General features: G+C 33.6%; 8 protein-coding genes across 9 annotated transcripts; 3 read left to right on the forward strand and 5 right to left on the reverse strand.

Annotated features, from left to right (window-relative positions):
* The first annotated feature begins 12,013 nt into the window (after window positions 1–12,013).
* LOC107916944 (uncharacterized) lies at window positions 12,014–14,550 on the forward strand. Of its 2 annotated transcripts, none has more exons than XM_016846321.2 (2): window positions 12,014–12,796; window positions 12,923–14,550. In XM_016846321.2, exons 1-2 carry the CDS (start codon window positions 12,245–12,247, stop codon window positions 13,091–13,093), a joined length of 723 nt encoding a protein of 240 aa, XP_016701810.1. In that variant the 5' UTR covers window positions 12,014–12,244; the 3' UTR covers window positions 13,094–14,550. The 2 variants fall into 2 exon arrangements, with proteins under 2 accessions (XP_016701810.1, XP_016701809.1); XM_016846320.2 differs by having other exon boundaries at window positions 12,016–12,796; window positions 12,917–14,550.
* Window positions 14,551–15,892: 1,342 nt separating this feature from the next.
* LOC107916537 (probable glucan 1,3-beta-glucosidase D) lies at window positions 15,893–18,332 on the forward strand. The gene is made up of 4 exons (XM_016845809.2): window positions 15,893–16,116; window positions 16,256–16,526; window positions 17,223–17,283; window positions 17,547–18,332. Exons 1-4 carry the CDS (start codon window positions 16,049–16,051, stop codon window positions 18,149–18,151), a joined length of 1,005 nt encoding a protein of 334 aa, XP_016701298.1. The 5' UTR covers window positions 15,893–16,048; the 3' UTR covers window positions 18,152–18,332.
* A 14,423-nt stretch (window positions 18,333–32,755) lies between these two features.
* Window positions 32,756–37,584, reverse strand: LOC107916545 (zinc finger protein-like 1 homolog). Its single transcript, XM_016845819.2, has 9 exons — window positions 37,160–37,584; window positions 36,623–36,703; window positions 36,037–36,157; window positions 35,837–35,931; window positions 35,236–35,307; window positions 34,245–34,475; window positions 33,985–34,096; window positions 33,567–33,753; window positions 32,756–33,117 (listed from the first exon to the last, which is right to left on the reverse strand). Exons 1-9 carry the CDS (start codon window positions 37,181–37,183, stop codon window positions 33,018–33,020), a joined length of 1,023 nt encoding a protein of 340 aa, XP_016701308.1. The 5' UTR covers window positions 37,184–37,584; the 3' UTR covers window positions 32,756–33,017.
* Window positions 37,585–38,995: 1,411 nt separating this feature from the next.
* Window positions 38,996–40,412, reverse strand: LOC107917448 (DNA-directed RNA polymerases II, IV and V subunit 3-like). The gene is made up of 3 exons (XM_041108212.1): window positions 40,396–40,412; window positions 40,263–40,305; window positions 38,996–39,480 (listed from the first exon to the last, which is right to left on the reverse strand). Exons 2-3 carry the CDS (start codon window positions 40,299–40,301, stop codon window positions 39,208–39,210), a joined length of 312 nt encoding a protein of 103 aa, XP_040964146.1. The 5' UTR covers window positions 40,302–40,305; window positions 40,396–40,412; the 3' UTR covers window positions 38,996–39,207.
* Window positions 40,413–40,859: 447 nt separating this feature from the next.
* Window positions 40,860–42,014, reverse strand: LOC121203311 (uncharacterized). Its single transcript, XM_041107874.1, has 2 exons — window positions 41,705–42,014; window positions 40,860–41,233 (listed from the first exon to the last, which is right to left on the reverse strand). The coding sequence occupies exons 1-2, from the start codon at window positions 42,012–42,014 to the stop codon at window positions 41,052–41,054; spliced, it is 492 nt and encodes a 163-aa protein (XP_040963808.1). The 3' UTR covers window positions 40,860–41,051.
* An 8,356-nt stretch (window positions 42,015–50,370) lies between these two features.
* Window positions 50,371–51,492, forward strand: LOC107917022 (zinc finger protein ZAT10). The gene has a single exon (XM_041108213.1). It carries the CDS (start codon window positions 50,588–50,590, stop codon window positions 51,287–51,289), a length of 702 nt encoding a protein of 233 aa, XP_040964147.1. The 5' UTR covers window positions 50,371–50,587; the 3' UTR covers window positions 51,290–51,492.
* A 2,219-nt stretch (window positions 51,493–53,711) lies between these two features.
* Window positions 53,712–55,367, reverse strand: LOC121224625 (40S ribosomal protein S29). The gene is made up of 3 exons (XM_041108214.1): window positions 54,428–55,367; window positions 53,977–54,076; window positions 53,712–53,885 (listed from the first exon to the last, which is right to left on the reverse strand). The coding sequence occupies exons 1-3, from the start codon at window positions 54,487–54,489 to the stop codon at window positions 53,877–53,879; spliced, it is 171 nt and encodes a 56-aa protein (XP_040964148.1). The 5' UTR covers window positions 54,490–55,367; the 3' UTR covers window positions 53,712–53,876.
* A 2,046-nt stretch (window positions 55,368–57,413) lies between these two features.
* LOC107916536 (leucine-rich repeat protein 2) lies at window positions 57,414–59,897 on the reverse strand. Its single transcript, XM_016845808.2, has 7 exons — window positions 59,613–59,897; window positions 59,211–59,343; window positions 59,015–59,086; window positions 58,608–58,751; window positions 58,450–58,521; window positions 58,268–58,339; window positions 57,414–57,713 (listed from the first exon to the last, which is right to left on the reverse strand). Exons 1-7 carry the CDS (start codon window positions 59,692–59,694, stop codon window positions 57,644–57,646), a joined length of 645 nt encoding a protein of 214 aa, XP_016701297.1. The 5' UTR covers window positions 59,695–59,897; the 3' UTR covers window positions 57,414–57,643.
* Window positions 59,898–71,452: the final 11,555 nt, after the last annotated feature.

Below are 71,452 nucleotides of genomic sequence, written 5' to 3' on the forward strand. Positions count from 1 at the left end.
CCTAAACCCCTATCTTTAAATTTCTAACTTAAAAATCTATTTCGCTCAACTATTAGCAGGAATGAGCTTATTGGTTCAATGGTAAGGTATTAGCTTACCCTTTGGTCTTGTATTTAAATCCCTACACGTGCAAATATAAATATTTTTATTCCTTTGCATTGTGCCACACACCTGTTGTTTGGTGTTTTGATTGGGGGTCCATTGCACTTCAATTTTTGTGTAAGTAGCATATATCCTTCTTCCTCTATCGAGGTTTTTTTTCGTTATCTTGTTGATAAGTTGAAGGATGTGGAATTATGTTCCTCGTTTAAATTATGTTGGTTTGTTCTAGGTGAAGATCTCAAGACATTCAACCCTCTAGTAATTTAGTTGTTTCGTTAGTTGTTGTTTTTGCAAGGGTAAGTAATATTCGCCATTGTAAGGGTTGATTTTTCATAATTGAGTTTGATGGTTGTGTTGATTTAATGAATCAGGTTTGGTAAATCATTGTTAAATGGTTAGTTTTAAATAATGTTTTAGGTATTGGATTCTTCGTTATGGTGTTTGCATCGAAAATTGACCAGGTGTGTGACTCGATTATATGAAAACAACGAACGACGTAAATCCGAAAAGTAATTTTTCGACGTCACATGGCCGTGTGGTAGACTGTATGGTAGATCGTTTGGGTCACAAGGTCGTGTGGGTCATACAGGCGTGTGTTATGTTGTATGGGCCACACAGGCTAGGCTAGTTGGGTCGTGTGAGCCTATTTTTTGGAAATTTTTACCTAGGTCCCTTTGACTCCAAAATTCGTAATTAGACTTTCTGCAGGGTCCATTTGGCTTATATAAGACTTTAATTGTGACATATGTTAATATGTGTTTGTATGTGATATAGGTAAAGTATGTGAAAAATATATGTACAATTTGTGTTCTGATAACTCCGAAAGCATGATTACGTATGAAAAGTATCATGACATCTGTTTATGGAATGTATGTGTTAGTTTATTTTTGCATGTGCATCGGGATGGGTTTGATATGTGATGGAGGAAGCGTATTCTGGCAGTATTATTGCAAATTCGACGGTTAAATCGCAATATCTGTCTGGCAGCCCAGCTACATACCACCAAGTAAATGTTTAAGAGATCATGCTGTGAAATAGGTGTTTTCAAACTTGAGAATTTTTTTAAAACTCGTATGAGCTTAGCTAAATTAAGATTTCGAATCATACAATTCCGAAGCTAGATTTTAGTTTTTCAAATGAATTGATGTAATTACTTTAGATTTGGCCATAACATCTGGGCCGAGTGTGAGGTGTTACATACACCATTTTCTGCTCCACGCCACATCATTGTATCAACAATTTGTGCAGTGAGTATGGATAGACATGACTCATTCCACCACTAATATTCCCACAAACCCAGAAGAAAGAGACTAGGATCAACAACAAACTCAAACCTAGCTACAAATAACTTAAAACCAACCCTAAACTAGTACCAAATAACAACATACTAAGCCATAATCTCAACCAAGCAACCTTCAAGATCCCCATCATGCTTATGATCCTCATCATCTTTACTATGGAGGTTATTCTTAATACGACTAATACTCCCACTCAAATATTATGCTCAGTATCAACATACATAAAACTCTATTGTATTAGGGCAATACTAGTGCCTTTTAAGGCAAGCAAACCTCACAAAATCCTTATCGTGTTTACATTAGTTCATTAAGATGCAAAAAAAGATTAGAATATTGGAGGAAAACTCTTTACACAACAAGGATTGTATTAGGAGCAACAAAAGCGCCAATAAGAAGTTAATTAGAGAAACAAAAAATTGAAGAGTTAAAATCAGGAAGAGAATCTCAGCAACAAAACCCTCCACCTAAGGTTTAACAAAAAGAGACAACTTATTTTTTTTCCCAACTAGCAATGCAATCAACAACATGGAGTGAATCTGATGGACCCTTTATACCAACCACAGGAACACAATCTGCAAAGATAGGGATATTTTTTTGAAGAACATGTGCAAACACTATGGAAGGAAATGAAAGAATTCATAATGCAAAACTTATTAAGTGTCCTTGGATTAGGGCACCGGAAATAGTTGCACAATACATGTCGTCAACATTTAAGTTGTATAAGGAGGATTACAATGCTCAAAGAGAATCATAGCCTTTTCAATGACCCTGAGAGATAATGTTGGAGTATGGTACTTGTCATTGCTAATAGTTTCTATCCACACCTTCAACGAGTTAATCAATTTGTCTATGAGCAATTTTTGGCTAATAAAAAATTACAACAATCACCACCTTATCTTAAGTCTATCGAACACCAAAATGACAAACCTTTAAGAAAGTTTGTTTGTAAATTCAATGCAACAAGTATGATAACTAAAGGCATAATTGATGAATGGACAATCCAAGCCTTTATAGCAAGTATCAATCATCTACATAAATATGACTTAATAAACGAGTTGCCAAAAAGATTATCCACATTGCATGAAAATGAACTATGAGTATTACAATTTATAAGTTATAAATTAAAACGAGTTCGTATTTTAGGTTATAATTACCGTTTTTATTATTTTTCTAAAAAACTATGCTTAATATAAGTTCGGGTTACTTGTCCGGGTCAAATCGTGTTTGAATCATTTTAGATTTGGGTTAGTTTCGTTGGATGTGTTTAGGTTGTTGAGTTTTCATGATTAAATTCGATGAGATCAAGTACAAATTTAGATTGATTAAGTCAAATTTTTACGATTTAGATCAAAATTAACAAGTTTAGCTAGGTCAATACTTTGATAGCACAAACAATTTTGACTTTCTCAACACGCTTTTAAAATTTTGATCTAAATTTTTTGTCAACGACAATTTTAAAATTTAATTTGAAATTACATCCAACAATTTACTAATTGATTAATTAATCCATTAATGTCATAACTAGGCCTGTTTGTAAGTTAGATCAGATTGAATTTATACAAAGTATTTATATCTATTTTTTTTATATAAATCTAATTCAACTTGAAATATGATTTCACCTTTTTACCTAAATTTAACCCTATATAAAACCTAACTCGGCGTGGCCTGATAATATTTTACCATGTCTTCATTAAATTTACTTTTTAACCATACATTCTTTAGTGTTATCATCATCATATTATGTTAAATGTAATAACTAATAGCATAATTTATAAACATAATTATACATAAAGATTGCTAGTATAATTTGCTGAGATCTTGCTGACTTATTTACATCGTTTAGTGCGTGATTTTATTAATCAATATTGTCCAAGTCCTCTAGGTAATTAGTGCTAAATATTGAGCATTCACCACTTGGTTTGACTCTTTATATATATATATATATAATAGATTGATTTATTATTTTTAATTAGATTTGTTTTTAATCAATTTATTTGATTTTTAAATATTTTATATATACTTTTACAAAATAAATTTCAAATTTTGATTTTCTTTAAATAAAAAAAATAACATTATTTAAAATTTGAGAGAGAGAGAAAAATAAAATAGATAATAAAAATGAGTAAACTTTGCAAATCAAAATAAGTGCAGTAGAATTTGAGAGAGAGAAACAAATATTAGAATGGATCAAAAAATAAATATTGAGAATTGAAATAATTAAATTGGAAAAAAAATCAATACTATTAAAACAGGTAATAAATTTTTATGTTATTAGTTTAAAAACAAATTATAAAGTTTAAAAATATATATTTTAATATAGAGATGTTTTTATTTTTATGTCTAAAAAAATATAGGGATTTGTATAAAATATTAAGGTATTTTAATGAAAATTAAAATCAATAATAATTAATACGTCCAAAAATAGATTACGACAGATTGCAAGAAAAAAAATAAAAAAAAAAATAGAAAAACGTGTTATTATTGAAAGGAAATTTATTAATGCCTTCCTCATTTTTCTCTATCACATTATTTTTATTTATTTTCCTTCTCATATAATGCATTTTTAAAATAAATCAAGTTTTCATGAGATTACTAAAAATACTAAAATCTTAGTTTATCATCCTTATTCAGATTAAATTTATTTAAAAACATTTCATATCTAATATCGACATAATCTTATCGATTATAACTTAGCTAAACAATTAAAATTTACATGAGAAGTACAAAAAAATATATATCATTCATATCCTCGGTCAGAATGTGTGCCACATTGGGATGGTCGACGGTTACGAGCCATATTTCTTCTTGGTTCAAGTTGTATATTAGCCTCCTCGCCTTGATCGTTATGTCTTTGTTCGGGTACATGTTGTGGTCTCGGCCTCTCATCTTCTTCGCCTTCGTCTGTGGTTGGCTTCACGGTTGCCATTGTGTATCCTCATTCTAACAACAAGTGGTTGCGAAGATGTTCCACATTGGTAGAACAATGATCCCGGAGGTGTTTGCGACACCGCCGGCGTAGGGGTATAACTATATTGTGTCCCATACATTGATGGCAAAACAATCGGACTTTCGGTCAACCTATACGTCGTCACTGGATCCGTCGTCGTCTGAAACATTGATGGCATCTGCGTGTAATATGTCGAGGACGGAGGTCCAAAAATAAAATCGAGCATCAATGTAGAAACATAAAAATGTAGTGCCACATGTGGTGCTTGTGTAAAAATGACAAGGTTAGTATAAAAACTAGAATAAGTCGAGCCATACTAACTAGGGGGTGGTGCGCTCATCGATGTGGGTTCTTGCGTAGGTGTAAACGATGGACCCGCCATGGCAGCTGCTCCAAACCTTGGATGTCTAGGCGCCTATCGTGGCCTCGTATACAGTTGTCTACCCCTCGCCTCTTCCGTTAGCAGATATGGTTTGCCATGGACCCTAAACCATGGCATGTGGCCTCACAAGTAAGTAAAAACTCGTATCTTACGTTCCAAATGATGATATTGCTTGTGGAATGTAGGCTAATACTCATTTGTTCTCTCTCGCAAGTCGATTTGATGTAGATCTTCGATTTCTTGGGGTGCTGACGGAACCAATTGCCTAAACCCGAACTGTCGCAACACACTATCCGACTTGTGCATCTCCACTATAACGTACACTGCCAATGACACATTCACGTGCCAGATGTTGGGATTGACCAAGAATTTGGACGAAGTGCATTCTTGAATTGTCAGATCAGAGTATGGTGTCCATTCAAATTATATTAAAATAATAATAATTAGTTGTATATATACTATTAATTTTAAACCAACTACGTTAATATTATATAATTCAAATTCAAAAAATACATACATCCGCTTTCAATCATTGGTCTAATAGAAGTCGTATATCCCAAAGCTCATCTGGTAGTCTCACGTAACTCAGCCTATGGTTCCACCTATTCAAATAATATGTGAACAAAATAATTTAAATTTTAAATAATTTTATTATGATAAATATATTATCTAATGAATTTTACATTGTTACGAGTGGGAATGTATGAGGGTAATCCACTTAAAGACATAAAATGATAGTTGATACCACACCCATGATTGCAATAGTAGCATGCAACCACCGATTTTAATTTTGTATGGTTTCGTCACCCGTCACATCTACTGGTACAACATCGCCAACACGACTGACCCCCAACTGAGTTCGCCCGCTTCTCTAAAATCGACGAGTTTTAGCAACCACCTTAAATGGACAAGATTTCGTAACTTATCCAGCATTAGGAGACCCCCGATGATCATAAGAATGTAAGCCCGAGCATGTTGTTCCCTTTGGACTTCACTCGAATCTACATTGAGCCCACCAAAATTTCTTCTAAACTAATTCATATCTATCCAGGATCTATAAATTGTTTCCGGGACCCTCCCCAAAAGTTGCTCACATGCGTCTCTCCAATTGGTTGTGACAATTGACCCAGTCACTAGTGGGCCATCCTCCGGTAACCCGAGCTGTAACTGCACATCCTCGAGAGTGATAGTACACTCGCTGCATGAAGATGGAACGTGTGCGTCTCGAGTCTTCACATTTCCACCAACACGCTTACAAGTGTGGGGTCCAATTTACACCCCTACCTATAACGGCCACATGCAAAAGTCTTGCATCTCTCAAGTAGGGTTCGATTAAGGGTGATGGAGGAGCGGATTGATTACGGATATACGTCTCCAAAATCCGATCTTCTGGCTATATATAAAAAAATACAAAATATTAAATTTCAATATAATAAGAAAATATTTAAATTAAATTAGATTAAATATAATAAAAAACTTCTCATCATTTGCAATTGATCGACCGGAATATGGTTGCCATTCAAACATATTAGATATTTTGCTATTACTAATTTTAGAAAACACACAATAAATTGTAATAGAAAATAATTTATGAAAATCTTAATACAATTTTAGCAAAAAAAAAAAGAGTTGAGAGAGAAATAAAATTTGAGTGAGAAGTTAAAAAGAAATCGAGAGATAGTTGAGATTGAATTAGAAAAAAAGAAGAAAAGAGTTTATATGGAAAAAGAAATATAGCCGTTTGAGGTTACCCAACCAAATCCCGTAATTTTTCAAAAAAAAAATCAACCTAATTCAATAATTATTTTTTAAAAAACAGATTTTTATGTAATTCACTCCCTGTAAGATGGGTCACAATCCAAGCCTCTTGATCTCTCTATCCATTTTCCCAGTAAGCATGAATCCAAACATCTTAAAATAGCATAAAAAGGACCAAAATGGATGCCCAAAAGTGACGGGAACGTTCCCTTCCACAAAGAAATGACTGTACCAGGCACATGAATAACCGCATACTGGCACAAACACCAAGAGCCACCACTTAAACAACAGCGTACATAAATAATAGAGCGTGCCGGCAAAGTGCCACAGTCTTGCAGCTGGTTTTGAGTACTGTTTCAGGTAAAACACCCAAAACTCATCTCTTTGATATCAACAAAAGAGTACCTAATAAAGAGCGTTGATTACTTGAAATTGTTTCTTCTTTTCTTCTTTGTCGATTATCTTCCCACGGCAGTTCCAACATATCTTGTTATTATATAGGAAGTTATGTGGGAAACGATTTGCCCATTGTAGGACTCAGTGGACTTTGTTTTTTACTTTGATGATATGGTTTCTAAAGTCGTTAGAAATAAATGGAAAAATAAACAAATATATTAGCCTGTATGTGTACTATGTTTGCGTAGGGGCAAGCCAGCTTTATACCTAAAACTGGTCTGGGAAAATAGGAATCTACCTTAGCCAACAGCACTCAATTTAGCCAAAGGCTATTTCGAAAAACATATATACATTAGCCAAAGAGAAAAGGACCGGATTTCCCTTAATTTAGGTATGAAACGTGTTCGTGTGTCATTCTGAGCAATCACCGGGCTAAATAAAGAAAAGGAAAAGGTTAGAGGGTGGTGGAGTATGATATTGGAAGAAGAGAGAAGGAAAATTAACCTCGATGGAGGCAATTTATATTCGTTTGGGTGACCTGTTGTTCAAGCCTTGAAGGGATCCTGTCCTAAATGATTCTTTTGGGGCTCTTTAGAATATATATCATCACTTAAAAATAAGGTAAAATTATGCCTGGTCCCTCAAAAAATTTTAAATTTGATTTTTTTATATAATAATTTTAATTTAAATCTCATAAATTTTCAAAAAAAAATTGCTTAAATTCCCATTACCTTTTATTAAATTTTAAATTTGATTTTCCTTTTCGAGTTTGTAACTCTATATTTTAAATTTGGTAATACTTGCAATCGACTAATGGAATTGCTTCTATCAATTGCTATATGAAATGGACTCAAAACTCGAGTTCAACTTTACGAAAACTCTAGCAAAAGGGTAAGGACTGGAGTGTTACTTGAGGAAATTTGGTTTGCTTATTGTCTTGGCTGGGCACCGCCGTAATTTTTCATTACTTGGCACATTTTCTGTTCAACTGTGGATCATCACGCATCTTTGTTTGTTATTAGGTCATCAAAACCCAATTTAATTCGAAAAAATCGAAAAAGAAAATTACATATCGAGTTATTCGATTGTTTTAGTCAACTCGGATAAGTAATTCGAATTTTAAACTCAAGTCGAGTTAAATTTTACAATTTAAATAACTTAAATAACATATTAGTGTAAATACTCTTTTGGTTCCTATCAATCTTGAAAATGAACAAATTGGTCTCTTTCAACAAAAATTTCAAAATAATTTTGAAAATTCAAAATATTTATAAAAAAATCTAAATTTCATATTTTTAAAAATTTTAAAAATTTCTAAATTTATATATAAATTTTCTAAAATAATAATTTTTGGGACCTAAATAAGTTAATTAAATATTCAAATTTATTATACTAAAGTATTTTTTTTCTTATTTTTTTTTGAAAAAGTTTTTCAATCTATATTGTTTCAAATTTATGTGCTCTAACATAGAATTAGTTATATTGTAACAATATTTTAATATGGCATGTTTAAATTTTTAATTTAACTTGAACTTCACTCGATTCGGCTCGACTTAAATTTCATTTCACTCAACTCGATTAAAAAAATCAATTCAAGTTAGTACGATAAAATAAGACTTGTCAACTTGATTAACTCGAAATTTTTCAATCAATTCAATCAAACACTCATCCCTAATTGCATTGGCCAACAAAAACCTTGTTTTAATGCATTAAAAAAAATCATAGAGCTCGCTTGTAAAATAAAAACTTTCCATTACTTATTTATTAAATAATTACCCTAATAAAAATACTAAAAAGTTGTTTATTTTTAGAAATTTAATAAAAGGAAAATATATATACTAGTAGTAAAAGATATACATATAATCACTAAAGATTAAATAAAAGTAACTATATTTTAAAAATAAAATAATATGGGATGGGTTTAAATAGGTTAGGGTTAATTATTTATAAATATAAATCAATATATTTTAAATTAAATCAAACTTTAAACAAATTTATATAGTATTGAAATGATTTAGTTTAAGTAGGGGTGAATAAAATTCGATTCGATTTAAAACAGTTTGATAAAAATTTTAAATTTTTGAATTAAATAGTTCGAGTTATTCGGATCAACTCGAATAAAAATCAAAATTTTCGATTTAACTCGAATATGAATTACACAATTCGAATTTTTCGAAAATCTGAATAAGAAAAAGCAAAACTATGTCATTTTAATAAATGTTTACATTTTCTAAGGTTAAAAAGTCAAAATCATTAAGTTAAAAGGCAAAACTACGTCATTTTGATAAATGTTTACCCATTAAGATAAAAGACAAAATAATTATATTGTTTACGTAGTTAAATAATCTTGCACTTCATCTATTAGTTAAATAATCGGTCTATGTAAACGCAACATTGAGGATAAATAATAGGATTCGTTAACTCAACTGAAAATTTTTTGACTCAATTCGGAAATATTTTAAATTGAGTTCAATTGCTAAAATAATATTCATAAATTCAATTAAGTCGAAACTTTTTTACTCATTTTGACTAGATCCAAGAGTGATTTATTACTTTATTAGATTCGGGTGATTAAAAGTATGGATAAACTCAACAAGACAAATAGACTCGAAGGTCATCTTTCAAGTGCCGATGTTACCTCAACAAGTTGGTAGGTACTCCTCGCATCATGTCCTTGGTCTTAGGCAACTGCCTTTCTATTTTAGTAAAAGAAATTAGAGCCTCAACTGGCTCTCGATCTAGCTTGATGGTTTGGTTTACTTGGTTCAGAGTAACCGTAGGCCACAGGTCATAAGTTCGAGGGCCGTGAGAGAGAGCAGAGAGAGAATGAAGCAAACAAAGAAAAACCAAATGAGGTATTCCAAAATACCTCCCTTTTTGTGATTTTCAGGTTAACACCTTTTGGCGCTCTCTTTCTCCTAACACTCGCCTTCTCCCCTTGCCCAGCACGGAGAGCAATAATCAACAGCAATGGCAATATTATCACACTCTTTACACCAATGTCAAAACTGGTAATGCAAAAAACTTTCTTTCCCGACTTTTGATTCTGTCCTCGAATCTCTTCCCGCTTGTTCGATTTCTAGGTTTTTCTCCGCCAATCTGCCTTTCCATTTGTTAACTCACTTCGAAAATTTCTTCGTAATCTCTCTTCTTCTTCTTCTTCTTCGAATTTTTGTTTCATTAATTATATATACTTCAATTTATTAAGTGGTGGTTGAATAAATAAAGAGAAGATCCAAAGACTAGTGTACGAGATGAGCAAAGGATCAAAACTTTTCTGAAAGGAAGAGTGAAAAGAGGTATTTATTCGCCAAAAAATTGAACGTATGCGAGGAGCTCGAGTTGCAAAGAATACTGGTTTTTAAAGTTTAGAACTAATTACATAATTTGTTCCTTCTTTATGTTGTGGATTAAAGGATTTTAGAGCTTGAAACTACACTTGAGCTTTCCATGATTTGGTACATGTAGATATGGATGCGTTTTAGGCTGCTGATGAAACTTTTGAGTAATCCTTCATTGAAGGTAACTGTTGGCAGCATGTCTATTATTTCCTCCACTAATTATGAAGTTTCATGGATTTACGTTTGATTTCTTGAAATTTACTCTTAGTAAATTCTATTAATTCTATAGGCATGTAAACTATGTCTGGAGTTGATGTTATTTCTACAGTTTTCAAGCGGTATACTTGCTATATGGTTTAACAGAAAAGTTAGATTCTTTGCTTCTAAACTCGAAGTTCTTGATGCTAATTTGGGGTTGTTGTCTGCTGATTTGTTAAATTGCATATGTTCCGCTATGTTAGTTTCCAGAATTATGATCATAATTTCATGGCTGCCAGTTTATATGATGACGCTTACCTTGATATTACTGAGATCTACAAAGAAAGAAGCTTTACTGGTGGAGTAAATTTGTACCATCATTTTGTTATTCTGACTGCTTCTGTGATAGGCGTTTAAGCTGATGTCTTTCTTTTATCTGCCTATTCAGATCTCTGAGTACACGAAGAGACTGGTTTGACATGTAGAATAGCAGTGCCTCCAAATTGCTTACTATTTTCTGTCTTTAGTACACAATTGCTCTTGGCAAGTTGCATCTGCAAAACCCATTATTGCATTGGGGTATGTCCATAATTTCCAATGGGAAGTAATTGCTCCCTATTGATGTTGGATGAGAATAGGGCAATCTTTTGTTGATTAGCAGTAAATTGTTGTTGAGTGCTGAATTATTATTTGTTACGTGGTTATTTATCAGATACAGATGACAACAATTACATTCTGGTAAAAAGAGCTTGAGGAAATGGATAAAATTCATGAACTTTCAAGGCACAAAACTGTGGCTATGATAATCATTAAAGTTTATTACCAATTATTTAACTAGATTAGTCGCTAGATCTTCACGTGTTCATCCTCAATACTTCTTTAGTGTTAGTTTTGTTCGACCTTCTTTGTTCTTTTTTGGTTTATCATGTCACTTCGGTTCTCCACTATCATAACATATTTATATATTTTCCCTAGGTGGAAGATTGCTGATTGATGGCCAAAAAAACAAGACTGCTGATTGTATAGCGTGTACCCAACCTCCCCCAAAACAAGCATTACGAAGAAGATTCTTCTGCCGAGTGGGAGCCTGGAGACTGCAATCCTGATGGAACAAATAAAGAACTTAGCACCTCACTATCTCAGGGAATGAGGAATCTTTTTCATCAAATCACAAGTTTTGTTGGAGAAAACCAAAAGCACTCCGGTTTCATTTTGCGGAGAGGGTTCAGTCGGAGGAATCTGGCACAGATTCGAGCCCTTTGATGCCAAGGCAAAGATACTACAAGTTGATGTGTATAATATAAGCAGAATGCATTCAGGGCTGATAATTTGCATGAACTTTGATATAATATTTCTTCTTAAGTTTAGTTTGGGGTAGAAATCTAATTTAAATAATTTTCTCTCATATGTAATATTAAAATTCTTTATTAAGTTTAGAGTAACAAGTTAAGTAATAACAATTAAATTGAAAATTAAAATATTATAATAAATGACAAATGAAGGATAGTTTTGCTTTTAAAATTTTATTTTAAAAGAAATAGAAAAAGAAGCTACCTATTAACTATTTTCTTTTCAAAAGAAAGTGTGTGTGAGTTCTATTTAATAATAGGGAGTAAATAATTCACCCAATTTTCGTCTCACTTCTCTTTTCTTGAGAAGGGAAAAGGAGTTGATGAGATAGGAATCCACGTTTCACAGCGAGTAGCCATCCAAACAAAGTGCGAACCCCGAGATAGTAATTCAAAGCAAGCGCTCACTTTGTTTCATCCAAAACCAGCTAAAATCTCTATTGATAGTTCTCTTCCACGAGGCGGCTGCACACATGGAATTAACTCACATGGTTGCAGTTTCCAAATTCTGCTATCAAAATCCCAGAATTTGGAGCAGAACCCAAGCTCTTTCATCATCTCAGCATTCAGTTTCACCACTTCCATCATCCTCTAACCGATTTGCCCCCAAAACCCATTTGAATACTCTCCAAGAAGCTGCCAAACCATATGTTAGAACAACAAGCAATGGCATCAAGGAAGCCACTGTTAATATGCCATCCATGTCTGATATATTGGCCTCCTCTAGAGCCCAGAACCTTGACGTTCAGCTCCGAACTTTAGGACCATTGTTTAGGATCACTGCTAAAAGCCTGGAGACCAACAGGGAACTTGGAAGAGCTGAGGGGCTCGTTAGGGTCTGGTTTGGAGGTAAAATTCTGCACCTGGATTCCATTAGACTCAACAGAGAGACCCTAGGCATGGAAAGATCCATTTTTGGTATTGGTTTGTTTATTGGAGCTGTAGCTATTCGATATGGATATGACTGCGGTTGCAAGACTGCCGAGTTGCTTGCCATCAACGACTCCGATCTTTACCATTCCAAGGTTATTACCTTACCCAATTCCTCTGGTTTATGTTACTGGATAAGGTTTCTTACAAGAAATTATGCTTTTCATTTGTGTTTGAAATGTGGATAATTTATGTATTTTGATGATCTTTTGAAGTTTCAGCTTGTTAGGTTCTACAAAAGGATTGGGTTCAAGGCTGTGCATGAAGTGACTGGTTCAACAATTGGGGATATGCCCCATATGCTAATGTGGGGAGGAGTTGGAACTCGAATGGATGCCAGTATAGCTGAGCTTCTTGTAAAATGGTGCAGCAGGTTCAAGTCCCAGGACTGATTATGTCGGAATTAGTTGATACTTCCATGCTTTTATCCAGCCCTGCTATGAAATTTTGGTTTGCAGTTTGGTATGTTACTCTTACCCTCTGAAGAAGTTTTACTGCCAAGCTAGGGTCTTCTTTTGTTCAGCTCAGGCCTTGATCAAGGAACTAAGGGGAGTTCTAGTCAGCAGATCGGATGGGACTAGGCAATTAAGGAAGAGTTAGAGAGTACCTTAAAGAGTTCATATCAGAAGTTTGAATGCTCAAGCTGATTACAATAATGCTTTGAAATTATTCTATACATTCCTCCTGGAAATACCCCAACTACTGTCCATTATTGTGATAATGGAGAATTGTTCTCAATTTCAGTGAATTTTGATTGAAGTAGTTTCATGAATGGACTGTATTATGTCCATTACTGTGACCATTGTTTACATGAATTGATACAGCTCACTTGAATAAGATATCAGTTAATTGATATATGAAATCGGATTTTCATGAAGCTGTAACCATTTCACGGAAGGATAGCCATGCATCTTTTTGTTGCGAATTAGAAGGAACCATATATTAGAATCTTTGCCGCTGTTGAGAGAGCTATCGTAGCATGAGATGAGAGCAAGAGCCAATCCTATTCTGGGGATCTTGTCTAGAGCTTTCATGTCGAGTTCACCAGCAATGTTTAAGTAAGAGTTTAGTGTCACCTTTAATGGTACTAAATCATTTAGAATGCATGAACTCCAGCTGCATGGGAACTTTTTAGTTTCTGAGAACCTCTTAGTGACCTAGTCTTAAGTCACCCATTTGAGCCCTGAACTTTACATATCAAGAATCAAGCATGGAACTTTCCATCAATGTTATGCCGCCGGCAAAAGGCACTTACATTATAAGCATCAGAATGGGAGCATGGATTCTTATATTTGAAACAGGGCCAATGGTGTAGTTACAGAAATGTATTCCTAACCCTTGCAGAAAGTGTAGCAACATACAGAACTATTGAAGCATTGCAACATGGGTTTAGAAGCTGAAATAAGTAACAGTCAAAACATCAAATGCAATGCTTGAAGCACTAACAGTTGCTCAAAACATTACATCATTGGTTTAGGCCAGCCGAGATGGATAAGGCCAAACTGGTCTGTTTATTCTGCCTAAACTGCAATTGCGTTTTAGCTCCACCTTCAGCTTACTCTTCTGTCGTTGTAGGAAGAGGGAAGTTCAATTTTTGGGCCGATGTTATTGTTATAGCTTCCTATGAGGCCATTGCCCTGACAAGCAGCTGAACAAAGGACATGAAATTGTCGGTGTCAGAGAAGTTGGAAACAAGCATCATGAGACCTAGATTGAAGCCTAGCAAACCTGTCTCGATGAATAATGCCTTAATGTCACGATGGGAGAGTAATCACAGATCATTTAGTTTACGCCACACTTTTTTATGTTTGAGATTATTATATTATAAATTTTATGTCTTATATTTTTATATTTTACACTAATTTTTATAATATTTTTAAGAAAAATTTCAATACTTTTTAATTTAAATATTTTTCTATATATTTTTTTCATATTTTTATATTTTCTAATATTTTCTTTATATTTTTATAATAATTGGGTGACCATCAAGGCCGAAGCCAGAAATTTTAAATAAATTTAATTATAAAATAAATTAATGTATATCAAATTAAAAAAAGATATCAATTTGTATAAATCATATGTGAATTTTTATAACAATTAAAAATATGTCAATCATTATAAAATTAAATTATGAATTGCATTATATTTTAATAATTATATGTTAACCATAATGCATTTTTCAACTAATATATGTATATATTTTTTAAACTTACAACTATAATAACAATTACAATTATAAAGAATACATTCAAATAATTATAAATTAAAATTATAAATAAATTTAAAATTAATAAAAAATAAAAATATTCATTTAAGTTAAAATTAATTTAATAAATAAATTAGTATATTTTTTTATTAAACTTCAAGAGGATAAGTCGGATTTTTTACTAAAATTAAGGAGTTCGGATACCCTTTCCCTGAAATTAATTGGTTAAAATATGCTCTACAACCCTATACTTTTTAGATTTTAAAAATGCAAGTCTACTTTTCTAACATCCTTAATTTTTTTTGTTAAATTTAAGTTTATTATAATGTCATTTTTTTTATTATAAGGCTACTACTAGATTTGTCCAAGGATCAGGTAGCTCACTCAATCTGGTAGGCCTGGCTCGATTTGGGTCAAGCTTGGACAATGATTTTGGTACCTCAGCCTGAAACGATTTTGGGTCAGGGACTCGGATTTAGTTTAAATGATAAAAAATATTTTTTAAATTTAAATTTAAAGCATATAAAATATCAATTGAAAATGTTTTATTTTTAAGTATTTTATTAATTTTTTAACAATAAAATAAACTTTTTGGGGAGTTGACCCAACCCAAAAATGGGCATAGGCATGAGTTTTTTTTTAGAACCGAGCTTCAATTCGGCCCGACTCGGCTATGGATAGCTCTAGCTACTATTAAGTGAGTTTTTTTTTAATTTCAAAATTTAACACCAACGAATTTAACAAAAGAGTTTTAACTGTGATAACAATTCAACTTAAATTTTGAAATTTAAAAGGAGAAAAACTAAATTTCTAAAATAAAAGTAAAGTGACTAAATTTTAAATATATAAAGAGTATAGGGACTCAGAATAAATTTGAACCAAATTAAATGCGAAAGATGCATGGTTTTTTTTATTGGATAAATGAAGAAGCCCACAAAAATTTTATTTCGACTAAATAAAACAAGCCCATGATTCATTCATGTCTAGAACGAGTAATCGAATGGTGATGATGAAATGATGAAATTGAAGTTGTAGGATTAAAAAGAAGGCAGGTTTCCACGGGAACATAACCCTATCCATCCTCTTCTACTGGCAGCAAAGCAAAGCAGCCCTAGAAATTACACTATTCCAAAACACTGCAATGTCTCGTCGAGAGGGTCGAGATTCCGACTCTAGACGACACCGTTCTGGGTTCGACCGTGAACCCAGGTACTCTCTTTCGTTTCCCAATCCTTGATTTCGAACCCAAATGATGCCTTCAATTCTAACATTACCCCCATGTATTTCAAATGGGTTTTCAATCTTGTTTAATTTTGTCTAAAGATTTAATTTTGTTTATGTTGTTTAGCCCTAAGAGGTCTAGGAGAGACGGGAAACCTCAGACTGAAAGGCAGGTCTCCAGCGCTGACGTCGGAGACAGGCCCGACCAGGAGGAGAAACAGCGCCGTCGGTTGCAAGATGCTGTACCCCTTGAGGCGGCTCCGACACCTCCTGATTCTTCTAAGATTGAAACTGTGATTGTTGGTAAGGATTCCGATAGGAAAAACAATGGACAACATGAAGGAACCAAGCATTCTTCTGATCCAACTGAAGTGCCCCGCTCCCGATCCTATTTTCAGGTTTTTTTTTTATCATTATGATATCATTTCACCTTCATGGATTCGTTTTATTGCTTGGTGTATGTTTTTCATATGATTTTCGAGTTAAGTCTAAATTCCCCGGTTGATTGCCTGCTGTGTGGCAACCATCTGAATAACAATTGTTTTGTGTAGGAAGAGTGTGAACAATGATGATGATTTGTCATCGTCTGCTCTCCAAGAAACCAGTAGTATAACTTTCAGTCCCATGCTCTTGTAGTGTACGTGTTGAATGGTATTGGTCACTTTTGTAGTTTTGGGTTTACTTCTCCCAATAAAATGTTAATGGAACATTATAAAAGAAAATTACTGTCATTGTATGTGGATTGGAATCATACATATTTAGGGTCTCATGAAGTGCTACCCTTGCACTGATTTATTGAGGTCCAGAAATGGTTTAAGTAGGAATGATATTCTTGCATAACCTCCTACGGAAAACCAATGGGGATTTGAGTTTCATAGGATTGTGAGCCAGTGGAAATTTGCTTGTATGGAGCATGAATATGACTTGGAACCAAACAACCTGGTTCTCTTGAGTTCAATAGTTTGGTTATTATTCAGAGTGCATAAATCTTTTTTTTTTCTGGGCTAATGTAGCAGAATTCTTGTTCAGCCCCACTTTGTATGGTCTGTGTATATAACAATCTTAGGCTTGCCTGTGCATATGTCTTATAACAGCACGATGAACGTGGTATTGCCGCACAAGCTGGTCGAAGTTATGGTCGGAGAGTGGCTTCTGGTTAGTTCTTTTTTTTCCTTCTTTGGTCTTTGTTTCCCACACCTTACTTCACTTTATGCGATCATGTTACCATGTCGTGTCAGCCTTCACATTCAGGTTATAGATGTAACTTGTCAAAAAGAGTTGTCCTGAGATTGTGTTTACATTGGCAAACCGGTTTCTGGGGAAGCTTAAACAGCATTCTCTTCTTATCAAGAAAAAGGGGGAAAAAAAAACAGTGTTCTCTTGAAAATTATTAGTCAAATATTTCTTTTTCTTTCCAGAGCGTGGAGAGCGTGGATGGTGGAGGGATGCAAAGGATCATCATAGTGAAAGGGAAACTAGAACATATGACACGAGGCAAAGAGACGAGAAACCACAAGCCAGAGGTGATAGCAAAGATGATTGGCGCCATGATAGATTCTTTGAAATGGAGGCTGATCCACCGGCACAGCCACCACCCTCCAGGAAACGACCTGCATTTAGTGAGAAGAAGATCCCTGCAGCAGCTCAAAGTGCTGACCTCACAACAAAGGAATCGGAGAAGTCGAGCCATTCTAGCCACCATGTATTAGGAAGTGAAAGAAGAGTGGACAGGGACCGCCACCCCCGGCATTTGGACAGACCGGATAGACTCACTGCTGGAGATCAGGCTCCGAGCAGAAGAGAAGCACCCAGAGGTGGATTTTTATCGCATGAAAGGCATGGAGGTGGTGGTGGTAGCAATTTCAGGGGAAGAGATCGATTCAGTGGGAGGCAGGGGTATCGCTCAGGTGGCCCTCGTGTTGAGAAGTGGAAGCATGATTTGTATGATGAGGCGAACAAGAGTCCTCCCAGAAAGAATGAAGAGGATCAGATCGCAAAGGTGGAATCACTCTTGGCATCATAGAGCTTAAGTTATACTATTAAGTGGCCCTTTAATTTAATCATCAAATGGCAAGTCTGGAGCCATTTCCCGTACTCCAATTTTTTGTTTCTTTTTTTAAGTTGTATCCTGGTGCAATGTTAGTTTGTTCATCTGTTTATGATTGCAACTCTTTTGGTAGTAGTGGAATGATAAAATTGAACAATATGGCGTTTCTTTTAGGCTTCTAAATGCAGATCAATAAATAAACCCCATAATTCCATAAAAAAATGGTTCTTGCAAAATCATATCATAAAATACAACAAATTTGGTTATTTAGCTTGGCTGCGATCAAGATTATCGAGTTAAAAGAAAAGGCCGGAATCAGTAGTGGGTTCGTGTCAGATGACAGCTTTAAATCGCCACGTGATTAATGATTCTTATTATTGGCAGTGCCAATATTGTTTTCATGGTTGTAGAGTTTGGTTGATGATGATTTAGGTGAGATATCATCCTGACGCATGTGGACCACTTGTATAAATATGCTAGTTTAGGTTAAATATATCATCTGATTGACTTCCCCAACCATCAATGCAACTCAAAAATCATGGCTGCTTTCCCGGGAAAGTTTTTTACTTGTTCATTTATCTCTACAAATTTTCGGCTCTTAACCCTTTCATATCCCATTTTCCGTGTTCATTTATCTCTGTTTTCTTTATTGAAGTTGTTTTCTTTCGTCTCGTCCAAATTCCTTGTCTCTTTGTCTTTTATCAAATGGCCATGGATACAACAAGAGTGACATGCATGAGGGAAGGGTTACAAATTTGGGGGAAATGCTTATGACTCTTGATTTAGAATTGGACTCTTAAGATTTCCGTAAAATGGCGTTGGTGGGAAAGGCTGGGCAATCGAGCCTAATCCTATTCACCATATTCTCAAAAAGGCATGGCCAGTTGAGGATTCTTTCCAAATGCTTGAATTGGGTAGCAGCCTATTTATCTTCGTTTTTAGAAAGGAAAAAGACTTGAAGAAGGTCGTAAATGGTGTGTCGTAGTCCACTATGGATCATCATCTCATGCATAAAGAATGCCCAACAGAAGGTAGCTTCAACTTCAAGGTTCAAATTCATGATTAGGAATGGCAATGGATAAGATATTTGTAATTTTTAGATTATTGGAATTTAAATTCGTAAATCTATCTAAAAATTCAAATCCGTAAATTATCCAAGTATTATTATTGAAATTCATATCCGAATTTAATATTATTATCCACCGGATATTCAAATATCTGAATCTACAAAAATTTAAATCCATGAAATAATATAAAATCAAACAAAAAATAAATTTAAATAAAATTTATCTATAATCAACAATAAATAAAAGTAAATTTGCAAAAGTAGTTAAATAACTATCCAAACAAATTAAACATAATAATTTCGTAACAATTTAAATATACCTAATAATTTAAAGATAAGAATTTCGAACAAATTAAAAGTTCCATAACAATCTACAAAAAAAAAATCCAAATTTAACATTTTCAATCATATATCAGATATTTGAATCTGCAAAAATTCAAATCTAAATCCGCGAAATAATATATAAAATCAAACAAAAATTTAATTTCAATATAATTTATTCATAAAAAATTCCAAATTAACAAAAGTAGTTTAATAATAATCCAAACAAATTAAACATAGCAATCGCACAACAACTTAAACAAAAGAATTCCAAACAAATTCAAACTTCCGTAACATTCTAAAATAACTTAATTACTTTAACCCATGCTATTTGTAAATTTTGTAATCTACCATAAAGTTAGTTACACATTTAAGGTTTAAGGCTACGTATCATTAATATAACTATGTACATTATAATATCATGATTGTATATAAGGTTACTTACATATCCTTAATGATCGACCTTAAATATATAATAATAATTGTATATATATTATAATTTACCATAAAATTAGTTACACGTTTAAGGTTTAGGTTTCATATTTTTAATTAAAGAAAGTAAATTATAATACTATGATTGTATAATAATTATTATGTATTTGTAATTTACTTATATATAACAATTGAGATATTATATGTAGTTAAACGTGAAAGTATACAATCTTTTGTAGTATAATATTTACTAAATATAATTATATCTCACATTATAAAATAAATTCATATTAATTATAATATTTTTAAAATTATATAAATATTAATTAATTTTTTTTGTTTAAATTATTAATTTAAGGGAGTAAAAAATAGTTAACGATGTTGAGGTACAAAAAATGAGTCGTATAAAGAAAGTGAAGACCCTTCTACAAATAAAAGTAGTAGACAGATGAGGGCATGAAAGGAGGAAATATTACGAGCTTGTTAAAAATATATTTATGTTACTTGTTGGGGAAGATGGTACCACTTGGGCTAAGTGACCTATATGCCATAGGTCAGGGGTTCAAACCTCTGTCAAGGGAGATACGCTCACGTCGCTTTGGTGGGTGGCCATATGCCTATGTACGGTCGAGGTGTTCCCGGTTCTGTGAATCAAGCCCTCAAGGTGGCTCTCATGGCAGGCTAGCTCCCGGTAGAGCACAGGAGATAAAACCCTCTTCGAGACAATGCCTTCAGTTGTTGGGGGTTCGGTCACTTGCCTAGTAGACAACACTTCGAAGACTTCTCTTAAAAGAGGTGGCTAACCCTTAACAACAAAATGCGCCTTTTATTAACCATTATAATCCAATACATAATATGGTTAAATGTAAGACTATTACAAAACCGTTAAAGTTACTTATAAAGTTGTAATTGCGAGGTTGATAATTTTTTTTTCTTTTTATAAATATGCCTTCTTATATTATCTATATTATTTGGATGATAATATGTGATCTTAGTTCTCAATTTTGATTGGTTGGAACTTGACTATTTTGATCCTTTTTCGAATTGGTTTGTATCTTACTTTGACCATTCACTTTTTTTTTTCTTGTTGTTCTTCTTTTAATTCACTAGTACACTTTCTTTTAAAATATTTTTACGTTCTTGTTAAACATTGAAAACAACTAAATCTGAATCTTAAACACAAAGGTTTCCACGAAGTTAACATACATATAGTAACAACAATTTATAAATACAAAAGTTAAATTTCTAATAAATATTCAAGATTATAATGACAATCAATTCTATTTCTTCAAGGGTTTATATTAATCAACCTCTAAAAATTATTACCCATCAAGATATTAGGGATCTCATACAAAATCAATATCTAAAATAATTTAATCAATAAAAAAACTAAATCTTGTATAAAAATCTTATTCTATCACAAAAAAATCTACAATCCTATTTTTCTAATGATTAAGTAATAAAGGTTGAAGTCGTTTGCTTATCTTTTGTTTTGTCCAAAACCTTCGAGCTGGCTATCGCTCGCCCTTTTTTCCCTCCAACCTGTAACACCCCTAACTCGTATCCGTTTTCGAAATAGGGTTATGGAGCATTACCGAAAAACTGTAACATAAAAACATTCATTTCCAAACATTTCATTAATCATATCATAGTTCATTCAAACACATGTATATTGTCCTTTATTTAAGCCCTCGAGGCCTTAGAAACACTTTAAAAACGATTCGGAACTAAATAAAAAACATTTAGAACTTTATGAAGAAAGATAGAAAATTTCACACTATAGGGGTCACACAGCCGTGTCCCAGCCCGTGTCACTCACTAACTTAAGTCACACGGCCAAGCCACACACCCATGTGCCAGGCCGTGTAACACTTGAAATGGCCTCACACACCCGTGTGCCAGGCCGTGTGTTGGGCCGTGTAACTTTTGAAATGCAGTCTTTAAAACCTATAGAAGACACATGGCTGAGACATATGCCCGTGCCTTAGGCTGTGTGGACAAGAAAATTGTCAAAATCAAGCAATTTCTTTCACTCTTTCAAACATGAACCTACAAGTAACTTGCACATAGCAATAAGTGTAACACCCCTAACTCGTATCCATCGCCGAGACAAGGTTACAGAGCATTACCGGGGTTTACGGATCAATTAGACATAAATTTCAAATGTTTCATTACATATCAATATTCATAATAAAACCAATCAAAAATCATATATATTGTCCCTTAAACGAGCCCTCAAGACCCGAAATACATATTAGAAACAAGTCGGGACTAAATCGAAAACTCTGAGAATTTTTCAAAAATATTTAAAATTTTCAACACTGCAGGGGTCACACGGCCGTGTCTCAGTCCATGTCTGTGCTCGTGTAACTCTCTAACTTGGGTCACACTGCCAAGTCACATGCCCGTGTGCTAGGCCGTGTGAGCATACTGATTTGCATTCTTAAAAAGATACAAGAGACACACGGTCGTATCACTTGGCCGTGTGTCATACACGGCTGAGACACACGCCCGTGTCTCTACCCGTGTAGACAAAAATAGACAATTTTCTAAGTCACATTTCTCACCCAAATTGACACCAACCTAGACTCAACAAATTGCACATAAACAAACCACAATAAGGCATTCAAAACAAGATAAAATCAAGTCTTAAACATGTATCATCACCACATACAACCAAAATGCCATTAGGCACCTCAAATTACAACTTAAAAACATGTCAACCAAATATCCAAACTTACCTAATTAATTTACCTAACCAAGTTACCAAAGTTCACTACAATTCGAATACATACATACATACATACATACATACATACATACATACATACATACATACATACATACATACATATATCACCCATACTAACATCACAATTATACCTTAATCTCATACCAATATGTAAGTTGGTTATATAAACAAAATATTATTATTCATAATATTTACATAAGCTAAACTTTGACTAAGACCGTACAAAAGCCTATACATGCCATATAAATCGTATTTAGCGTTTCAAAAACTACCGAGATAAGCTAGTTAGTGTGACTTGAGTGCTGATCCGATCACCCAATCTTCCGAAAATCTACAAAGACATTAAACAATACAATTAAGCTTAATGAAGCTTAGTAAGTTCGACGGGTAAAACAAAAGAAAATCTTACTTAACCTACTATAACAAGTCAAATAAATAAAATCATTCATGTCAATTCCTATCACTCACGACTTCAATTGATAAATACATCTGTATTCAAATTAATACAAAAATAAATAACATGTCTTTCAAATTCATTAAATAAATCACTTTACCAAAAAAAATTTCCATTCAAAGAGCGACTTACAGATAAGAGTACATCGTCAACAGAAGCTCATAAGAGCTGGTCCATCTGAATATGTCAATAGAAGCTCGAAAGCTAAACAAAAGCTCGGAAGAGCGAAACAGAAGCTCGTAAGAGCTAATCCACCTAATTATGTCAAACAGAAAGTAAAACATGAGAGTTTGCAACAAATGCTAAACCCTGATTTATTTATAAATAATATCGTTGTCTCCCTCCAATACCATCATACACCAAATTACGAATGTACTTAAATCTCGCGTTCAATTCAAATTGAATATCCAATTCAATATTATAATTCCAACAATAATTCAATTCTAACAATAGAATAAATGCATAATACCATTCATTAATTTATAAAAAATATTAAATTTTAACCGTACGAACTTACCTGGACTAAATTGTAGTAATTACAAAAGTTTAGGGACTATTCCGCTATTTTTCCTTTTTCACGAATATCTACGGGATCTTGATCTAGAATATAAAACAACTCATTTATTAGCATATATTTCATTTCCAATTCATTTTTACAATTAATACCCTTTTATTTTTTAAATTTATGCAATTACCCCAAACTTTCATAATTTTTGCAATTTAATCCCTTAATTTATTAATCTATCAAATTAACTAATTTTCTCAATCAATAATCTATCCAAATATTCTAGGCCTTCATACAGCCCCTAATAAACCAAAAATTCACTATTAAACCCTAATATTTTGACATTTTCATAATTTAATCCTAAAATTAATATTTAACAAAATCACTTTATTAAATCATCATACAACAAAATTAAAGCTCTAAATCCATGTTATTCATTCTAATATTTATCAATGAAAACTTCCAAAATTTTTAATAAAATCAAAAACTAAGGTATAGTTTAGTTGGACCTAATTGCAACAATCTCAAAAACATAAAATTACAAAAAAAGGTAAGAATTAAACTCACATGAAGCAAAAATATGAAGAACTAGTTTAAAGAGTTCTCTCCTATGTTGGTTTAAGCCGAAATTAGAAGATGAAATCTATAGGAAACCTTTAAATTTTAATTTGTTTGTTTTTATTTCACCAAAATTACCATTTTGCCATTCAATGGCTTTATTTTATTATTTTTCCTTACTTTCCGCCCCACATTTTTAATGTAGGTTTATTTATTACTTAAGTCCTTTCTTATTTATTAATCAAGCCATTTAATCACTTAATTATTATAATTAGCAAGTTTTGCACCTTTTTAATTTAGTCCTTTTTAATAATTTTTTTCAACAAAACTTTAATAGCACCTTTTTAATAAATATTTATAAAAATATTTATAGCTCGGTTTATAGAAACGAGGTCCCGATACCTCACTTTCTAAAACCACTTGACTTAGGGTTTTACCACTCGAACCTAATAAATCATTATAAAATATAAATTACCAATTCAAAAACTTTTTTAAAACCATATTTGACTTGTAAATATTAAATAATAATATTTATGAAATTATTTGTCGGATTTGGTGGCCTCAAACTACTGTTTCTGACACCACTGAAAATCGGGCTGTTACAATAAAACCTTAAAACATGCCTTAATCATGCATAAAATGACCAAATATCTATATCAAATGTCCATACAACCAATATACCAAAAGGTACATCAAACACAATTCATCAAACTTATCTAAACATGTGCATTTTTAACCAATCATCAACCATTCACACTTAACCTATTTCCATACCAAACTTACCATATTTGACCACAATTATACCATTACAAATAGCTCATATCTACCTCAAAGCATAACTCAACTTGGCCACATTATTATCATACCAACACATACCAAATTTGGTAATTTCAAACATGATCAACCTAGCCATAAAAACATCAACCATCAAGACATCAAAATACCATAAGTTTCACAAATTCAAAACAGCATTACATGCCATAAACATTACTAAACATTAGACATAAGTCTCCCTATACATGACATTATAACCATGACCAAAACATCAAAAATCTACCAATAAAATCGCTGGATAGCGTGATAGATCTCCGACGAGCTTCCAACCCAATCGAGCTTCCGATAATCTATAAGGTAAGAGAAAGATGACTACATAAGCAATGAATGCTTAGTAAGCTTGTATAAAAATTAAACATAATATTCCATTTCAAATATGAACTTTATAAGTCATAAATAAACCTATACCAAAGCCTCGAGATTTATCAAACTATATAACTATCAACTCACAAATGAATAAGTTTATTAACATCTCGTATACTATCCATTTATAACACAATAAGGTCTAATAAGTTGAATTACATAATCATCAACCTTTTCTTAAAATGTTAAACCTTTTCATTTACTTACTTCTCATTCCATTTACTTAGCATAAGCTTAATTACATTATCAATTCACAAATTAGTGTATTTATCCATGATATAAGTAAATTCACATATATCATAGTTAAACTTCTTCCTTACAAGTAAGTCCTTTAACTCAACAATCTTTTTATTTCATCATATTACATCTCAACTATGAACTTATCATTTCATTACCTATTATTACCCGTTTCATTTGCATAACACACAAGACATAAACATAAACATCAACCATAGCCACAAGTTAGTGCATTTAAAAATAGCTATTTTAGAATTAATTACATGATAAACCATTTCATAAGAAATTACATACTTTGATTCTTACCACCCCTTTCATGAACATAAGCATCTTTCCATTTGGACACTTATCATTTCAATACATAACTTTAAAACTAACATAACACAATCCAACCAATAGCTTGGCACAAGTCTAAGCATTATTAATAACACATGTTAGTGCATCAATTCATAATTCACTTGAATAACATAAGATAAGTCACTAAACATGAATAACCTCACTTGAGATCATCAATTCCATGAACATAAACATACTTTCATTTAACATTTCCTTTTCATTCCTTTTCATAGTTTTCATGATATAAGTCATTTGAATACTTGTAATTCCTTCCCTTTTCATGCCCATTGAATCAAATGAAATAACATTGAATATTAGGCAAATACTCAAGTAACGATTTAATTCTCTAAACACACTACAACATCATGATTTAATGTATTTATAGACATAATAAGAATATATAATTACACCAAAGAATTAATATTCATTATCAAATTATACTAGTCCAACACTCAACTCGTATTCATACTTACGATACATACCTCACTTGAAATGTGTTACTTGAATATCAAATGATTGGAGTGTGCCATGGTGTCTTTCAACCATGGTCTTATTCATTTTTCGTCGTGTTGTCATAGTGTCTTTCAACCATGGTCTTATTAATTTGATTCGTGATGCCATAGCGTCTTTCAGCTATGGTCTTACTTGATAGAATTGTGATGCCATAACGTCTTTCAGTCATGGTCTTCCTCGATAGAATCGTGATGCCATAACGTCTTTCAGTCATAGTCTTACTCGATAGAATCGTGATGCCATAACATCTTTCAGTCATGGTCTTACTCAATAGAATCGTGATGCCATAACGTCTTTCAGTCACGGTCTTACTCATTAGAATCGTGATGCCATAACACCTTTCAGTCATGGTCTTACTTGTTTCTAGTATGGTGCCATAGTGTCTTTCAACTATGGTCTTAATCATTTTCCTTCAAGTCAATAAACTCAATTCATATATAAACAATTAGATATTAAACAATCAAAACCATAATTAATTGATTTAATCAAGTTATGAGCTTACCTGACTAAATTGTAAAAATGTCAAAGTACAGGGACTTTTTGGTAATTTTTCATTCTCCTTGACTTGCCACTTGATCTTGATATAAATTAAATATTTCATTCAATTTATTAATTTAGATGGTAAAACAATTTATTTTATGCAATTTAGTCATTTTTGACATTTTACAAAACTACTCCTAACATTTTACTTTTAGTCAATTTAGTCCCTGAGCCTAAAACATGCAATTTAACCATTTTTATTGCAAATTCATATCAGCCGAATATTGATAGCTTCCATTTCAGCCTATTTTTGCAACAATTTCACACCAAGTCCTTATATTTTTACTATTTTAACAATTTAATCCCTAACCGTTAAATTCATCAAAATCACTTAACAAAATACTTATAAATCACAACTAATACTCCAATTTCATCATTTAACATCTAAAATAAAAAAATTCATCAATGACAACATTCAAAATCTTTAAAGTTTCAAAAACAAAGGTACGGGCTAGCTGGACCTAGTTGCAACGATCACAAAAATATAAAAATTACTAAAAACGGGTTTAGATTTCCTACCATGCAAGAAGGCCGAATGTTTAAAGAATTTGAAGCTTCCAAGATTTCCTTCCATGGTGGCTCATCCAGTGGGAGAGAAGAATGAAAAAGAATTGGAAATTTTCTTTTCTTATTTTTATGTTTTATTTATTAATTTAATGTTATTTTAATTATAAAATTTAATTTAAACAACTAAAACCACTTATTCACCGTCAATCATAATTTAATACGACAATATTGTGATTTAAATCCCTTCAATAATTCTATTTAACTCATTTACTAATAAAATTTAACTTTTGCAGTTTTTACAATTTAGTCCTTTTCATTTAATTAATTATCTAAACATTAAAATTTTTTATACAAAACTTTAATACAACCTTAATAGCACTCTGTAAAAATTTATAAAAATATTTACAGATCGGTTTATAGAAACGAGGTCCCGATACCTCATTTTCTAAAACCACTTGACTTTGGGGTCTTACCACCTGAACCTAATTGTTCTTCCTTTTAGCACAAATTATTAAATCAATTTTTATCAATACACCATATAATATTCGTAAATATTAAATAATAATATTTACGAACTCACATGTTAGATTTGTGGCCCCGAAATCACTGTTTCGACACTTCAGAGAAATGGGCTGTTACAATACCAACCCTTTCTTTCTTTCTTATTCTCATTCACTTCACATGTCTTCTCTCTTTCCAATTTGTAGATCTATTTTGTGGGTATCTTTGTTGTCTTTACAAGTTGTGATGGACAGATGACAGCGTCTGTCGTTTGCTAAAACTACACCAGCCACTAGTAGTCTTTCTTGGAAAGTGGGTGACTCTTCGTCAGCTTCTTAATTTGTTTCTATTTTGAGAGTATTTCAGAATAATAAATGATTTCATGAGTCGATTTGGACCTATGCTATCTTAAGTTTTATATGCTTTTTGTTTGTTTTTTCATTCTTTAATAAGTTTTCAATTTTAGAAGTTTTTGTCTGCTCTTGTAGCACATTTTCTAGTCTTGCTTATGTATGTAACTTTAGTTTTACAAGTGATTTTAGGGATGGTTTTGTTTTCGTCCTTTTTAGTTTGGTGAATGCTCGACTCTTTTGTCAATTTTTGCTCGCCGCTTTGGACCATCCGGGGCTGATTTCTTTATCATATTAAGTACTTGCAATCACTCTAGATATGCCATGCTTAAGTTGTGACAAAGTCAATTGTCAATTTGTTATGATATTCTATTGATGTCGAGGCTAAAGTCTTTGTTGTGTTGATAGAGTTTGTCCTTCACCATCAAATTAGGAAGACACACTTGAAAGTATTAAAAAATTTATCACCTATCTTATAAAATTCTAAAAAAAATGTGAGAAAATAAAAAATTAAAGATTTTTTGGTTTTAATAGATGAAGAAATGAATTTATTTTTGGGTAAATTATAAAAATAGTCACATTTATTTGCCTCAGATTACATTTTAGTCACTTATGTTATCATTTTGTTACAAAGTGGCCGCTCTGTCGTTAAGCTCCATCCTCCCTAGTGGCAATCCTACGTGACAGTTCAAATGGGTTTTAAATGTCAATTTGGATGTCCAATTGGGATGAGAATAGTTTTTCAATTAAATGGAAAAGAAAGCTAAAAGAAAAATGAGATGAACAGTTGTTCTTTTCTAATTTAAGGTGTAATTAATTTAAAATTTTTAATTAATAAATTTATTTAATTAAAAATCATTCTCGTCCCAGTTGGACATCCAAGTTGACATTTAAACCCCATTTGGACTACCACGTAGGATTGCTGTTAAGGAGGTAACGGAGCTTAATGGCAGAGTGATCATTTTGTAACAAAATGATAACGTAAGTGACTAAAATATAGTATTTCAAATATAAATAATTAAGATGTAATCTGAGACAAACAAAATTACTATTTTTATAGTTTACTTTTTTTTTATTTTTTTATATAAAATGATTCTTTTTAAGAATATTCTATTGTAAAACTTTCAAACTTATCGTGCGTTCATAAGTTTTTTTTTAGTTAGGAATTTGTAGAAAATGAATTTATATCAGGATTTTTAAATTTTTAAAAATAAATTTCTTTTTTAAATTCTTCACAAATTTTAAAAGTCTCTTATAAATTGAGCCACAATCTTATATGGGGGGTTCCCCACCGAGTAATAAATATGATAGGGGCGGTGATTAAGCCATAATTGGTGACTACATGACAAAGCCATTACTTTACAGTACACTGTTTGAATGTTGAATTAAAGGCAAAAAGCCATTATTTGAGATGAAAAACTTTACCCTATTTTACAGCACTCTTGCTTCCTGCTCATCACAACAAAATAAATAAACAAATCCATGCAACCAAACATTTAAACAACCCAATCATCGTCGTCTAACATCACCAGTGCTCCCCACTGAAGTTTGCTGATGAGCATAGGAACCAACACTTGAAGAGCCGTTGTTGTACCCCAAACCTGACCTCTGCTCAACAACCTCCACCGTCGCAGGCGGCTGGAACTCAGACCTTGTTCGCCGGTGAGACGATCCCTCCAACAAATGGTAGCTACGGCTAGATCCCACCGACGTCGACCTGTAATTGTGGCCAGGCTTTTGCTTCTTCATGGCATGGATGAGATAAGGGATTAAGCCTTCCATCACTCTTAAGTTTTAACTCTATATTTGAAACCCTAAACTTTTGGAGTTCTAAACCTGTATTATGGAGTTTACAATCCTAAGGCTGCAACATTATGTATTTATAGCAACGTTTCCTTGTTGACAAAATTGAAAAAAAGAAAAAAGTAACAAATTTAAAAAAAAAATCTCTGAAAGCGATATAAGTGGATGAATATGTTGCTACTTGCTTCAAAATGCATATATAAAAATATATATATATGTTATATGATAGATGAGGTTGATGATGTTAATAAACTGAAATAGTCAAATGGTGGGGGTGGGAGACAGCTGAGCAGATTTTTTGTTTGGAAATGGGTGTTTCAGTGGGTGCAAGCAAACTGCGAAGCTAATTTGACAACCTTCTTTCCCCATTATTTACGATTTGCAAGCAACTTTCTTTGACTGCTTTGTCTCACTGGGGCTGCTAAGTATACAGAATTAAATATATATTCTTATAATCATAAAATATTACATCACAATATTAAAAATCCACTTCAAATTTAAATCTGACTTTAATTAAAATAGTAATACTAAATAGATGTTGTGATGGTGTTTTTGAGTTCAAATTGTATAATATATATATTGGATTTTATATTAAAAGAGTAAAATATCGTCAAAATAATAGTTTTTGGTAATTTAATAATTGATTTGGACTTAGGCCTGTCCATGGGCCGGGTTCGGGTCGGACCTCGACAAAATTTTAGGCTCGGATTTAGCTCGACCCAATTAAAAATGCTAAAACTCCGGCCTGACCTGGCCTATTAAATTTTTATATAATTTTTTTAAATATAATACATCAAATTAAAAATAGTTTTTTTTTTAAAAAAAATATTTATACTTAAATAACACCGGCATAGGTGCAATCTAACAAACAAATGCCTCAAAAATAGTAGCAAAATTAACAATAAAATAAGAGTTATACAATATCCAAACAATAACAACAAAATAGTAGCTACATAATAATAAAATAATGGCAAAACAGTGAGAAAATAACAAGTTTTAAGTATAGATAATAATATTTAAAAAATGCATTTGATTTAAGGTGCGTTCGGATAGCCACTTAACAATTGAATTTATGTGTGATTGCATGTAATTACACATATGTAATATGTTTGAATGACCATTATAATTACTGAGTCCCATTAAATTGAGTGTAATTGAGCAGCCCAATTACACTCGCCAATTCTTAGAGGAAGGTGACATTTAGACTAATTACATAGGTAATTACATTTGATTGTAATATGCCTTTCCAAATACACCTATATATATTATTTTTATACAATAATAATATTTTAATTTTTGACATATTTATTTTATTTTATTTTGCTAATCTAGTTTAAATTATTTAAAAAACTCTACTGACGAGAGATAATTTTTTGTACATTTTGAACTATTAAATATTTAACTAAATTACATAGTATTTAATATTAATTATTTATACTTGTCCAAGAACCAATAAATGATGACAAGGTGTATGTGTTAAATATTAGAGAGAATAATAACCTAATAAATAGGTGGCAACTATAGTAAGAAATTTTAAATTGGGAACCAAAATGATCTTAGCAATTAGATCAACATAAATGATTCTAAGTATTAAATTTTGTATTTATCTTACCTTATTAAAATAAAACCAACCATACTCAATCTTTCCCTTCCTTTTTCACAGTGCAATTGAAGTCTTGGGGGAAAAAATTGGATAATCTTTACATTATTTTAGAAAACAAATTGAAATAGAAAGCAAGAGAATAGTTAATTAATTTGAGTTTTAGGCATTTCATTCTAAAAATTTTGAGATTTTTTTTCTTGATTATTTTCAAGTACTTTCCTCAATTTTCTTGTGGTATGCTTGAAATTCTTTGAATAATTGAAATAATTAAGAAAAAAATCCCAAAACTTTTAGAATGAAATGGTTAACCAATGTTTTCAATCCGGAGAAATAAGAACTTGAAACCCAAATAATAATATAATATTATTTGCTACTTTATAAATTGTTTTTAACTCTTTTTTTTATCTAATCTCAGTTGAAGTACATAGATTTAAAATAATAATAATAATAATAATAATAAAACCACTTTTATATTATTTGTTTAACAAATGTTGTACTGGATTGGGTAAAATTGATAATGAGTCCAATCGACTAATCAACGTGATTTTTGTCAAAGTAAAAAGCCTCCGAAACATAAGAAAAAAATAAACAAATAAAAACAATGAACTTCATGGAAATTATTTGTATTGTGTCAATCAAGTGATGATTACAATTCTTTTCTTCCAAATACTCTATTGATTATGATGAACTTTGAATGAAACCAAATCCTTACCAACTACCAAAAAGGAAAGAAAGAAAAATCAACTATTTTTTCTACTTCCCCACCCCCCCCCCTTTTTTTTGGACTTTTCTATTTTATCTTTTTTTTATAAATAAAAAATAAAAGATGTCTAATCTTGGAGATAAGGAAAAAGAATAGAAACTAAGATTTGAAGACAAAACTTAAATCGGAGGACAAATAAATGTGTACATAAAATCTTCTATTAACATGAATATTTATTAATCATATCATAGCCTCCTTGCAAGTTTACTATCAGACATGTCATGGATTCTTTTTTCTTTTTTCACTCAATGTTTCTAAAACTAGTCAGTTGCAGCAAATTTGGAATCAATTTTTAAGCAGTGAATCTGTTAAAATAGTTCATGATTGAAGGGGACAGACAGAAGCAAAAATGATTCTGAATTACCTACAATTTCACTCACGAATTTCATCATAGGTTTTGTTAGTTACTGCTGCGCTGCTTGCTCATCGTTGCCCAGATCTCCCTCCCCAACAACCCTTTGTGCAATTCTGTAGTACAGAATACCCATAGTAGCCACGCAGGCCCTGCATAAACAATAATTCATACACAGTGAATCAAGAGTTTATAATCACTCTAGACTCTGCAATTTAAGTTGGTTCCATTTATACATCTGCACTTGAAGATACAAAGACAGTCACTTCATGACCCATCATTAAATTCTCTCGCAAAGAACCAAATAACAAAACATTAGTAGCCAGGAGGAGGAGAATAAAGGAACCCGTCTCAGTACTCGACCAAAAGAACAGAGTCTGCTTTCACTCATTATTTCTATCTCTCAACTTAACTGGCATCCATTGAGATATCTATTTCACCAACCAAAGGTTAGAAGGAAAGATGAATAGACAAACACAAGAAGAGATCTATATTAATAACAAATATGTAAATTTATGCACAAGACAGAAAGGTACATCTGTTTGTTCATTTGTAGGCATTGGCACTTATTCCAGATGCAAAAAAAGAGGTGTGGACTTACATGATTGCTATGACAAGAAGTATTTTTCTTGGATCCATCCGTGTTGGTCTTTGATGCTTCAATCGACCTTCAGGGATGTCATCTGCATTCGATGCATCTTTACGAGGAGGTGCAGTCACTGGTAGAGAAGGTAATGCACTTGACCAGAAGGGAATCAATGCTCTGAAGAACTTATGACGAAGCGAACCTACAACAAGAAATTATAAAGAGGGTTAACAGAATCATGAACATGAAATCACAACTTAGACACAAGAAATATTTATCTTATCTAAGTTCTCCATTACAAACACACTTAGAACTTTATATGGATGTATTAAGAAAAGCTTGATGAAAAATGTCTCAAAAGAAGAACAAATCAGAGAAGTTCAAATAAATTAGACAGCAGAAAATCACTTGATGAACCAAGGGTCTAACATACCCCTCCGAGAATACTTTTTACGATTTCCGTCTTCATCATCTGTAACATAATAGGAGATTTCAGAGTTCTGCCGATCAGCATGGACTGTACCCTTTCGTGTTGTAGCAATAGGCTGGGTTACATAGCACCATTAGACAAAATACCCAAGATAAGAAACAAACAACTAGCATAAATAAAATTGATATATACAAGCACAATAAATAACATGACTTGAACAACTCATATTACATACAGTAGTTAATCCAAAAAAATTCACTTACAGCAACAGGACTTGAAGTTTTCATGTAATTCCCAGCTGAACTAGGACTATCTATCTCCATTATTTCTGACACTGAAAGTTTAGGAGGGCCAACCGCTGAGTATCCTTCATCTTTGGCCACAGAGGCTGATGAATTCCCATTATATCGCATAATAGCAGGAGGAGGACCAGAAGGCTCAGGTGTATTAAGAGAAACAGGATGATTTCCAAACAAATTCTTCTCCATGCCAGTCTGCACAATAGCAAGTCATTTAAAAGCTATATCGCATAGTAGCAGATATGATAAACACTTGAATTGTATTCATGCTAAAATGGAAACTACGATATGGAATTCTGCTATATAGAGCATGCTAAAATCCCAATCAATCAAAAACCCTTTTTCTTTGCTGCTTTATTACAGATAATTAACAGATTTAAAGGTCAATTTTATAGACAAATTATGACCTTCAGCTTTTTTAAGCATCAGAAGATTGAGTGGGCACCTCAAATACTGGGATGGCCAATATGGTCATTGAGATTTCAGAAACCTTTTTGTCATTCTATGCTTTTACATGACATTGAATGAAAAGGTTTGGCCATTGCAGACTTTCATGGCCTACATTTTACGATAACTTTCACTGGAAGAAGTTGAATCAGTTAAATAATGCATTTGAAAGGAGAAATTTTTTTTGGCAGAATGTACACCATCCATTTTGGAAACTCTCCCACGGCAACAGTTAAATCTTGTGACTTTCATGTCGACCACTGAAAGGCCAAAATCAAGCTTGATCAGCGGCATACGCGAAAAGTGTAACAATTGGATTACAACTTAAAGTTGGCAAGTCACAAGAATAGTACTTCTTAAGCGCCCAAAACCAATATGATATTTTCTTAAAAAAAGACAGAAGAATAGTTTGATAAGCAAATATTGAAAGGGGGACAAAAGTTATGCAAAGTTCAATTTATATGGAATGAACAGTTCTTTCTAACAGCCAAACCAACCATGAACTGACCTGCATAACAGCATCCTTCAGCAGTGAATGAAGACGGGATGCCGAATCTTTTACACTCTTGGGAGGCCATATCTGGGCAAGAAACCATTCAAAATGAGACAAGTCATACTGACAGAAGTAACTTATAACCAAGACCAACAACATTACTGCCATAACCCAAGCAAACAAGTAAAGAAATTAAGTCATGCCACAAACAAATTATACAGGCTTGAGTCCTGGACTAACAGATCATAGAGTTCTTCCCACACAATAGAGAATGCTAGTTACATCTTGTTCATTTATTAACCTCCATCTGCTTTTGCTAAGCCCATGGAAAAGTTTCAATCAAATAAAATTCCTAGAAAATGTCAAAAAAATGCTAATCAGTGAAGGACTCCGCCTCCATTAAATACTCATATGACTAGCTCCAAAGGCAGAAGTAGCATCACAATAGTTTTTATCACAGTTAACCATCTCCTATCCACAAACACATTTAGCATTTAAATGTTTCCAACTACTAATAAGTTGTGAGGTTCAAGGACATGCACCATCAATGCTGTGTACATATATTAAAACAATACCAAGCAGAAGCACGAGGCTAAAGAGCTTTTAGGAAACTTACAGATGTAGAACATGAAGGACACACGTATCCAGCAGATGCAGTGTGCAGAGGAAAGCTTTTAATATGTGAAATCAAGCAATTTGTATGTATGACATCTAGGGTAGCAAAAATATAACAGTGAGATTATACAACAAAACTACAACATGCTGTTGGCAAGAAAGAAAAAAGGAGGCAGTATCTACATCAGTATAAACACATACGTAAGCAACCCAACCGAGTTTTTTCAGAGCCAGCCTCCTCCTCAAAAATGGCTTGGCACTTGCAACACTTGGGAGGCCAGTCATACTCTCCATCTATTACCCATTCTGAGTAAGTACGTATCTAGAGCAAAAGGGAAAGAAAAAACAATTATTAGCTGTGAACAGCATTTCATAAACATCGCCACTAAGAATTGCTTTGTAACACCGTTAAATATACATAGCAGAAATACACTGTTAAATATACACAGCAGAAATCGTAATTATGATATTGCATACAATTTAGAAAAATAAAAAATGTACACGAAGATCTATAATAAAGGGAGTAAAAAATAATTATCAATAAAAGAGTAAAAGTTATTAACAAGTAAAACATAACCAGAAACATAAAGCTTCCATAGAAGTTGTACTCTTTTGCAAGAACAGTTCTAACGCCTCCCAAATAGATACATCCATGCCCATTCTTACTCGTAGAATTCTTTAATTTTTGCTCCTAGTCACAGTAGTTTAACTACATTCTGCTTGAACCAAGTTCAAGTCTTGGAAATACGGTTTTGAGTTAAAAGAGAGTAGGATGTTATAAACTTACCACGCATATTTGGTGCTCAGGAAAGCATATGCATTCTCCACAAACAGGAACCTTGTGCACGAAACAATATAACTTTGTCGCCTGAAAAAATGAAAGAATGAATGGAGGTTTACAGAGGCATTTTATATATCTTCGATATCAACAAACCCCGTTCGCTCTAAAAATCATCGTATTAATACACACTACTTAATTCATAACATAAAAGGCTACATTCTACTTGAACCTCCTAAATATCAAGCTCAATTTCTCCTCTCTTCGGTTCTTTTATTAAAATAATCAAATTCGCATTTTTCCGATTAATAGAACTCTAAACTGAAGACAACGGAGATCTGAGGAAGGCGTAAATTCTTTAAGGCGATGAACAAATTTGTTGATAGATCCAGAATCTCCAACGAATAATTATAAATTCCGGCACAATTTCCACAAAAATAAACGGAAAAACCGAAACGAAGAAATGTAGATATACAGCTGTGAGTGGCAGTGAATGTATGAAGGGATCAAAAGATTGCATTAAATTGACAGAAAAAAGAAAAGTACCTTGCGGCATTTGCAGACCACCATGGCATAAAGATGCGAATAAGCACGGTATCGATCACTTGGAGTTCGATTCCGGTATATGCAAAACTTTGAATGCCATAGATAGATCCCTAGGGTGTAAGGTAAGTAGATGATAACAGAGAAAGAGGAATTAAAAAGAGAGAAATCTGAGTTGAAAGAACATGGCAAACTTTGGTAAGGAAAAAGGAAAATGACAAATATTATTTCACATAAAAAAAAATTACTGAGTTTTCGGCTTAGTTGATGAGTTTTTGGGATTTGTATTTGTTTGCTCCAATGTGCTAATTAATATTTCGTTACATGTTTCATCTAATAAATGAAAAAAATATTTTTTACATAAAAAATAAAAAGGGTAAGCTCCTAATTAGTCACTAAACCTTTTGAGTGTTTCTATTTTAGTCACTGAATTATGAATATTTTCAATTTAATCACTAAATTATTTGAACCCTTTTTTTAGTTACTATGTTGTTTAAGTTTGAAATGGTTGGATGATGCGGTAGCTGTAAATTACATTATTGGTCATCTAACTATAAAAGTTTTTCGATTTAGTCACTAAAGCTTTAGAAATTAGATTTTTTAGTCATCATGCCGCCCTCTTTATTAGTCTAAAAATAAATTTATCCCTTCAAAATTTATACCTTCTATCAGTTTAGTCCTAATTCTAAAAAATTAAATTTAACCCTCAACATTTATTAAATTTGTCAATTTAATCAAAATTATTGGCCCTTTTTTTTCAAGGTTTCTAGTTTCCTATGCTAGAAATATCATAAGTTGTTAGTAAAGTTTCTTTAACACTTAGGGTGCGTTTGGTTCGCTGTATTGGATTAGAGGTGTATTGGATTAGAGGTGTATTGGGATTAGAGGTGTATTGGATTAGAGGTGTAATAGCTAATCCACTGTTTGGTTGAATGTAATGGAATAGAGGCGTAATAGTAATCTTGTGTTTGGTTGAATGGAATAGAGGTGTAATAGCATAATGGAAAAAACTAAAATGACTAGAATACCCTTAGCATAAATTTGTTTTGGTAAATGATTATTGTTATTGTTATTTAAATTTTAATAATATTATTATTATCAATAATAAATAATTTAATCATATTTAAACATAATTATTATTAAATATATTTTAATTAAAATATATAATTTAATAAAATTCTTAATAATCAATATTCTTATATGAATTTACTCAAATCATAATATATGATACTATAAAATATAAATTAACATAATTATTATTAAATATATTATAATTAAAATATATAATTTAATAAAATTCTTAATAATTAATATTCTTATATGAATTTACTCAAATCATAATATATGATACTATAAAAGATAATTTGAAATAATTAATATTAAATATATTTTAATTAAAATATATGATTTAATAAAATTTAAAATAATTATAACTAATAAATTATCTTATATGAATTTGTATAATTTAAAATAATTATTATTACATATAATTTAATAATAATATATAATTTCATAAAATTCTTGATAATAAATTTTCTTATATGAATTTATACAATTTAAAATAATTAATATTAAATATAATTTAATAATGATATATAATTTCATAAAATTCTTAATAATAAAATGTTCTTATATGAATTTACTAAAATCAAAATATAACTTGAGAATTATAATCTGCATAAACACTCAATCCGAGTTCCAAACATACGTGCCAAGGAAGACGATTATTAAACGTGTCATTGTATTATTTTGGCTTGTTTCATGTTTAAGTTGATAAGAGAATTCTTGGACAGCCAAGATTTACATAAATTAAGTAAAATTTAGTTTCAACTGTATCGGTTCAAAACAAGTAAGATTTGCCAGTCCATGCTTTGCTGGCTTTTAAGTTTAAAACAGATGGCATATAGCTGACAATTTTCATCGAGGAAAACAAGTAGTCTGTTCTACCCAAAATATCTCAAGAGTTTTAAACAAAAGGTAGTTAGTTAGATGTAAACACGCCTTTTCTGAAACCTACAAATGTCAATGGCTAGTTCTTAATTACAAGCAGATCATCCTCCTTGCATATGGGCACCTAGTTCACCAAACTGATCATCAGCTTCCACAGTATCCTCAGACAGGCGAACTGCATCCAGCTTCTGTTTCAAGATTTCTATAGCATTAAGAACCAACTGAGAAGCTTTGATCGCACCAGTGGATTCAACTGTAAAGATGAAACTGTCTTCTTTGGCATATATCTCCACAAGACCTGGCTTGCCCATAGCTTCAGCTTTCTTTAGCACCTCATCGTCATAGGTATACGCCTCTGGATCAACCACCACAACCTGTTTTCAAGATAAAAATAGAATTCATAGTTAGCAGCGCCAACAGCAGCAGCAGTGAAATAGCATAACCTCCAATTTTTGGCTCACAATATAGGGACTGAACGAATGCACTCAACATACATGAAACATATGATGCTCAAGCAAGTCAGAACAGCTATCTACACAAAATATGAGGCAAAAAAAAAGCACTAATCAAACGAACTAATTCCGAAATGCTCCAACACTCACTGCAATAATAGTCAGTAACAACATTACGGTATCATTGGAGACTTCCTATAGAAACAAGGTTTTCAATACAGTAATGGCAGCAGTAGCAAGCAGGCCCCATTTAAATGAAAGCAGAAAGAAATGTAGTTTGACACCTCGTATCTTTAGCTTTGAGATAAACACAGGGTGGTATTAACAGCCCTAATACAAGGAGAAACACTCCAATCCAAAAACCTAAACTGAAGCTCAAGTTCCATCAATATCCTCATGATTCACAAAAGTAAAAGGCACATAAGAGGAACTTTTGTAAGAAACATATAAAGACAAAATGCTACTAAAACGCATCCACATTTTAAGCTCAAGCAAACTAGAAACTCTAAAAGAAAAGACCTTGATGACGTGCAAAGCAATTCAATCCTCCTATTGGACAGACCATAGATGTAATTAATCAAAACCAGCAATTGCTTTAACAATCCAGAAGCTCTAGTGATAGCCAACACAACCCAAAGCTTAATCCCAAACAATTTCTTTGTTAGAATAGATGTAATGATGTAGAAAGTAAAGGCATAGCATACCTGTTGGGTATTTGGGTCAATGTCAAAGAATAAGATCATTGCTCTGCATTTTATGAAGTATTGATTAGACTTGGCAATTAATTATAACGGCACAGCCCTTATAGAACTCGGGAAGATTGTGAAACTTGTAAACCTCGTTAACAGCCTGAATTTGCTTAGTTATCTGCGAGTTAATTGCAACAAAGTAAATGCCATTTATTTGGAAATAAAAGAACAGTGGAATATAGAGGGAAAGAAAAAGAATTGCAAGATGAGCATCCCGATTTGTTCTACATAAGATAGCCATCCTACTGAGAGCAGATACGACTTAAATACTTAATTGTCAGGAAATGAGAATAGAACAAATACCCGACCAGTATGACAAACCAGTGCAAAATAAACATTATTTAGAAGTTTTTAAAATATAAACATCATTCAAATATGGGCATGAACTATGAAGTATGACTCTCCAAATATATACAAGTGCCGAATGCCATTTAACTATCCAAAGTATGACTAGATATTGGAAAAGGTTCAACTATCCAAAGGAATTACAATCATGTCAAATACTATGATATAGGCAACCACTCAATACAATTTTTAAACTCAAAAACTGCATTAACATACGAGAATCAAAATCAGATAGAACACGAAATAGAACTCAAATCTCATTGACCAAAACAACAAACAAACGGGTATATTTTAGTTTATGCAAAGTCAATCATCACTTATTAACTAATATCATTACAAAAGAATAAAATTACAATGCTTTTCAGCCAGCTATCCGAAAGAAACCACTAAATGTTTACCTCAGACATGTGAAGCATGGCCATTACCACCCAATTCCACAACAGCCGACTTCTCTTTCACCAAACCATCTTCTTCTTTAATCCCACTATCGAGATCATCATCGGAATCCAAAGTGAAATTCCCCCCATTACTATCCATTAGCTGTATTTCAGCCCCTAATGGCTTATACCGCAAACCATCCCCTGAAGCACCAACAACAACACCGTTTCTTTTGCCAATAAGCGATAACATCCCAACAACCAGAACCACAAGCAAAGCAAGATGGCAATTGAATTGCAATGTGGCAATAAACCTTGCTCTATGATAATCAGGGTGACTTCTGCATTTAATAGTATAATTCCCTCTACTTTTTTCATGTAAGCTACATCCATGAACCATCAAATTAGTGTAAAATGAAAATCCCATTTGCACAAACCATGTTCCGTGTAAAATCAACCCAATACCTCGTACCGATTTCGAGTAAATGGACCTGTTAGATCTCAATTCTAACATTGTTGAAACCACACAAATTGCTATGGGAACACATAAAGGATCAAAATATCTATTCTCAATCCCACTTGTATCCTTTCTTTGCAAGTAATACAACAAAAATTCTTCAACAAAAGCTAAAAGCAGAACTAATTCAAGAACAGGATCAGGCCAAAAGTATGAACCTTTCTTATTATTTAAAAGACCCAAAGCAGAGTAAAGCAAGAAGAGCAGAGCAAGTGAGAGCACTTGTAACTGGAGCACCGTCCCCACCCGATCTTTTGAACTGAAAGCATCAAATATTGAAACCACAGAATTTAAGAAAATCGAAAGGGAAAGATTGATACAAAGATGAAAGATGGTGAAGAAGAAAAGGGTTCTCTTTAGTTTTAGAAATAGAGGCAGATTTGATCTGGGTTGAAAGTGAAGAAGAAAATGGAGTTGGACTCGGGTTGAGGCAGAGGGTAAAATAGGGAGGGGAAACTGAAGAGGCATCTAATCTGGGCAAAAGAGAGGGATTAGAAATCGGTGGTTTTCACCGATTAGAAAAGTAATGTATTACACGCGTATTAGCAATACATTGAACCAAACGACGGAATAAAGAGGGATTAGTGGGGCCCACCGATTAGGGGTGTATTGGCATAGCCAATACACCCAACCAAACATGGTGTTAAGATTAAACGGTGCTTCTCCAAAATTGAAAAACTCAAAGGTTTACTTGATTAAAGAGGTCAAGATATCCCATATCAACTAATTTGAGATGACCATGCATTTCTAAATTTACTTGATTAAAGAGCCTAAGATATCATTTCTATTTTCTAGTAAGGGCAAATATTATCTTTATCACTCATATCTCACTATATAGTTTGTGATATACCTAACAACACTCTTTATAGTACTACAAATTATGAAAGATATTTAACTTTATTAAAGCATATGACTCCCGATGTTAGAACTATAATGACCTTAAGTCTAAGGATCATATATGTAACACCCTTCGCCCGACCCAATCGCCAGGTTTGAGCTATAGGTTTCTACATTCATTGTCGAAGCAACTACAATCAGATTCACAATAAAATAATCATTTTCACGTGCATTCAAACATCAATCATGATTAAATTATAAAAATAAATCATTTCGGAGTCTCATTCGAGCTTACGAAAGCTCTTTTGTCAACCCAAGTATGAAATAAGACCAAATTGCAAAGTTTTAGAAATTCAGGGCCAACATTGTGACGTCATCTCCCCCACTTCGTGATGTGGCCAAACAAATTGTCACATCATGACTTCAAGCCACTCGACGTCGCAACGTGACTCACTGTCAGTCGACGTTGCAATAAGGTAGGTTAATCGTCAAGAATATAGGTGTCCATGGGCTGAGCGGCCCAGCCCAGCCTGACGGCCCGCCCGAAATATGAGAGGGTTCAGGTAGAAATATAGGCCAAAAATATGAGTTTGGGCAAAAGAACTCTAAACGGGCTGGGCCTTGGGCACCACTTTTTTGGCCCGGACAATAAATAAATAAATATTTTTTATTTTTTTAATTTTAAAATACTTTTTTTAAATAAATTTTTAGTGTTTATTAAAAAAAATAGACCGAGCCGGGCTAGGCTCGGGCTTAAGATTTTTTTCTCGGGCTGGGCCTAGACAAAATTTTAGGCCCACATTTAGGGTCGGGTTGGTCCCGGGCCTAAGACGCGGGCCGAAATTTTTTCTGGGCCCGGTCCATGGACACCTCTAGTCAATACGTGGACTTTATTTTTGGTAAAAATTGAGTCATTTGGTACGTATTTCAAGTTTCTAACGAAACTTAACAATGTGATCACCAAATTACCTATTTCATTTGCATCAAAACATATCAAACAAACTCCAACATCCATTTTCAACTTCTTCTCATGACATTAATCACTTAAACATCAATTAACCTTAAGCATTTCAATGTCATTAAGGCATACAAACCAAATCATTCAAATACTTACCTTTACCTATGCCAAATCTATTAAAACATGCCATTTCACTTTCAAAACATACACAATTCATTCACCAACACTTCAATAGCTTATATATATATCTAGTCATGAACCAAATCAACCATTCACTAGCACGTATCCAAAGCTTTACAACAAAATATATCATTTCAACTAGGTACCAACTATTTCCAAATCATGTATTTCTAATTCACATGCCAACTAAATAGGTTCGTGTTTTAACTTCCCAAAACCATTCAACATTGCTAAGTCAAGTGTAACCAATTCATTTGCTATGAACAACATGAGAATCATCATATACTAAATTCATCAAAAGCTACCAAACTCATAAAGACTTTTATACATTAAGGTATATACCAAAATACTTATATAGATGCCACAACCCTAAACTCAAAACGATCTAATATCTGCCGATTCAATGATAAGATAGTGTGACCTTCAGAATGATCCAGCTTGACATGTTCTGCAAAGTGACAATCTACAAGGAAAAGGGAAAACAAACTAGTTAAACATATAAAATGCTTAGTAAGTTCATAAGCATTAAACAAAACTTACCTCGTCTTTATCTAAATACAATAAGCAACCTTAACTTGACATAATTTGGCTAGACATGGCAAAACAGCATTAATAAGGTGAGCTTTAACATGTAATCAAACCATATAACAACTTAACCACTTATCATACCAATTCATGTCATTTTGTACAACAAACTTTCAATCTCATTCAATCAAGGGATAATGTAATCACATGCATGTTCATGACATTACTCCAATACATTATTCAAGCTCAATTCAATATTTCTCTAAGTGAACATCAAGATCATTATATCTCTTTTTAATTTCTCGTTTCATATGAACCGTATCGTCCAATGAATCCTAGTATACAGACCTGGATATACAGGTATCTACGTTACACTAGTTGCTCGTTTGAGCTAAGTATACTCGTGTCAGGTTACTTGTCTGAGTTAAACCTTTATAATGACACATCTAATTGCTTGTCCAAGATGAATATATATACATGTCAGGTTACCTGTTTAGGCTAAACCTTTAAAACGACATCAAGTTACTCATCCGAGCTATACCTGTGTCACATGTATTTGAGTATCCACAACAAATGCTAGACCTTAGTAATCATTTGTAATCAATATCGTATTAGCACGTACAAAAACCTATTGGCATGTCAATCATATCCTAACATTTACTAAGTTCACATGGGCCTCTTTTTCAATTATAACCATCATTTGCAATTTAGTCCAATTCACACCTTTCATACAATTCACAACCAATTGAGCACAATCAAACATACATACACAAATCAAAACCAATTGAGCACAATCAAACATTCATACACAAATCAAACACATAAATACCATATGAACTTACCTTGTCAAAACAACAAACAAGTTGAACCTTTAGGGACTAATAGACAATTTTGGTTTTTCCCCGATTATCTCTGATTTGATCCAATTCTTGATCTATTCAATTATTTTAGACAATTCATAAATACCAAACATTTTCATATTATGCCATGATATGCATAAACCTATATAATTTTATTTTTCTAGTACCCCAAAAGTTTTACCTTTTATTCAATTTAGTCCCTAAAATCGAAATAGTTATAACTTTAAATTTTGAGTTGTGGTTTAAAAATTGGCCTCAATTAATTCATGACAAACATTCTATTATCTATTATTACTAAAATTTCATATCAATTCCACAATTTATTCACTTTAATCCTTATGTAAAAACTAACAACCAAAAATTACAATTTAATCTTTTTTTCATAATCAAAGCTTAAAATATATCAATTTAACACCAATTTCTTCAAAAAATCAACAATGAAAACTTTAAAAAACTTTAACAGTTTTACAAATTGGTACATAGGCTAGCTAAATCAAGCTCTCATGACCTCAAAAACATAAAAATTACAGGAAAAGGACTTGGAAAAGCTTACCAATTGAGGACCAAATGCTAAAGCTTCAAAAATGGCTTCCCTTAGGTTTTTCTCTAAGTTGGTTCGGTGAAAAAGAAAGAAAAAAAGATGACAACTCTATTTATTTTAGTGTTTTATACCTTAATTAAAATTTGATTATTTTAATTAATCTTTCTTAATTAACATACTAATCATGTTTTATTGTTTAAGTCACCAACATCCACTAACACATATTCCAAAATGGTTTAATTTCCATTTTAGACCTTTGGTTAATTGCAATTTAAGTCCCTAAGTCTTTGGCCAATTAAAAACTTATATCGATATATTTTTTACAATTTAGTCCCTATACCCTGATTAAGCTATTAATAGACAAATTTGAAAGACCAAACTTTAATATTCACAGACTTGGTTTATGGAAATGGGGTTCTGAAACTGCCTTTTCCAATACAATTGAAAATCGGGCTGTTACAATATATACCATTATCACTATGAGAATTGTTGTGACTATCATATAATAATCCAATAAGTATTTCATGCTAGGTCAGTCTAGTACAATGTTCTTCTAAACATCTAGTCATGTGTTTGCTCGATATCCCATATCCATGATAATATATTGTCATCAACCAATCACACATTAGTCTCAATGTATTATTGTCGTCTAGTGCATAATAATACTTGATTAAAACATTTAAGAATAATCATATTATTCTCAAGATTTTATTAATAATCTGTTTATTCAATACATAGAAATATAGAATGAAAATAATAATGATAGTGCATTTATTACTAAACAAGGTAAATAAATATGCCATTACAAACATTTCATGCTTGCTCTTTAGGTAAATAAGTATGCTATACAAATACCACCATCTGTGAAATAATCTCAATAGAGGAGAAAGATAAATTAACAGTAACTACATCACTCGATTAATTTTGAAACACATAAAAAATGCATCATCTTAATCAAACCACCGAAAATTGCATCCTATTCTCGTCATCATCAGACCAAATTGATGACGATATTTAATCAACCAAGAAACCATTGCCAAGAGATACGTATAGGATTACTCTAATGTTTTAGAGTTAACTTAAAACTCACTTTAAACCTAAATTAACAAACTAATTGTTATGTTACATCTCCTACCCACCAAAATACCAAAGCAAAGAAACCCCAAGAACTTGACTTTTTTACCTTCAAAATTTAGCACTTTCCCATTAAGGAAACCCAAAAATTAAAAGAAAGAAAACACTAGAGATGGATTCTTGTACTCTTCCTATGCATTGTTTTCCTATTCAAAAGTGTGATTTTACTTGTACTTACGGAATACCTAAAAGTTTTGTTTTGACATGATAAAATAATTCAAAAGGAACCAAGGAGCCAAAATCAAGTCGCTGCTTGCCCTTGGCTATGCCCCTATTTGTATTTTTTTCTATTATTTTTATTTGAATTATTATTAATAATATTACTGTTGAAGTTTTTCTTAACTTTGTAAACAATTTAAAAAAAAACTACATAAATTGTCGATTAAGTCTTTAATTAAATTGGTATGGGTATTGTTGCCAATGCAGAAGGACGTTGGTTCGAGTGCGCTAAAACGAATTATCCTCCAATTTATGGGTTGAGAAGGGACTATAATTAATTCTAAGCATTATGCCAAAAAAAATGATCAGAATCAGATTATTTAAAAAAATACATAAATTGTTTTATTTATTCTTCTTTAAAATTAAGGCATCCCCACTATCAAAACTCTTTTTCAACTTTTGGACAGAGATACAGAGTTCCAAGGGGTTGGAGAACTGAAGGTTAGCTGATATCCTTATATTTTAATATAACTACGTATAAAAGGAAGGTGTTGACAAGTGGTACACTCACCAATTTTCTTTATTTTACAAAAAAGTTTTTAGTTTTGGTTTATTATGTCTAAATATTTAATATATATAATTTAATTTCTAACATAATTTATTTTTTATAATTTTTTTAATGTTATTAATTACTTCAAATAGTTAATATAGTTAACTTTCTGATTAAAGCATTACACGATTATATATAATTTGAATACTCTTTGTCTTAAAGACTAACACGTGACTTTAGGGGTGGAGCCAAGGGCTAATAGGAGCCTTGACCCACTAAAATAGAAAATTTACCTTTAATCCTCTTTATAATTTATAAAATTTTAAATTAATAATGGTAAAATTACACTTTGCTCCTCACAAAATGATAAAAATTTGATTTAATCTTTTAAAAATTATAAAAATATAGGCTACTAAAATAATAAAATTGCATTTTTACTATTGTAAAATTATATAACTTAATTCCACCCCAAAAATATTTTTTAGCTTCGCCCTGTGTGGATCCCATCGCTTTTTTTTTTCGCATTGTAAGACATCGGTGAAAATTTAATTTTGGCTATTAGAATATGTTGAAACTTGAGCATTAATCTATATGATTTAATTTTTTTACATAATTTAGCTTATCTACTTTTTATAATGTCGTTAGTTAGTCTAAGTAGTTAATATTATTAACTATTTCAATACAACGACAAGTTTTCTTAGGAACACTTTCCAATAAAAAAAATTTTCATCATGATGATTGCGATATGATTTTTTTTATAAAAAAATCGTAATTAGCTTTTTCAATATTTTTTTTATTGTTACATAATTATCAAGTTTTTTTTTTAATTTTAAAATGTCATGTTAGAGAATTCAATAGAAGAATTATAACAGTAGTAGTAACAATTAGACATTAATTTTTAAATCCAAAAAGTAGAGAATTATATTCCTGAAAATAAGAATAAGGGGACTAGATTTCAAATGTTGAACTGTATAGGGACTTAAAATATATTTTAACTTTCAAATTTTTAATCTATAATTTCACACAAATAGATAATCAACTTAATACGAAGCGTAAGTCGAGAACCTTACTAATATTAATAATTTTAGATTTATTAATACTTTTAAAGATTTTTAATATATTTATGGTATGAGATAAGGGAAAAAAAGGATGATCTCATAAATTGTTAGTTAGAATTACATATATTTATGAAGTTGGGATTAGACCTGTCCATGGGTCGGGCCGGGCCTGGAAAAAATTTCGGCTCGACTCTTAGGCCCGGGCCTGACCCGAAATATGGGCCTAAAATTTTGCTCAGGCTCGGCTCGGGAAAAAAATAATAAGCCCGAGTCCGGCCCGGCTCGGCCCAATTTTTAATAAACACAAAAAAATATTTTAAAAATAAAAAAATTAAAAAAAATATTTTTAAAGTATTTTAAAATTAAAAATAAAAATATATATTTATTATATTCGGGCCGGGCTCGGGCCAAAAAGTTGAGCCCGAGCCCAGCCTATTTTTTAAATGGGCCTCGTTTTTTGCCCAATCTCATATTCCGGGCCTATATTTTTACCCAAACCCTCCCATATTTCGGGCGGCCGTTAGGACGGGCCGGGCCACCCGGCCTATGAACAGGTCTAGTTGGGATAGGGACACTTCAAATTATTAAAATTTAAGATTTTATCTTGAAATTTATGAATTTCAGTTTTGAGATGACAGAAAGCACTGGGATGCTGTTTCATTTTTCGTCAGATCCTAAGATTTCTATTGTTTCAACTTCCGTTTGGTGGTCGTTGGTGGTTGTTCACGTTCTTTCTGAGGTGGTTTCGAGGTGTCTTTCGGTTAGTTATTGATGATGTTTGGTTTTGTCTCGCGCTTCATTATTTTCTCTGTTGTAAGTAAGGTTTTTAGAGAAAATGGAGGAGATCACTCGATAACGAAGATCATACGCGCTAATGATCTACGTTGGTAGCCGACGCCTAAGCCACTAGTGATGATTCCTTCTCTTTTTCTGCTTTGTAAGAGTTGAGCCGGTTATGTTGATAACCATTTTCTTTGGCTTAATGCCATTGTTTGAACTGCTTTCGTAAAATAAAATTATAAAAAAAAATAATGTAGAGATATATGTGCACAGGAGTAAGCTGCCTAATCATACTTGTTTTTATTTGCGTCCGGAGTTACAATACGTACATGTGACAAATGGACCACTGCTTGTTTTTATTTTTATTTATTTATTATTACATTAGTGCTTAAACATCTATTGTACTAACTAATTTATAGGTCATGATACCATCAGTGGGCTGCCAGTGTTACGTACCCAAACTCACACGTAAACCTACTCACATTAACGCACTTAACACCCACCACAAATTTTCCACTTTAATTAACTAAAAATTGAAGGCAATAACTGGGTGGTGAAGGCAGAGAGATACCACGTGGCAAGAGAAGGAGTGTGAAATCCACGTGGCCTCATAGTGGATGCTTCCCAACAAATAGACGGCTGTGAGTTGGATTTATATCATACATACTTGTCGGTTATGTATGTCAAAGTAGTTGACTCGGATGCCATATGCGCCACCTGTAACTTATAAGCTTACGGTTTAGCGTTTCTTATCCCAGATGCTTCCCTTTTTCCCCCACCCTCTTTTTGCTGCTGTTTTTGTTACCCATTTATCCTCTCTCTTTTTTATTATTATTTAAAAATTATTTAACTAGTGAAATTATAAAAAAATCTTAATTAGAAAGATAATACATATTTTTGACTTTATTTTCTTTTTATGGTTGCAATGGGTATGAAGTCTTAAATGAATTCCCCCTCCATTGCTTCATTATGGAAAATCCACAAAACCATGCCTAACTAAAACACGAATAAGTACAAATTTTCCATCTTCCAGAACAGTTGGTGGACACACACTAAATCCGCAACGCAAGTGGGTTCATTGCACCCCTTCTAAATTCTCGAAAAGAGGACAATAAAATTTATTATGTTGGAATATCCAGTATTGGACAAATTTTTGAAGAATGAAAGTTCCATCAACACCTGTTTAAATACGTGTTTTACTGCTAAACCCGTAATTCAGCTACTAATCAGAAATGTATAAAAGAAGAAAAAATATACCCTCCCACTTTTTTCCGCTTAGTTGACCGACTTCGCTGGTTAATAGCAGCTCAACCCCCCACTCCCCTTCTCCACTTGTATCTATCTATCTATCTATCTATATATATACTGCTTACATCCACACCGTTTTTCACTCACTCTATCAAACTTCAAACTTGTTACTTTTTCTATCAATCTTTCCCTGTAAACCTTTTTGAAGAAGATGGCACTTGAAGCTCTGAATTCACCTACCATGCCTACACCTTTCACCAACAAATACGACGACGTCGACACTTGGAAGAAAGGCAAACGTTCAAAGCGACTACGGACCGACTCCCCTACTACCCCCACCACCGAAGAAGAGTATCTTGCTCTCTGCCTCATCATGCTAGCTCGTGGCTCCCCCCAGGGCGCTGCTCATCATCATCCTCACTCTTCCTCCTCATCTGCTCATCCTCTTCATTTGAACTTGTCATACAAGTGCAGCGTCTGCAACAAGGCTTTCCCGTCTTATCAAGCTCTGGGTGGGCACAAAGCCAGCCACCGTAAACCCTCCACCGCCCAAAACCCATCTATAACCACTGAAACCAACGCCGCCGGCAGTAGCGGGAGGGGTAGGTCCCATGAGTGTTCCATCTGCCACAAGTCTTTCCCTACGGGACAAGCCTTGGGAGGCCACAAACGCTGCCACTACGAAGGTGGCAACAACAACAGCAGCAGTTACAAAAGCGGTAGCGTGAGTGGGGTGACGTTGTCAGACGGCGGCGCGTTGAGACAAAGCCACCGTCTCAACTTTGACTTTGACCTAAACATGCCCGCTTGTGTGGAAAATGAAGACGGAAGATTTGGTCAAATCTATGCAGAACAAGAGGTGGAAAGTCCATTGCCGACCAAGAAACCCCATGTCTTGATGGTTAAGGAATAATTGAATTTACTATCTATATATTGAATAAGTTCTGGGATTTATATCTTTGATGAATTGTTGGGTACAGTGAATGCGTTCATTGTTGTGAAATCTCCCAATTGCAGTCAGCTGTTGGCAATTCATTGATTTATTTGTTTAAGCTGAATTGAATTTTTTTTTCTTTTGATTATTCAATTAAAACCCAAAGAAATTCCTTAGTATAAATGGTAATTCCAATCGAGGATCCCATGTCGCTTAATGCTTTGAATGTACATTTGTATGTCCAAGAAATGAATTGAACATTGATTTCACCTTTGAAAAATAATTTAATAATTAGAAAATTTAAGTTTTAATATGTAACATAAATAAAGTTGGAAGAGAGTCGTGTGATGGTAGTGAAATTAGGTTGATAGAGTTACGGCGTGGATTGATTAGTTAGTGTCAACCCAATCCACCAACGCATTTGGGTTACTGATTCCCACCCAATGCGGGGTTCAAAGAGAAAACACGACTTTATTACATTCAATCAAACGTTAATCGGGTTTTGTCTGACTAACCAAATTAACTAGCTTTTTCCTGTTGCGTAAATGCCCACACCCAATCCCTATTCAGTTGAGTACCTTCTCTAAATTTAACTCCATCAAGTTTTCCACTTCTTCCATTATGTGCCCACTCATCAGAAGCCCACCAATTGATTTTGCGATTTCAGCTCTCTCAACCGTTGATATATATTCAAATTAAACCTAACTTAGCCAAAGCATGAGTACTTTGGTTTGCTTCTCTATCAAACCCTTGACTTCTTCCCTTCCTACAAAATAAAAAACCCAATTCTAAGTAACAGTCTTTTGCTGCACTGAACTTCCTAATGATGTGCTGTATCAGAGTACGACTATGTTTGACCATGTTGACTCAGCATTATCGTCACGTGTGGTTTAACGCCATTAAGTGAGCAGTTAATAGATGGTTAGTTTTGTATAGAAAGTGAAGAATCCTGAGCGTATGGCTTATGATCAACGAGATAGTGCATTAGCATCGTGGCTGGTGAGTGTTGAAATCTTGCCTGATTTAGCAACATGTGGATCTGCTTCTTCTATATGAACTGTTGTACATAGACTTTATTCTAATGAATCTCAGATGCTCACTTGAGATAGATTAAGATGATTTGTGATAATCTCGTTATGTGTGGTGAAAAGATATCAGATACTGAGCATATATCAGCTATCTTGAATGGTCTTACACCGGATTATGAGTCTGTGACAGCACTACCAGTACCAGCAAGCAACCTTACGATGTAGAGGCTGTATCATCATTTCCTGTTGATATGGAGGATAGACAAAAGAGTGTGCTACCTCTTTTGGTTGGGTGAGTGCTAATAGTGCAAAGCATCAGTCTCAACAAATCCCACATAGGGAATCTGTTCACCATGTGAATGGTCAAAATCAGTCTTGGCCATAATCTGGTACACAGTTTAGACCAAGGGGTCCTTCATTTGTTCGAGCAACTTCTTTTATGAGAGGAAGAGCAGAGGTTGTTTTCCCAATAATAGATCACAGTGTCACTTATGTGGGAAAGTTGGACATGAACGACTATAGCAATCTATTTGCTGAGCAGTCTTTAGGTTCCTTGCATGCCAATACTTGCATGTTTTCAATCCATTTCACCATTGATTCCCAATCAAAATAATTACAATTCTATAAAAATATCATTAAAATTTTACAATATTCAATTCAACCATCTACTCAACAGATTTTTTTTAATCAACCAGTTTTAGTTGGGAATTGTTATTGGTAATGATGTAAATGTAAATGAAACATTGGTGCTCATAAACTACTCGAGTTTGGCTAAAAAAAATTCAAACTCAATTATGTAACTATCAAGCTAACCAAATTCAAGCTTAGTAACCAAATTCAAGCTTAGTAATACGTAACTCGAATAGCTTGCAAGCCTTATCAAGGTTTTTGATATTTTTATATTAGTAAATTATGTTATATTATTAACCTTAAGCTTAATTATTAGGTAGAACTCAAGCTCAAATTCAAACTTGAGTACAAAAGGTTGGTAACCGAACTTAATTAAGCTCAAGTAGCTCAATTATATCTTGAGCCAAGCTAAAGCTCAAAGATAGATGTTTGATCGAGCTCGGGCAGAGTATCAAACTCCGAAATTCGAACTCAGCTTAGCTCAATTACACCCTAGCAATTGGTTACCGACAACCGCTTTTAGCAAGTCCTCAAACCACGTTTTAAAGTATCATCCTCGACAAGTGCCTTCAAGAATTAAAACGAAAATAGCTTCGGGTCTCAATCAATGCTAAAACCTGAAGACTAACATGCCAAGGATGCCAACTTTTAAGTATACTTAATAAGCACTAAGCTGCCTAATTGTTTACTCAATGTTGCACTCCTGTTGCATCTTTTCTTGATCATAAAGAAATTAAGAAATATTAAAAAAAACAGTATGATTACTTGATTGAGAAACAACAAAGTATCCTTAGTTCAACAACCACTTTAGATGTCCAGACTGAAAACAATAAACATTATCCTTCTAATTCAATAATCACATTACCAAAGGCTCATACTCTAACAAAGTTCTTCCCAACATAAATTCTTCAGCGGTACTGCAAAAAAGGAAGACAGGAAACACCCAGAGGTTACAAACTGCTGATCTAAAACTTAAAAAAGATTTAATGAAGAGCGGTTTAGGGTTACCTTAATGAATCCAATTTCCTTGGCATTGCTACGGAAGCACTGCCTGCAACACATGAGTCCATATTTCCTGATGATGGCGTGGGGGTTCCCGCACACACGGCTATCATATTAAAAACAAACATCAAACATCACTAAATCATTGGATCAAGACAAGACCAAATTAAACCCCATAGTTAATATATAATTTGTTTGTGTAATTTTGACATACCATAATCGCATTTTAGGAATTTCTATATTTTTATAAGCTCTGATATGCTCATCATTTATGCCATATTCATATTTTTACATGCTAATCAAAATAACGTCAATCCATGCAAACCTCGCGGCATCAAAACATACGAATCGTTGGGGAAGGCAATCATGCATTCAAAAACTAAAAACAACAACTAATATCTAAATAGTCTTCTTCTTTAGCAATCAAAAGGAGGGGGAGAGAGAGAAAAGAAAATACCAGGCGCGAGAGCCAGGGCCGTAGGTTTTGGGGTGAGAGTTCCAGACATTAGAGTGACCCATGATGGATTAGGTGAGCTGCTCTTCCTCTATCAAAGCTCTGAAAAAGGGTAAGAGTAGGCAGGCTCCGCAGCTAATCACAAAACCTATACTAGACGAAACGACGACATATATAAAGTATCCAAAACCCTAGTTTCCAATTTGTTGGGCGGGGTAGAAAAACTTAGGCCCAATAAGCATGATCATGACGGATTAATATCATCTTAGGCCCCTAAGTACGATGTCATCTCTCCCCCTTAAAAGAACGTATACTTTAATATTGTATAAATTTTCTGTGCTATAATCCACCCCGATTCCTTAACACCCACCTGATTTGACAATAGCCAATATGATAAAAACACACACATGTTCAACTTTTAAATTTGTTTCCTTGCATGCTGCATACATGTAAAAGATAAATGATTGACATGTCACTGTAAATCATGACATATCCGAAGCTATCATCTAACTAGACGGTGAGGATGCAGTTCAGCTGAGCAAAGTGTAAATTTCAATATATTAATTATCCCAACAAAATGCGTACCTGCAAAGGTAAACTCAATGCTGAGCTTAACTGTTGAGTTGTGGTGGAGCTATATTAAACAGTGTTTTAGGACCAACTTTTCTCTTAATATGAGAAACTAGGTGTAGGTGAGATGAGGTAGGTAATTAAAGTTTGTAAGCCACAGCTCTCACTTTTAGCAATCAAATTCTTCCTCAAGCCCAATCACCTTCACCTGTAAGGCTGAACTTTTAGATAAACCGTATCTGCCTCTCCTGCCTGTGTCTATCTGCGTAGTATTTCATTCTGTCCTGAGCCTCTTTAAGCTGGTCGACCCATAATCTTCTCATTTGCTCCCTTTCCCTCAACATTTCTTCTATAGATGAAACCTTAGCCAAAGAGCTAGTCATATCAATGTAAGACCTTAAAAAGAATCCTTCCCAAACCAAAATGAAATGCTACATTGGAAATTTGAAATTTAAGGATAAAGTATATGTTAGTAATATTTAAGATTTTCATAATAGAAACTCGATTCAATACTTGGTATAACGTCAAGTCTTGAGTTCAATAAAACAAAGTATATCATCGGTATATGACTACTACCACTATAAAAAATATATAATATATTGTTGTTGGATAAAAAATTTTAATTACTCATAATAATAAGGGGAAAGGTGGGTATTATACTCCTAACAGATTAGTTATAATTATAAGAATACTTTTGATAGGATCTACCTATGTGAGTTTTAAGTCTAAGTGTTTTTAGGAGTTTAAATGCTTGACTCTTAACAATATTCATGGAAAAAGGTTATAGACACACGACCATAATAGTGTCTCCGAATACTATGCATTAGCTAGTGTTGAACTTGTTGTGTGAGATGTGTTCGATTAATGAAGTATAATAATTGGTTCATAACCTGGTTTACCATGCAATCTTGATTAACTTCAATATGTTTTCACTATGTGAAAGTTCAATCATAACGTACTTCTATTTATGCAATTAGTTTTCAAGATTATCAAAATCTAAAATGTTTTAAAAATGAGAGAGATTGTTGAAACATTTTAAAAATATGCATAATGTTCCAATAATTGTAAATGAAAAGTTATAAGTAACCAAAAGTGATGAGTTATACTTCTCTTGTTACTAAAAGTGTTGTCGCTTGATTGTCAACGAGAAATTATGGTTATTCAATTAATATCTATTGAATAGTAATATTCAATGCTGATAGTTGTGACTATCCAAATAGGTATATATTAAATAGTTATATCTCTATGAAGAAATATGGAAGCTTCTATAAATAGGAGGCAAATTTCATTTGCAATACATACAAATAAGTACTCGAAGACAAAGTTTCGTTTTGTTCTCTTCTAACTTCTAATATTCGTAAATTATTCTATAAAAACCATTTCTTTATAAAAATGAATATCCTTACTCAATGTTTAATAGATTATTTTCATTGGTGCAAAACGCAAATAACTACTAGACTTCATTGTATCCTCAAAATCGTAAATTTATCTTTATAAGTTAAATATTGTCTCACTATTTTATTTTGTTTGTTATTTTTTATTGTACTTTGAGTTAAATTATATTTATCACTATATTTTATTTTACTTTTGTTTTATTGAATTTTGTCACTAAAATTTAATTTTTGTTTTTAAATTTAAATATATTATTTGAGTTTAATTTAATAATTAAAAAATAATAACACAATTAATAAAATTTATTTATAAAAAAGTAAACTTAAATTTTTTATTTTTCAAGCCTTTATTTGATTAAATAAAAATTTTATGTTAATTTATTAATTTTTAATATTTTATAAATTAACTATTAAAATAAAATATTTGAAATAATATTTTAGTTTTAATTTTTTTGAAAGTTGTTAAATTTTGTTTTTAAATCATCAGAACGAATCACTATTAAGTGATAAAATTTAATTTAAAATCAAAATCAATAATAAAATTTAATAATTTTCAAAATCTCGCGTGATAAATTTATAGTCCCTATACTTTTCAAAAATTAAAAATTTAATTTTTGTACTTCACTAAATTTAGTTCTACCTTTCAAATTTTGTTCAACTATTTTTTTGTTAAATTTATTGCTATAACATTTTTAAATAATAAAAACTACTCATTTGGTAACACCATGTGGAAAAATGTAATGAATCTAAATTTAACAAAATTAACAGTTAGACAAAAAATCTAAAAAGTAAAAAATCTAAATTCCTAATTTATGAAAATTTTTAGAAAAGAACAGGGACTATAAGATAATTTAACCTAAATATAGCAATATTATGGTGATAAATTTACATTTTAACCCTTTTATCTTTACTACATAGTACATATACCCCAACCCATCTTTATAGAATTTTCAGTTTCGCCCCTCTTTGAACAGTCTTGCCCTAAGCACTTAAGTCCCTACTTCGATGCCCATTCAATAAAACATGAGTTTCAAGGTAAAGATATCAATATATATATTGATGGCATGACCAACTCTAACAAAGATATTTCTTTGCTTGACATGTAAAAAAATCAAAAGGCTTAAAACCTAGCATCATGTTATTTTATAGATTATATAGATACAGAGTAGAGCATCTCACTATCCACTCCTACATAAAAATCAGCATGGGGATGTCACCAGGGATTTTGCGCTCATGAGTTTGACAAACATTGGTTTCTTCAGCAGCCGAAGTTATAAGGCACGAGTCCTTTCAGCTCTGGCCCATTCAAGCGCATGTTGTTTGCATAGCTGGAACACAGAGAGCAATCGAAAATCATGACATCAAAACAAAACAAGCAACTGCACTTTTGCCTATTAACATTTTTTCTTTCACCATAACGTATTAGCTTAAATTTTTTGACTTTGTGATAAAGGCGGTGCTACGGCCTCACATTCTGTTACAACTACTTGGACACCATATCATGAACATTATTACACACATGCAGATAGCCTGTGTTTTAGGTGAAGTCAGGTGTTAAGCATATTCCCATTACTTGAACTTAATATAATCAAAATAGTATTAGGCTTCTACTTTTGCAGCTAATTCCTTTCACTCCAAAGGTAATCATCCGAAAGCAATTCTCATAGTGCACTAATGTCCGATGCAAGCAGCAGTTACATCTATGCAGACATCACTAGTACATGTCCTAATGGCTACACCTAGCATTCATGCAAATAGATTAGAGGGCTCAGTTACTTCCATCTCATTCTCATGCTTCTTCTTCAAGCAATGAACACTTCGCGATGTTTCTAATTTGTAAATCAACTGTGATGATCAACAGAGAGAGCAATAAAAATGGTACCTTGGCATTGAGAACATCCCGAAAGGGCCATCAACCGGGATAGTCCCGCAGAGATCATTATTAGAAACATCGCTGAGTAAATCATAAACATTTTTTTTGTTAAAATAGAAACCACATAAGACAAAACAAACGAGATAAAGGAATTCTGATTTTTGTTGTCTTTCCTATCATCTGAAACTTACAATACTTTAAGGTTAGAGAGGGCAGTAAGCTCCCGTGGAATGGATCCTGTCAAGTTATTGTTGTTCAGACGACTGTACAATTAGATTCAAGAACAAAAGATTAGTTTAAGCGAACGGTTAAAGTCAACTATTTGATCGATAAATGTTAAGCTACATACAGGAATCTCAGTGACTTCAGTCCGGAAAAAGACTTGGGAATTTCTCCTTCGAACCGGTTACCATACAAATCCAAGCCAACAAGGTTCTTCAGATTCCCCAACTCCTTTGGAATTTCCCCACTTATGTCATTTTTGTACAGCTCCCTGCAATAATATTAAAAGTATAGCTTAAATGATGTACAAAGGAAAATACAGTATAAGTTTTTGGGGACTAGAAACTAAACAAGTATGATTGAATTCAACTGGCGATACAATGACATTGGGTGAAACTGTGAAATTGCATATGTTCAGACATTCAAACCAACAATAATGGGGAAAGTTAAAATCAAAATTCCATAGGGTTTAATTAATTTTCTCATTTTCTGTTCAACCAAACAAAGGATTAATAAAAGTCATGGGGCTATTACAAGTACTGGAGATGTTGGAGTTGAGCTAGCTCAGGACCCAAAGTTCCAGAGATATTAGAGTTCCCCAAGTCCCTGTAATTGAAAGAAAATAATGGAGTTAGCAGTTAGCATCAATCAAGTTTATGCATTATATTGTAAGACCAAAAAACAAACAGAAATCATGGGGTTATAAAGAAAAATGAGGAGGGAATCATACAAGCGAATCACATGATTGTTGGAATCACAGGTGACATGAAACCAAGTGCAGGGATTGACAAGCGTAGGGTCCCAACTCTGCAACACATTGGTAGGGTCAGAAAGCCTCCTCCTTAAAGCATGCAAAGCATTTCCTGAAACCATAAAACCAACAAAATGGTAAATTTTTATAGAACCCCCACGCTTTTTTTTTTAATCATCAAGTACCTTAGGTTCCCAAGATAAAAAAGGTAACTTTGAAATTTAAATGAAAAAAAGAGCAAAACCAAAAGACAAAAGACTAAAATAGTTATAAGCCATGTTAAAAAACTAAAATAAAAACCCCCTCTCATCCTTTTGCAGACAAGAGAAAAAAAGATGGAAATTTGAAACCTTAAAAGAGTAACATGTAGAGAGAAAGTACCTTCAGAGTTGGTTGAAATGGCAGGGGAAAGAAGTGGAAGGAGAAAACAAAGGGACAAGGAAATCACAGAGAGGGGAGCCATTTGCAGAGGGAGAGAAAGGATGAAGAAGAAAGAACCGAACTCAGAGATGAAAAAAAAAAGGGTTAGGAGGGAAGGAGAGAGATAGCAGAGAGAAATGAAGGAAGTAAAAAAGCGAGTCAAATGTGGTGGAAATGCATGAAGAAAGAGAGTTTTTTTTCTTAATTGAAGTTGGTTTGGAGCAGAAAGAAAGAAAGAGAAATGGGAAAGTGGGGAGTGGGGAGTGGTGGAAAAGGTCCCACAATGGGCGAGTGTGCCGCGTGGATTTGGTCCCCACTTTGGAGGCTGCTTCGCCTCAGTTCAGTTGAGTTCTCAAGCCTACTCTCGCTGACTTTCTTCTTTCTTGGACTCTACTTAACAGTGTTGAAACTTGGAAGCTTCGTCCCTCTTCTCTCTACTTATTCCAATACTTTTTTCCTGTAATTACTACATAAACCTATTTTTTTCTTTATGATTTCGATTTCAGTAAGGATGCTAGAGTTTCAATAAGAATCGTAATTCTTACAGCATATATACAAGTAGATGATGAAATTCCATTGATATAGGACGTGTATCTAATAAGATTTGAACTTCAAACATTTTAACCACCATTTAATTATGAATGCTTAGTGAAAATTTCTCTTATATAATAAATAATTAAATTTCAATTAAAATAAAATTTTTAAGATAAAAAAAAGATATTTGACTAAATTTTTTTATTTTGGGCAAGCAAAATTCAAGTATTACAATATTATAATACCACTTGTAAATATAAAATTTAACATTTTAAATTAGTAGTCAAAATATTATTATTTGATGTATAATGATTGAAATTTGAAATTAAAAATAAAATATAAATTTATCTCACTAATTAACTTTTATTTTAATTCAACTTGAACCCGAGTTTAAGTTTGAGTTTGAGTTTGAGTAGAGTAAGCGAAAGCTAATTGTTGATGTGGATTCTTGCGTGTTAAGAAAATAATAGCAAAGAAACAGGCAGTGCAGTGGGTGCTCATTTCCGGCCATAATTAATGGCCAAAGATGGTAACTGTAAAGCTTTGTCATTGCTATTTGCTATAAACTAAGGGTGAGTTTGGATAGGCGATTGGGTGCGGTGTAGTGCGTTTAACTTATTTTTTGTCTCACGTTACAGTATCGCTACAGTATCTAATCTCACCGCCATTATTGTTTTTACACTAACTGTAGATAAACGCATCGTCCATCCTAACACAACCTAAGACAAACGTAATTAACCACAATTCTGACTTCATTCATATTTATTACAATTGATGATGAAGTTAAGCAAGCAATGTGTCCAGACTGCAATGAGAGTTATGCAGGCTTTTTACCACATTAAATTATATCCATATACCAAGGCAAGTGAGACAAGCTACAAATCCAAGTGAACAGATGTGATTGAACAACTCGTAAAATCAGGCTGTGGAGTTAACAGATTCTTCTCGAAGATTGAAATAATGGTTTTAATTAATTAGGAAAATAACTCGTTTGTTATATCATACACCAACCGGTGGTACCACCCATTTTTTCCTAATCATCACTCAATTCTTGATTTTTTTTTAAAAGAATTTTTTTGGTATCGTCATGTCAGACGGTATTTATACGCATTTTTCATAATATTTGTAAAAAAATAGGGATATTCATAGTGGAAAAAAAAAAGAAAATGTATATTTTTAATGGGTGTCATTGGTTTGTCATGCGCGTCAGTTTAAATTTTTTTAAAAATTTATTAGTGAAAAAAGGGAAAAAAAATTAATAGGTGTCGTCTGTATGTTAGGCGATCTTGGAGATTTTACAAAAGTATATATTTTTTAATTAGTGTTGCCAAACTATCAGGCAATACTTATGACTAATTGTCAAAAAAAATAGTGGGTGTCACTGGTGTGCTAGGCAGCACTAATGTTTTTTTTTCGAAAAAATAGTCGTGAAGAGAAAATGAGACTGAAAAAAAATTATTAGTGGTACCACATGGTCCCGCCACGCAGTGTGAGCCACACGGCCTACCTATATGGGTGTGTGTCCCCTGCACCTAAGAAAAATTTTGAAATTTCGCGAAAAATTCTCTGAGTTCTCGATGTAGTCCCAACTTGTTTCTAAATATTGGACCTCGATGGTCCATTTGAGGGACGATATGACTGAATATGTTTGGTTTTGTTTATGAATAGTAAATTACATGAATTAACCGTAATTGTTCTATAAACTTCGATAATGCAGTTGATTCATGAACTTCGATCATGGTTTAATACAGTTGATTCATGGCGTTAACTTCATTAGTTTAAAGATTCGAATCTCAACATCCATAACTTTGCTAATTTTAGATTGGGGAATTTTCGTTAGAGACAATAGATTGCATACGTGTTTGTGAACTTATTTTCTGAAGTTTACTCATGATTCTAGTGAGAGCAACTAGGTCATTAATTACTAATAGATTAATTGATGTGGTTGGGCTCAATGGGAGAGGAGTCAGCAGGGAAAGGTAGAAAGTGAAAAGGAGATGGTTCATTAACAACAACCCCCATTTTTTTAAAAAAATTTCCTTCATTTTCTCAATGGCCAAACAAAAGCAAGAAAGTGAAAAGGAGATTTCTTACTTGAGTCGGCTGAGGAAATCAGGTGGGCATCGGTGACAGAGGAAGCAAGAGACGTAGTGTATCACATCCCGAAAATCGGGTTAGAAGAAGTTGGGTCAGTGAAACCAAGAGAGGTCACACTCTGTTTTGGATTAAGGTTGTGAAAACTATGTCTAGTAATTTATTTTGATTCAATGGTTAAGAGACGTGAATAGTGTGTGTAAGGTTCTAGATTTGAATCGTTTCCCTTGAATTTTTACTATTTTGCCTAAACCTCTATATTTAAACATCTGATTTATAATTTATTTTCGCTCAACTAATGATCATAATAAGTTTGCTGGTTTAATGGTAAGGTGTCTATGTGCAAAGTTAAAATTATTTTTTTGTTTTGAACTCTGAGATAATCTGATATGTGGTTAGTTAGTGGATTTAGTGGGATGTGGGTAGTTTTGACTTAACTCAAAATCTCTCCCACTCTTCCTCTCTCTCACGTTTCACTCCCCACTTTCCATCACGTCACTTTCTTTTTCCTTCAATTTGTTATTCATTTTTTTTTCTATTTGTAAGCACTAAATTTTTGTCCGACTAGATTTTGTGTTTAATTTTCAAAATTTCAAAAAAAAAATATTTTTTAAAATAAAAATTGCATTTTGACCCCTAAACTTTTCCTAAATTTCATTTTGACCCTTAAACTTTCTTTAAATTTCACTTAGACCCCTAAACCTTCATTAAATTTCATTTTAATCCTAAATTTTCTAAAAATTACATTTAGCCCCAGAAGTTTTGTTGCATTTGTGATTTGGTCCTTCAGACAAGTTACGTGATTTGGGGCACCCACTTCTCAAATTTTCAGGCCACAAACATGGGTGGCTGCTCCTTCTTCACCCACTACCTGTAAACAATGAGAAAGAGGACAAAATTTGGAGCTTTTAAAAAGAAAAATTGAAGAGAAGGGAGGGGGTTTTTATTTTCGGCAACCAAAAAGCAAAAAAAGAGAGAAAAAAAATCAAGCAGCAGCAAGCAAAAGCCCTCACCACCGTCATTCAACCACCTGAAAAGTCGCAAGCAACCAAAAAGAAAAGCAAAGCAAACAAAAGAGTAGCAAAAAAAAAACAAAATAACTTCAAAAAATCCGCCGCTCCTTCGCCGCTACCGTGCTCGCCGGCGCGCCCTTACACTCCCACCACCGTCGCACCTCCACAAATAAGCAGACAAAGACAGAAAAAAAAACAACAAGCAAAAGAAGTAAAAAAGGTAACTGAAAAGAAAAAAGAAGAGAAGAAACAGAAAGATAAAAGGAAAAAGAGAGAAAAAGATAAAATAAAGAAAAATAAAACCCATTTTTTGGTAGGCCACCAGCAGCCCACCACCAGTGGACCCGACCCAGCGCAGGCCCAACACCACTGACGGCCCACTAAGCCTCAATTTGCAGCAAAAAAAAAGAAAAAGGGCTTGTCCTCCAAGACTTTGGTCTTTTGGGTGAATTTTTTTTTCTTCTTTTTTTCTTTTTAATCTATTTTATTTTGTTTAATGTATTTAAATGGCATTTTATTTAATTTAAAATAGTATGTTTAAAAATAGTTTTTCATAGATATTATTATGTCATTTTAATTACATATTTTTTAAATAATAATAATGATAAATATTTTAATGCATAAGGCAACGAACTGATTTAGCATCGAATTATCGAATTCATCGCTATGTTGGATGAATATCAATGGCTCGTGTTAAATACGGGACGCCCTTATAAAAAATCGAAAATATTCAAAATTTCTCGTATTTCAATAAAAATCCTCTTGTTTTATTAGAATCCCGATTAAATATTAAATTGAATTAATTTAACACTAATTCGATAGTTTCATCGCCATATCGGGGTGAATATCATCGATTTGTGTTAAATACAGTATTTTTAAAGAAAAATCGTTTTTTTTTAAAAAAATTCATGTCTTCAAAATTTCTCATGTTTCAAAAATAATAATAATAAAATTTCCCGTGTTTCGAAAAAATACATTCGTGTTTCTTTCTAAAAAAATCGTGTTTTCAAAAATTTCCGTGTTTCAAAAATTCGTGTTTTCGTGTTTTCAAAAAAATCTCGTGTTTCAAAAAAAATAAAAATAAAAATAAAAAAATAAAAAAAATTCTCGTGAATATTTTTGGTATTATTGTGTTTTCAAAAAAATTCAGTATTCGACAAATTTAGTGTTTTCGTGTTTTCAAAATTTTCGTGTTTTCAAAAATCTTTGTGATTTCAAAAATTCTGGCGTTTCAAAAATTTTCGTGTTTAAAAAAAAATTTACGTGTTTTCACAAATTTTCGTGTTTCACAAATTCTCGTGTTTTCAAAAACTCCAGTGTTTCAAAGTTTCCATGTTTTCAAAAATTCTCGCGTTTAAAAAAAATTCGTGTTTCAAAATATTCTCGCATTTCAATTTTTGTTTTTTAAATCGTGTTTCAAAAAATGTCGTGTTTTAAAAATTTTCGTGTTTCTAAAATTTCCCTGTTTTAAAAATTTTCGTGTTTCAAAAAAAAATGTCGTGTTTTAAGAAAATTTTGTTTTTTCTAAAAATTTTCGTGTTTCTAAAATTTTCGTGTTTACAAATTCTCGTGTTTTCAAAAATTCTCGTGTTTTAAAAAAAACTTTCGTTTTAAAAAAGAAATACTGCGCTTCAAAATTCTCGTGTTTTTTTTAAAAAAGGGGTTCTCGTATTTCAATCGGATCACGACTAAATATTAAATGGAACTCGTATTTTGAAAATTAAGACAACATGCGTTTAACGAGATACCAATTTTGGGCGTCGCGAGGGTGCTAATACCTTCCTCGCGCGTAACCGACTCCCGGACCCTAATTTTCTCTGGATTTTGACGTGGACCTAAAATTGTCTCTTTTTTTAGAAAAGTTTAAAAAAATTCTTCTAAAAAAGGATTTTATTTGGTGTCCGATCACACCTAAAAAGATCGGTGGCGACTCCTCTTTTGTAAATAAAATTTGAAACTTTAATTTTTCAATAACCATTTCAACTAGCGCCTATTGCCAAATTTTTAGATCGCTACAGCTGGCGACTCCACTGGGGATTTTTTTTTTTCGAGAGTCGAGTCTAATGTTAAACGCGTGTTGTCAAAATTTTCAAAATTTCTTGTTCAAATTAACATTTAGTCGTGATCCTTAAATTTTTTGTTTTTAAAAAAATCATGCATTTGCATCGTGTTGTACATATTCTAATTTGTTTTATCAGGTTGTTTTTCAGCTTTAAATTTTTGCGATTTTATTTTTGGTTTAGTTTTTTCTAAATAAAACGTAAAGGTTTACAAGTTTCTCCCCACACACCGTGCACTTGCATTTTTTTTTGCATAACATGAGCTCTATACCCGGGCTTCGTCCCAGTTAAGAGAAAGTAAACGCTACGCCTTCGTGAGTTAACTCGTTCCTCCGCACAGGCTAGTGAATACTTTCGGGTTACATATGACTTATGCTTTCGTGAGTTAACTTGTCCCTCCGCATAGGCATAAGTAAATGTAATCTCTCGAATTGATCATCGTAAGCCTATGATGGGCCATGACCGAGGGTCTGTACTAATCTTAGTAGATGACAGTGCAGACGATTCGAGTACCCACCTAGAACCAAAACCGCATATAGTGAACCATACGAGCTATCCAATTAGAGCCATGCTGAACCTCTGTCCGCTTATAGTCATTAAAATAAGTACACGGGGAAAATGCCTTTTGCCTTTCATTTACGCTGTTTATGCAAAATAATTGGATTGGGTAGTTTAATTTGTTTTTCAAATTATATTTGTTGTGTTTACTGACCAAGTTTATTTGTTTTTACTTTTATTTTCATCATGCATCATAGGCATCATATTAGGAAGGTGTTGATTAAAAGTTGGTTGCCAAAAAAAATGGGTTTCTGATGGAGGAGTCAACTACACAAATAACCGAGAAGAATGCCGTGGTTCGGGATTGGTCTCTAAAAATTCAGAGAGAAAAGGGGGATAGTCTAGTGGAAGGGTGTGTCGCTAATTTGCCCGAACATATAACTGTAAATGTTCGCCAAAATAACTTTGAGGATTTGGTTCGAATTTGGAATCAGTGGGATTCAGACACTAGAGACATTTTCACTGAGAGGTATGGAGATATAGCTCACCTGATCACCATCCGTGTAGACGAACAGTTGATTCAAGCCATGGTTCGGTTCTGGGACCCAGCTTATCAGTGTTTCACCTTCAATCAAGAAGACATGACTCCAACCATAGAAGAGTATGCTGCTTTACTCCGCATCGACAATGTACAATTCGGCAAAATATATGTGAAGGAGCCTAAGCCGATGACCTTCAAGAAAAAGTTAGTGAGACTGACAGACATGACTGATGCATGGGCCGAAAAACAGATAAAGAAGAAGAATGAAACCATTTGCATTCCATGGTCCTCCCTACGAGATTTGGCTCTGAACCATCCCAACATGCTGAAAAGGGTAAATCTATTCGCTTTGGCCATTTACGGTTTGGTCATTTTCCCAAAAGTTCTCAAACATCTCGAAGTTGCAGTAGTTGATTTCTTCGAAAGGTTAAAACAAGGAATCAACCCTGTCCCGACCATCCTAGCCGAGACCTTCAGGTCCCTGAGTAGTTGTCGAAGAAAAGGGGAGGGACGATTTATCGGATGCGCGCAGTTGCTCAATGTTTGGATTTTGAGTCACTTCTGGAAGGTAGAGCGCGCTCCGTTCCATATGTTTTCTAAAACATTCTCCCCACTAGAAGCTTACCTCAATAAAGAATGGCCGAAGGAAGTCACCAAGCAACATTGGGTATCAGTTTTTCAGAATCTTCGCGCCGAGAATATAACATGGAGAGCACCCTGGATCCGTCCTTCAGTTCTGCTATACAAATGTGGAAGCCAAGATTGGGTACCTTTACTCGGGTTGTGGGAGGAGTTGGATATGCTCCGCTATTAGTCCAAAGGCAATTTTCTTCGCGACAATTTCTCCCCGCAACTGGAGGATTAGCACAGTTCGAGTTCGCTTTCGCGGGTGAAGGATATATGAAGAGAGTCCGAGACACTGCAAAGTATTGGAAGGAAATTCATTTCATGGAATTAGCTTTGTATGTTGATACCCTTACCCAAGATTACGACATATGGAGGAAACAACGGGTAAATAGTCAGCAAATCTCATCAACAAACTACACCATCCAGAATCCTTTCTCGGAGGAAACGCCGTCTGAGCTAGAAATGGCAAGACAAGAATTCGAACGAGAAAAGGCCAAGATGTCTCGGGACCTTAGTGCCCTTCAAGAAGAAAACTATCAACTGAAGATTGAAGTTCAGGTTGAAAGGTCCAGGACTGAAAAAGTACAAAGAGAAGCCGAGATTGTGAGAAACGACTTAAGGGACCTTCATTTGGAAAACAAGAAATTAAGAAACACTATAAAGAATAGCGGGTTGGGCAAGTCGACAGCAGAATGGAAGGAAGAAATTAGCAATATCAAGGGAGGAATGGAGTTTTGGAAGGGAAAAGCAAAGAAAGAAGAGGAAAAGGCTGCGCGTGCTGTGATAGAGTTAAGAAGGAAGAACGCCAAGTATGAAATAGTGACTGCAAAATTGGCGAATAGTCAGTCTGAACATCAAGAATTAAAAAGGAAAACACGAGATCTAGAAAATATGCTGCAATCTCGTCAACAACAATTAGATAACCTCTTGAAGGCTCTAGAAGAAAAGAGTGAGCAGTACGATAGGGACATTCACGCGTATGAAGGAACTCTCAAAGAAAAAGAAATGCAACTTGACTTCTTGATCAATGAAATTCGTAAAGCGGCTATACAAGTTGTTCAATTATCAGATGAAGCCGAAGTTCTCAGTTGCCAATTCCCTCCGAGCCAAAGATCGAGCATATCAGAGTTTTTAGAGCAAGTGAAGAAACAAGGCAATGTGGCTAGGAAATTTGTGTAACTGTTGGAAAAATGAGAACTTTGTGTAATAGACTATGTTGATAAATGAAATGCCTAAATATGGGGCTATCTTGAAATCAACACCAATTTCTTGCATTTCATTCATAACTGACATTCATTTGACATTCATGCATTCATTCATGCATCAATTCATTCATTGCATATCCCATACTCGTTCGCTGAGGTTAAAACATACAATTCGCAGTTGCAAGACTTCAAGACTGGAACCACGTCATCCGTATAAAACGCGCCGACAAGCTAGAGTAATGGAGAATGAATTCAATGAGAGAATTGAAAGGATGGAAAGGGCTCAAAAGGAATTACAAGAGCAACTAGCCAAATCGCAACAAGAGACGAGAGACCTAATGGTGAGATCTCGAGAGGAATCGCTCGAGCAAAGAGATCAGATGGCTAAAATGATGGAGATGATGACAACTTTGGTCAAAGGAAAGGGACCCATGCAGAACTCCGATGTTATGGAACCTCGGTCAAGAATTCACCATGATCAGGATCCATTCTATCCCCCGGGATTCACTCCACCGCCCGCATATACAATACAAAGAGGGTATACTCAAGAGGAACCCACTGGCTTAGAACATCGACCTATGCCACCTGCTCCACCCACTAATTTGGGGCAAGGAATGTTAGCATCGAACCCAGGGGCTAGTCCTGCTAATCCACTAGTTCCAGATCTGGATGACCCAACAGAGGTAGCCAAGTTGAAATTGGATAACCATGACGCAAAATATAGGAGTCTAGAGGAAAGACTCAAAGCAATAGAAGGCACTGAAGTCTTCTCCGCACTAGGTGCCAAGGAACTCAATTTGGTACCTGATCTAATTTTGCCCCCGAAGTTCAAAGTGCCTGACTTTGAGAAGTATGATGGGACAAGGTGCCCAAAAGCACATCTCATTATGTTCTGTCGAAAGATGACCGGTTATGTGAACGAGGATAAACTACTCATACATTGCTTTCAAGATAGTCTAACAGGGTCAGCTCTTCGGTGGTACAATCAACTCAGTAGAGAAAAGATTCGATCTTGGAAGGACTTGGCGTCAGCATTTTGCGAGCAGTACAAGCATGTATCGGATATGGTGCCAGACCGTATGACCTTGCAAATGATGGAGAAAAAGCCATCAGAGACCTTTAGACAGTATGCGCAGAGATGGAGAGACGTCTCAGCTCAAGTGGAACCCCCACTAACAAAAACGGAGATAACCGTTCTCTTTATCAATACTTTAAAGGCACCGTTTTATGACAAATTAGTGGGAAGTGCCACGAAAGATTTCGCGGATATTGTAATATCCGGTGAACTCATAGAGAATGCCATCAAGAGCGGTAGAATGGAAGGATCAGAAGGCTCAAGAAAAGCAGCACCCTTAAGGTAGAAAGAGCCAGAAGCCCTCATGGTGGGAACTGGGAGTCGTTACATTCCCAATTCGTATCCTAATCAACCCCGACCTCGAAATTATCTACCCTCGAATTTCCATTATCCCCCTCAAACCCCTTACTACCAAGCACCACATCCGTCCTGCCCCGTATACGCCACGAACAACCAAAGACCCGTCATTACTTTCCCACAAAACACGGTACCCGCCCAAAGCCAACCCAGAAACGAACCAAGACCATCAAGGCATAATCCCGAGATACCGCAATTTACCCCCATCCCTGTGTTGTATGGGGAATTGTACCCAAAACTTTTAGAAAAATAGCTAATTTCTCTCCATTACATGGCACCCCTTAAACCTCCATACCCAAAGTGGTATGATCCAAACGCTAGTTGTGCATACCATGCAGGGAACCAAGGGCACTCTACTGAGAACTGTCTCGCTTTCAAAAGGAGAGTTCAAGGACTCATTGACGCGGGTATCCTACGATTCGATAGTGCTAGTAACGCCACGGGGAACCCGTTCCCTAACCATATCGAAGGGAATGTGAGCACAGTGGGGAAAGAGGATGAATGGAAGGTCAGAAGATGTGTGGTAGAAATAATGACGCCTCTGCAGAAAATCTGGGAGGTATTAGTTAAGAAAGGATTGCTCTGTCACTCTGATAGAGTTTTTGGAGAAGAAGGTCAAAGTTTTTGCAATTTTCATGGGATTGTTGGGCACGACATTCAGTCGTGCGAGGACTTTAAAAGGTTACTTCAAGACCGGATGAATAATAAGGAGATCAAGGTCCTTAACAAGAGTGAAGATGCCAATGAAAGAGAAGTATGCGTCTCTGATAGCCAATCATCAGGGCCCCCTTATAGTGCTGATCGACCGTTGGTAATTTATTACGACGCGATGAGAGAGCCATTGAAACCACAGATGGTAATTGAAGTACCATCTCCTTTCCCGTATAAGGACAACAAAACAGTACCGTGGAGATATGATGTTAATATCGTTACACCGGAAGTTGAAAAGTCCAAAGCCATAATTGAAGATGTTGGGGAGGTAGGTCATTTTACTCGAAGTGGACGATGCTATTCTAAAGAAGTTGAACCGGTAAAGAAAAGTAGCGACTCGAAGCAAAAAGGGAAAGCAGTGATGCACGAGGAATTCTTGAAATTTATTAAGCACAGCGAATATAGTGTGGTGGAACAACTGAGCAAGCAGCCAGCACGAATCTCAGTTCTATCTCTACTGTTAAATTCAGAGCCACACCGGAACGCTTTATTGAAGGTGTTAAATCAAGCTTACGTGGCCAACAACATATCTGTCGAAAAGCTTGATAGGTGGGTAAACAATCTGAATGCGGACAACTTCATCTCTTTTAGTGATGATGAGATACCGCTAAATGGTAGAGGTTCGGTGAAAGCGCTGCATATCACGACCCGCTGCAAGGGCTACATAATACCGAACGTACTCATCGATAATGGGTCAGCATTAAATGTTATGCCATTGGCTACACTTTCCAGAATACCGATAGATTTGTCCTACTTAAAGCCCTGTCATTCCACGGTAAGGGCCTTCGACGGGACGAGGCGTGAAGTCATGGGAAAGATCGAAATCCCTTTGGAAGTGGGCCCCTACATATATGAGGTTGAATTCCAAGTCATGGACATTACACCCTCTTATAACTGCCTTTTGGGAAGACCTTGGATTCATTCTGCTGGAGCAGTCCATCATCCCTCCATCAAAAGTGAAATTCATCATGGATGGTTGTTTGGTCACAGTCGAGGGCGAAGAGACATCATCGCATCTATCTCTGCTGATGCGCCATATCTGGAAGTAAGCAAGGATGCAGTGGAATGTTCCTTTCGATCCCTTGA

Source organism: Gossypium hirsutum, chromosome D12, assembly GCF_007990345.1.
Source record: "Gossypium hirsutum isolate 1008001.06 chromosome D12, Gossypium_hirsutum_v2.1, whole genome shotgun sequence".
Taxonomy (NCBI): domain Eukaryota; kingdom Viridiplantae; phylum Streptophyta; class Magnoliopsida; order Malvales; family Malvaceae; genus Gossypium; species Gossypium hirsutum.

Coding starts and splice junctions, on each gene's coding strand:
- LOC121203311 (XM_041107874.1), bottom strand. CDS start 42,014: ATGCCTCTTCAGTTTCCCCTCCCTATTTTACCCTCTGCCTCAACCCGA. Junction 41,234..41,704: donor TCTTTTAAATAATAAGAAAG/GTTCATACTTTT, acceptor TTGGTGCTTCAG/GGGATGGTTTGCGGTATAAG.
- LOC107916545 (XM_016845819.2), bottom strand. CDS start 37,183: ATGGTGGTCTGCAAATGCCGCAAG. Junction 33,754..33,984: donor TAAAAAGTATTCTCGGAGGG/GTATGTTAGACC, acceptor TTCTTGTTGTAG/GTTCGCTTCGTCATAAGTTC. Junction 33,118..33,566: donor CTTCTTGTCATAGCAATCAT/GTAAGTCCACAC, acceptor TTGTTTATGCAG/GGCCTGCGTGGCTACTATGG.
- LOC107916944 (XM_016846320.2), top strand. CDS start 12,245: ATGGAATTAACTCACATGGTTGCAGTTTCCAAATTCTGCTATCAAAAT. Junction 12,797..12,916: donor CCGATCTTTACCATTCCAAG/GTTATTACCTTA, acceptor GATCTTTTGAAG/TTTCAGCTTGTTAGGTTCTA.
- LOC107916537 (XM_016845809.2), top strand. CDS start 16,049: ATGTCTCGTCGAGAGGGTCGAGATTCCGACTCTAGACGACACCGTTCT. Junction 16,117..16,255: donor GGGTTCGACCGTGAACCCAG/GTACTCTCTTTC, acceptor TATGTTGTTTAG/CCCTAAGAGGTCTAGGAGAG. Junction 16,527..17,222: donor GCTCCCGATCCTATTTTCAG/GTTTTTTTTTTA, acceptor GTCTTATAACAG/CACGATGAACGTGGTATTGC.
- LOC107917022 (XM_041108213.1), top strand. CDS start 50,588: ATGGCACTTGAAGCTCTGAATTCACCTACCATGCCTACACCTTTCACC.
- LOC121224625 (XM_041108214.1), bottom strand. CDS start 54,489: ATGGGTCACTCTAATGTCTGGAACTCTCACCCCAAAACCTACGGCCCT. Junction 54,077..54,427: donor GGCCCTGGCTCTCGCGCCTG/GTATTTTCTTTT, acceptor TTAATATGATAG/CCGTGTGTGCGGGAACCCCC.
- LOC107916536 (XM_016845808.2), bottom strand. CDS start 59,694: ATGGCTCCCCTCTCTGTGATTTCCTTGTCCCTTTGTTTTCTCCTTCCA. Junction 59,087..59,210: donor AACAATCATGTGATTCGCTT/GTATGATTCCCT, acceptor TTTCAATTACAG/GGACTTGGGGAACTCTAATA. Junction 57,714..58,267: donor GGGATGTTCTCAATGCCAAG/GTACCATTTTTA, acceptor TCTGTGTTCCAG/CTATGCAAACAACATGCGCT.
- LOC107917448 (XM_041108212.1), bottom strand. CDS start 40,301: ATGATCTTATTCTTTGACATTGACCCAAATACCCAACAG. Junction 39,481..40,262: donor TTGACCCAAATACCCAACAG/GTATGCTATGCC, acceptor TCTTGAAAACAG/GTTGTGGTGGTTGATCCAGA.